Below are 62,506 nucleotides of genomic sequence, written 5' to 3'. Positions count from 1 at the left end.
TTTTTTTTCTTTAGTAGCTATTTGCTCACTTGTGCCCTTTTCTATTCTTTTTTTTAATTAAAAACTTAAATGTTTGTTTTTCAAGAAAATTCATTTAGCCTCAATCATATATATATTTTTATTTAGACACTCATTTTATTTAAATTCAACCTAACTTTTATTTAATTTTTTTGAAGTAGAACTCAACCTACTTTGATCTAACTTGATCTTTAGGGGTCTAGATAATATTTAAATTTATTGTAGTTGTTGTTTTTTAAAGTTTATTTTTAAAAAATATACTAAAATGATATATTTTTTTATTTTTGATATTAGTATATTAAAACAATTCAATATATATAAATTAATTTAAAAAAATAATTTTTTTACTAAACAACATTTGAACCGCGTTCTCAATAAATACTTAAATAGTGTTTAAAAACGCGATTAAAACTATGTATCTTAAAAATTTAAATTTTATTATTTTTTATATTTTTAAATCGTTTTGATATATTAATGTTAAAAATAATTTTTTAAAATAAAAAATATATTATTTTAATATATTTATAAATAAAAAAAAATTTTAAACCACGTCCGCTAATCACTCCCCTAATTGTATGCCAAACCTTCAGAATTTGACACAACCCGACACCCTGGAAGCTTCGGAGGTGGCCACAAGCCGACCTCAGAGAACCCTGCGTGGTCTTAGGGCTTCTAAACGCAACCGTCAAGTGCCTGACTAGCCCCAATCCCCAGAAGCCCTTGACTCGATCATCGAGGGTCTAGATATAATCCTGAGCCGATTTCGAACGTCCTTTAAAAGGCACAGCGGTGAACTCTGCTACCATTAGAGAGATCTTGAAGTTTTTCAAATTATTCAAGCTTCAATACCAGTGAAGCCCATCTATCATCATAAAACAGAGCAGGGAGTTGCCGGCTGTGTAGGAGGAGAGGAAAAGAAGATGGAAACTAATGGCAGCTAGGGTTTTTTTATTTTTTTATATATTATATAAAGTTCTGTTTGTTTGATGGAAAATAATTTTTTTAAAAAAAGTAAATTTAGAAAAGTGAATTATTTTTTGATAATTTGTAGTGTAATGAAAAATAAATTGGAAAACAATTTTCAGTGTTTGGTTATGTCATAAAAAATGAGCTGGAAAATAACTTATTAATGTTTTATTTTTCTCAAGTTTATTAAAATAATGAGGAACAAATCTTACAAATTAAAAAGTTGAATGAGAATGAAATTGAAAAAATATATAATTTCATAAATTATCTCAAATAAAATAAATAATAATCAAAATAATAGAGATCAAATCTAAAAAATAAAAAAAAATAAAAGATGAAGAAATTAAAATAATACTAATAAACATTTCATAAATTATTTCAAATAAAATATGTAACAATCAAAAGAATAAGGACCAAATTTGATAGATAAAAAATTTCAATAAAAAAATGATAAGGAAAAAGCAAATAACAATTATAAAAATGAGGATCAAAGTTAATATAAAAATTAAATTTTAAGAGATGAAATTGAAAAATAAATATTCAAAACAAAATATATATAGCAATTAAAAGTTTGAGGATCAAATTTGATATAATCAGCAAATAATATAACATTTCTAAATTTTTCACAACTTTCGGAAAGTGTTAATTTTCTAGAAAAACACTTTCCTGGAAACCAAGCCAAATTTTCCTTTAACTGGAAAGTGTTTTCCGTTGACCAACTTTTCTAATGTCAAACAAACACAGGAAAGTTTGGAAAGTGGTTTCCCGGAAAGTGAATTTCGGGAAACAAACATTGCCGAAATAACTCATGAAAGTAAAGTAGTTTACGGATATATTTTTTTTGGATTAACGTGGTTGTCGGGGCCAGTTTGCGTGTACCTCGACTAATCCCACGAGCCCTGAAATTAATGATCATGTAAGCCTCCAGTGGCCCTGAGGTTTGTAGGACTCGAACTAGTAATCTTTAGAGAGCAAACTTAGAGTCTGACCAGTTGAGCTATACCCCTCAGGGTTAGTTTATGAACAATCTTCCAATACTATATACTTAATTCATGCTTTATCATGGGTCATATTTTTTTTTTCTAGCAAAAAAAATTATATACACAGGAAAATTATATATATAGGTTTTTTCAATACATTTTTATAGTTAAAAGAATTCTAAATGAAAATAAAAAAATTTATGCATATAAGTAATCAAATAAATCAAGAATTATGTTTATTATTAAATGAAAAAAAATCATAAATGATAACTAAAAATAAAACTGAAAAAATAAAGAGATAAGTGTAAATCAAGATATTAAATATTGCAAGATGGGTCATTTACCCTATTGTGTTTGCTAAATCTATTTATTAAAATATTTTTTTATTCAACCAAACGATAATAAAAATAAACATATAAATACAATTGATTAAATAAAATAAAAATAAAAAGATATCATGTAAAGCTAAACATATTATAAATATTATTTGAAAATAAAAATATTTTTTTAATCGAACAATAATATAAATAAACACACATATTAAATTGATTGAATAAAATAAAAGGGAAAATACATATTATAAATATTATCTGAAAATAAAAAAAATTATTTTATAAAATAAAATTCTTCAATACAAAAGATTAAAAAAATATTGATAAATAAGAAAAGCCTCTTCAAAAGTTAAATGCATAACAAAAAAATAATCATTATTTAAAAAAAACTCTCTAAACAAAATAAAAAAGAGAATGGACATTAATCTAAAATAAAAAAATTGAAAAAAAAATATAAAAAAGCATTAATTGAAAAAAAATTATTTTTTTTTAAATAAGAAAAAACCAAGCGCTGCTGGTTCTGGCAAGCCAAGCTAACCTACTTAGCCCATTTTATTTGGGCCCGCGTGATTGGGTTCTTTTTTTTCTTTGCATTCGGGGCAGACGATATTTATTAAAAAAACAATTAGGCGACGTGTCGCATGTATTGCCCAGTTTCTGGCCACCGCGGTTGTTGGAAAAACAAGTTGATGGTTTTTTAGACATAAGAACCAAATTTTCAACTCATTTTTTACCCAAAATACCTAGAAAACATCATAGACAACTTGATAAACTCATTCATAACTTCAAAAATCCCAAAATCCGTTCTAAAACTTCAAATAAACCCCAATAAAAAAACTTACCATGATCATATTTGTTTTTTTTTTTTAGGAATTTCAAGACAAATAAACCCCTGATGTAAGCTCTCCTATGCAAAAGGAGTAATCTAACACCAATTTCAACTTTTTTGGTGTTTATAATAAGTGTAAATAAAATTTTTTTCTCTTTAGCGGTGGATTCTTGTAACTTCCTCTCACCTCTCTCACAAGAGGGACCAAAAAATAAAAAAAATAAAGTTTGGAGCCAAAATTAACTATTCCCTTTAATTTTGAAAATTGAAGGGGCCTAATATCAATAATTTGCAAAGTATAGGGATTATAATAAATATTTTGCCCAAACTTTTTAAAGCCACTCATTCTCTACGTGTTTTTTATAGCTTGGTTCCCCCATCTTTCAATCCTATCACCCCAAAAAAATTAGCTTATAATTTGGTCCAATAAAAACCAAATTAAAAAGAAAAAGGATTAAAAAATAGCATTATGAACAATAGATCCACAATATCATGTGAAAAGGGGTCCGAATACATTTTGCACAATAAATTCTCCACGCCATTTAGTTTTTTAGTTAATAGATCATTTGTTAGTAAAGTGTTTTTAACTTGTAATGTTTTCTGAATATTTTATAGACAATAATATATTAATGAGATTATTCCACTAATTCAATCACTATCATTTCATAAACATTTTCTTCCAATGAATTTCTTTTAAACATTTTAGATAATCTATTCCATTAAAAATAAAAATAGTTAACTTCTATTTATTAATTAATTAATATTCGATTAAAATTAGAATTAATTGACTCAACGTGATCAGATGTAAAGTATAATTGCAATTCCAATACTCTGTAATTTTTTTTTATGTAAAGTAATAATAATTATTTTTAAAAATATTTTTTTTATTAAAAATATATAAAAATAATATTTTTTAAAAATTATTTTTAACATCCGCTCATCTAATTTAAAGCAAAAAAATAAAAAAATAAATTTTTAAAAAAATTTTAAATTACAAAAATAAATGAGCTTTCAATAAATTAGCTTAAACTATTATTTGTTTTAAAACTTGTGAAATGATATTATTTTAATAAAATAAAAAATCTAGTCTGTAATAAAACTTAACTTAAATCAAGTTTTAAATCGGCGAGTCACCGAATTAACTCGCCTGATTTGGCTTTTATATCTATTCTTCATGAGTGTGGTTTATGGCTATGGAGCACGGTTTATAACTAGCTCCACGTGGGTTGAAGCCAACATGGCGTGCGGATGGAGTTGAAGCTCCCATTGGTCCGAAATCTATCCAAGCTCAGATTTCATTATCCCACATGGCTCCACTCTAAGCCATTCTTTAGATCCTCCTTCCCTCTCTCACTCATCGTCGAAGACAACATTAAAACCACTAACCACAACAAGTGTCTGCAATTTCCAAAGGAAACAACCTCGCTCAGGAGGCGCCGCTACTTCCATCTAAGCTTGCATAGAAACCAACTTCATCTTCTTGAACCAGAGAGATGGCTGCTACCGCTGGAGCTGTCCTAAACGGACTGGGGTCTTCTTTCTTGTGCGGAGGGAAGAGGAACCAAGCCTTGCTGGGAATTGGAGCTAGTAGAACTGGAAGTTTTCCAGTTGGTACAAGGAAGTTGGTGGTGGTAGCTGCTGCTCAACCAAAAAAGTCATGGATCCCTGCTGTTAAAGGTGGTGGCAGCTTGGTTGACCCCGAGTGGCTCGATGGCTCGTAAGTCTGATCTCTCCTCCACCCTCCTTTTTTATGCAACCATATCTGGGTCTTAATCTGAATTCTCTTCTATCATTGATGTCTTTTTTCTCAAGAGATTTTGAGTTCAAATCTTTTCTACCATGTGTACTCCCGGAATTTATTATGGTTGCTAGAGCTGAGGTATTCTAGTCTCCGCACATTTAATTTGCAGGCTCCCAGGTGACTACGGTTTCGACCCGCTAGGGCTAGGCAAGGACCCAGCATTCCTCAAATGGTACAGGGAAGCTGAACTCATTCACGGTAGGTGGGCTATGGCTGCCGTGCTGGGTATCTTTGTTGGCCAAGCTTGGAGCGGCATCCCCTGGTTCGAGGCTGGTGCTGACCCTGGTGCCATTGCACCCTTCTCCTTCGGTTCCCTCCTCGGCACCCAACTCCTTCTCATGGGTTGGGTGGAGAGCAAGCGGTGGGTGGATTTCTTCAACCCCGAGTCCCAATCGGTGGAATGGGCGACACCATGGTCGAAAACTGCTGAGAATTTTGCCAACGCAACTGGTGACCAGGGGTACCCTGGCGGCAAGTTCTTTGACCCTTTGGGGTTTGCAGGGACTTTGAAGGATGGTGTGTACATTCCTGATGTGGAGAAGCTTGAGAGACTCAAAGTAGCTGAGATCAAGCATGCCAGGCTTGCCATGGTTGCTATGTTGATCTTTTACTTCGAGGCTGGTCAAGGCAAGACTCCTCTGGGTGCTCTTGGATTGTAAAACCTTTACTTGATGATCATTTTCTGTCATTATTGTAGATACAAATCTAATTTTTCCTGCCGATAAAGTCTAATTTTTCCGAGCACAACTCACAGAAGTATGAAACTGACACAATAAAATCCATGCTTATATCTCATTACTCTCTTTTCTATTTCGTTCCCTTCTCAGTTCTGTGGGCAAAAAAGAGAAGAAAAAAGATAAAATAAGTGCAATATGCCAGTAATGATAAACCGGAGAACAAGCTTATGAACCGGAAACTTTAACTCATACCACTTCCAAGTACTAGTAGGGTCCCTTGAAAAAGAACTAGAAGGCTTTTCAAGTGCCCAAACAACCACAGAAAACAGAGGGATCGCATGCTTGTAATTGCCATGGATAGATTTTGACCAACTTCGTATGAAAATCATAGAAAGGATTGTTGAGATTTCAGGGGGAAAAAGAAACCAAGAAAAATCAACTGGTGACTGGTAGCAAATAGTAAAACTAGCAGAGATTATTCACTACCAGTAGCCATCAAAAACTCACCATCGCAAACTACCTCACCTCCAACATAAGCTTTCCCCTCCATCTTTGCTATTCCAAAGCGTTTCTGCAGCTTGATAAGTGTCATTCTCATAACTAAGGTGTCGTCGGCAATCACTGGTTTCCAGAATCTCACCTTGTCAATTCCAGCAAAAAAGAAATTCTCACGAGAGCCTCCAACTTCTGGTTGCAGCATGACCAAACCACCAACTTGTGCCATCGCCTGAACCAATGATCGTCAGCTTGTATCATTAGTTATGACATCTATCGAAAAGAAATACATCCATGTTCCATAAGTTGAAGACGATCCTTTAGTTATGACATGTAACTTCCTCGACTGTTAGATGAAGCTTTAGTTATGACATAGAACTTCCACAAACTATCAATTGACAAGGAATACAAGACGGGCTAACAAGACTCAACTTTTGTTCTACTATCACAAATTGCTACGATGATAAATCCTTTATGTTATCCTAACTTAAGATGATGATCATAAGATCATCATGCTCTGGTACTTTCAGGTTCTATTAATCACTTTGTTGAGATTTGCTTTCATGGAACTAGGAAGAAACCCTAATATGCCAAGGAAAGGGAAAGATACCTAGATCCGGTAGAAAAACATTTAGTAAATAGTCCAAACAAAGCCAAGGCATCAAATTGACATCTGGGGTGGAATTGTTATTTCAATATTTAACCAAACTCAAACATGATACCATCAATCCCAAAATGTTAGCGATTTGTCAGTCAGTTTTTTCCCTCTCGATTCATTTTATAGACCTGGTAATCCATGAGCATAGCAAAAACATCTTAAACTATATGTTACTCCAGATACATGTTTAAGCAAAAAAAAAAAAAAGTAACAAAGGGAGAGTGGACAACACATGCACATGCAAAAGTAGAAACAATAAGAAAATCTTAAAAAGTTTGTTCCTCCACACATTTAGGGGATGCCTTCAAAAAATCAAGATACTTTGTTAATTCATGCAGCTTTAGTGTTATGGGGAAAAAAATTCTACATGCGAGGGCAAACAAGATGATGAACATGATAGTCTTTCATGCATTTCCATCAAATAAAGCATTACAAATGCACTGTACACATGAACTGTTAGGCTCATTTGGTAAAGAAAAATGACCTGCCATAAAAAAAACTTAAGCAGCTAAAGTGAAGATACTCCAGAACTGTAAGAGGAAGACCAAATTAAGAAAACATAGGCTCCCAAGGAATCAATCCTGATGATGGAGGTGCGAAGTTCATTATCTGCAGTATCATGCAATTATCAGCTTTGATCATAGACATTAAGCTTAAAAGTAACAAAACTACAGTGGAGATACTTAATGTGCACTGAAAAAGGTTCTTTGGGTGATATTTCAACTATTTTCCTCACAATGTAAAGCTCAGCAGAAAAAGGTGTTCCGTTTCCTTTGAAAAGTTTTTCACAGGGCCTTTTCTTGAAGCAGCTGATCCCAAACACATCAATAAGGTGGCTTGAGCACATAGCAGCAAAGAGAAAAAAGGGTGATCTAGGAATAGGACGAAAGTGTGGATCAGGAACTTCCCAAACAAATTGGCCTATATTTCCATACACGGGGACCATATCAATACCTCCTCTACATGCATGATGTGGAACCTTCTAGCGAAGGAAGTTTGAAGACATGTGTGTCATATGAGAGAAACTGACAAGAAATTCAAGAACTTCTACAGCGTCAGCCAAAAAGATCATCAATATATTCTTAAAGACAAATCAGGCGGTGTCCTACTTATGATCTCAGTGAACGCAGAGGACTCGGGAAAAGGTTCTCCCCTTAAATTATTCCCTAACAAGTCATGTAAACCTCTAACCTTTTCCACTTTTTTATCTACTTTCTGTCTGGGCATCTGAAGGGAGAGTCAATAAGACCTGATTCACACGTACGTATACTGCAAATAGATTTAAGAGAGCCAATTTGGGTAAAGGGAAATGCCACCTACGTCTAATTGCCCCAGATAATTCAAATCTGGGACATGTAGACATAATGCCGAGTTTGCATCACTGTTATTTAGATGATCATTACCAAGAATCACGAGAAAATCCATGCACAGGCAAAACATTACCTCAACCATAAGAACACCAGGCACAATAGGCCTCTCGGGGAAATGACCAGGGAAGAAATTGTCACATTCTTGATGGCAACAGCTGAAACTCCAGGATTGTTCTATCCACCAACAGAAATGGAAACCTAAAAGCAAAAGAAATAAAGCCCAAAATTGGAAATGGCCAGTGAATCCAGAAACACATAAAATGCCGAGGTTGCCATTGTTGAGGATGGAGTGGAGAGTTTAGAACTGACACACAAGTGCTCATGTTGTTATTTTTCCAAAGTGTTGTGGGCGACAGCAACGAGGTTTGGCCTTTTATTTTTTTAATATCATTTTTATAATTATTATCTGAAAATGTTTATTAAATCTTATAAATATATCCGATCGTATATGCTTTGAAACAATCCCATTAAAAATTTAGTTTTGGTTGACATGTAAAATACTAAAAAAATATTGAAGTTTTTTATTTTAAAAAATAAAATAAGATTGTTTTGAAGAATTTCTTTTAAAAAATATTAAATCTTACTCAATTCACGAGTTAATTAAGTTAATTTTTTTAGATAGTTCAATTTCAAATCTGACTTGAATAAGATTCCAAATTAATAGGTCATCAAGTCAACTTATAGAGACATGTCAAATTTAATAATTGTTTTAAGATGTAAATTTTGAAATAGATTAGCATTTATTATGTTGTCGGATTAATATTCCAAAATAACAATAAAAAAATACATAAAATTTGGACTTCAAATTTTAAATAAAACTAAAAATCTATAATAATAACTATATCACCTAAACATTCTACCATGGTGTTTGGAACCGTGAAATTGAATTCAACTTTAAGGGTTAAATCAATTTTTTAGTTTTGAACTCTTAAAAGATATTGATTTTGATTTGAATTTCAATTGCTAAAATATAACCAAAAAAACAACTCAAAGGGAGACCCTCTAATTTGCTATAGTAATTCCTATTGAAATTAATTTTAAAAATACTCTTAATAATACAAACCCTATATTTTACAAAACCCTCCACTGCCTCTTTTCCTTCTTTTCCGGTAAGACCAAATATTTTTCTTATAAATTATTGTGTTTTTTTATCCTCCTTTTGGTTTCTTGTTTGAATATGTTCTTGTATCTTGCTCTTTTTTTTGTTGGGCATGTTAATTTTAGAAAGATATATAGAGACCATTGAAAGCTTATATGATTTCGATTCTAGTTTAGTTGAAAATCCTTGGCTTGTTCCTTTACTCCCGTATATTTTCACCATACCTACTAGCCATTTACTTTTTTAGGAAAACCTTTCCCTTGTGATATGCAGTAGAAATCTTATAGTGACTTAAATAACTATTGTGGTTTTGAAATTTAGAGATAAGAAATGCAAGTTGATGTATTGTATTACATGACTTCAAGAATAGAAAATTAAACTTTTCAAAGCCAATAGTTTTACATAAAACATGGACAAAAAGAGTGTTGTTATCCATTTTTTTTTACCACACACACACACACACACACACACACAAAAGAGGATATACATGAAGAAAGCCTAGAAGATTGCCCAAGTGGTGGTGGAGGACCAAGATGACAAGTGGAAAAGTTTGAGGATTAAAATGTATAAGATCGACAAAATTGACAACCCAATTCTGACTGATAAAAGGCTCCACTGTTAAAAATATTTTCATTTGGGGTAAAGAAACACGAAATTGGATGAGTAAGGACTCAATGAGAATTTCGAAAGGCTTAATTAATGTTATTAATGACTTAATTGCAAGGGAAATAAGTTTTTGGAGCCGATTTGGGTGTTAATTGGAAGAAATTGAAGTTTAGGAAATTGAAATTAGACTTTGAAATGTTTAATTAGTTAAATCAGGGGCTTAATTGTGAAAAAAATAAAGTTTAGATGTCATTTAAGGACTTAATTGTAGATTCTCAAGACCAAGAACCAACCTGTAAGTGGCGTGTGATTGTAGGGGCTGGAATTGACAAAATTAGGGGACAAATTGAAAAGATTCGAGATTTTAGTGGTAAATTAAGGCTGAAATTGAACAAATTAAAAATCAAGAACTGGTTTGTAAAAGGCTTTAAACTCTAAGGCTGATATTTGGATTTGACAGGGGGTGCAATTGCATGCAATTAAATGTTGAGAGACAATTATGGATGCAATTAAAAGGAATTGAAAGAGTAGGGACCAAATTAAAATTGATCAAATTCCAAATTAAAAAGCCATAATTTCTAGAGTTTAACCTAGATGACATGTTGTTCACCCACTGTTCATCTTCTTCCTTGGCAATTTTGGATGCTTTAGCGAGCATGTTCAGGCGAATGAATATGACGTCTCAGACCATCTCAGGGGCTTAACCACCACCATTCAATTAAGAAACACCCCCTCTACAACCCTATGTCCATGAAATTGGACGTTTACACCCCAATTTTTCCATAGAAGTCTCCAATATCTTGTCCCCGATAAGCTTTCCTTGCATTTTCAGATTCTAAGCTGATCAAGTTGACATCTTTGAACGAATAAATGTGAAGTTACGGACCTTTAAATTGAGTAAAGCTGGATCCAAACGAAAGGTATGCACCTCCTCTACCAACTTTAGGTGGTTTCCGATGAGGTTTACATCAGAGTTGCCAACTCGATTTGTCATTTTTCAACAAACCATCCATTTTTTGTGTGTTCACACTTAAAACTTCTCAAATGATTCTTAATTAATGGTTTTAAAAACCTCCATTTCAAGATCAAAAGGTTAGAAATAGCTTTTTGCCCTCCAAATCTAGCAAAACCACCAAGCACCCCTAAAATCAAAACTACCATTGCAAAACCAGCCCAGTACAAGCTCTTCCAGTTATTTGTTTTTGTCCAAAATCCTCTCACTTTGATTAAAGGGCTAAGTTTTGATAAAAAAAAAAACTAGAAATACCCCTATAAATCAGAGAAGAAAAAAAGAAAAGAAAGAGAGGGAAAACATGGGGAAATACATCTGTTAATATACCCTATTGTGAAGGTTCAAGAGCATAACATAAAAGATCTAATAAGATTTGGAAAGAAAGAGAGTGAAAGGGAAAAAAGAAGGGAAAAGAGAAGAAAAAACAACAATCCATAGTCAGTAAACTTTGGGAAAGTATAACCATGTAACAACTCAAGGATGAAGTCCATGTGACCTGTCTATTCATGCTTTCTTAATGTTTAAACAACTTTTGATGTTTTTTGAACTTATTTTAGTGTTATGATGTTTTCTAGTTTTGTTTTGATTATTACGTAAAAATATTATTTTTATTATTTAAATCATGTTTGGAGTTGCTGTTGATGTTACTGAGTGACAAGACAATATGTTTGTTACTAATTTTGATAAAATAAGGTAGTTTTGGATTTTAAAAAAAGATGACAATTGGTGTTTAATGTCTTTTCTATTTTTGTTAGTGTATGTTCTTGGTTTTTGAACATGGTTTAATTTCGAAGTATAATTTTCCCGTTCTTTTATAATTAAAAAACTAATTTTCAAAAGTTTGTCACTAAATATAACCATTAGAATACAATCATTAAAAACATAAATTGAAACATAACTGTTATAATATTTGAATTTTAAAAATAATTAAAATAATTTATTCAAAAACTAAAAATAAAATATTTTTGGTTTTTATTTTATTTTAAAGAGTATGAATATGATAATGTTAGAAAAAAAACTTATTTAAATAATGTTTTAGCTAAAATTTAGTTAAAAGATAAAAAATATGTACATTAACAAGAACTAATTGAGGATGAGAAATTATTGTTCCCTTACTCATGGATCATTGTTTATTGGAACAATGATTAATTCTTTTAGTTTTTTTTAATTTTCTTTTATCATTTAATTCTTGGTTTACTAAGGATTGGGTTTTGTAATTTATTTTAATTTTCTTTCTATCAAGTTATTCCAGTATCGTAATCCGAGTCACGAGTTTGATGAGTTAAATCAGCTAACTCAAGTTTTTTATCCTTTTTTTTTAATTGAATCTTTTCTTATTTCATCATTTAACTGTTGATTGAGAATTAAACTTCGTTATTTGTTTTGATATGTTTTTTTATAAGATTATTCTGATCTGGTGACCCAGGTTGTAGACTTGATGGGTTAACCCGGTTGACTCAAGTTATTTTTTTGGTTATTTTTAATTTTTTAATTTTATCATTTAATATTGAGTTGATTATGAATTAGACTTTATAATTTGTTTTGATTTACTTTCTATAAGGTTATACTGGTCTCATTACACAGATCACGAACTTGGTTAGTTAACCTACGTTAATTGTACTCGCAGGTTTGAGAGGTTACTCCAAGTTGACCCAAATTAATCTAATATGTTTTTATTTTAAAAATTTAAAAATGATATCGTCTTAATTTTTTGAGTTAAATTATATTTTTATCAGATGTTAATATTATTTTTAAATCTATAAGTCAACCAAATCAAATTAACTTAAATAACACTTGACTTAAATTGTTTCATTTATATTTTTGAACATGTTAATTTCTTTTTATCTGACACGCACGCACGCACGCAGCTGTGTAGCGCGGGATAATAATTTAGTGGATGCTGTAAGCTTAACCTAATTTCTTTATGCTAATCTCACCTTAAAAATATATATAAAAAAATGTCTATCTCATTTTCCACGCCTATAAAAATCAAGACCAGGTCGACAATTCTCTCCAAGCAGTCAGTCCATTTCCCTGTCCAAGCTCTAACACAGAGAGAGAGTCAACTCTCTAATGGACTCCAACAACAATAACAACTACTCTCCCTCCTCCACCTCCTCCCCTCCCCACCCGACCAGCACCAGCACCACCAGCATCAGCACCACCACTGACCCAGTTCAATCCTGGTGGGAATCAGTCTCCAAAGCCCGTTCACGCATCCTCTCCCTCTCCTCAATCCTCCCTTCACACCCTTCTTCCTCTTCCTTCTCCCTTTCCTCCCTAGCCGACTCCGACCGCCCTGCCATTTCCTTTCTCTCTTCCCCAGAAGCTTACTCTCACATCTCCTCCTCCCTTTCTTCTCCTCTTTCCGGCTCTGGCTCCGACCCCCTCTGCCAATGGCTTTACGAAACTTACCTTTCCTCTGATCCTAACCTCCGTCTCATTGTCCTCTCTTTCCTTCCTCTTCTGTCTGGCATTTATCTCTCTCGGATCCACTCTTCTGATTCCTCTTCTGCTCCTTCCCTTGCTGGCTTCGAAGCTGTTCTTCTTGCCATCTATTCGTCCGAGGTTAAATCTCGTGGCGGAAAGCCTGTGGTTGTCCAAATTCCTCATCTTTCTCAACCTTCTCTTTATCATATCCCGCGAAACAAGCCGCATAAATCGCAGGTTCAGGCTCCTTCTACTGGGGTTCTGTCCCCCCCACTTGAGCCCCAGATCGCTATTAAGTCTACTAAAAGGCCTGTCATTGTTGGGGTCGCTTTGGACTGTTACTTCAAACACATCTCACAGATGCCCAGTTGGTCTAAAGTCGAATTGTGCCGGTTTGCGGCCGCCTGGGCTGGACAGGATTGTGCTTGCCAAGATAAATTTGATGAATTTGATGGTGCTGATTATTTCTTGGAGGGAAGGAATGTAATGATAAGCAGTAATGAGATTGAAGACAGCTCGGGGATCTCTGAGTCTGAGCCTAAGGGAGTAAGGATTCCTCTGCCTTGGGAGATTTTGCAGCCATTGTTGAGGATTTTAGGGCATTGTTTGTTGGGGCCATTGAATACACAAGATGCTAAGGATGCTGCTTCTGTTGCTGTAAGAAGGTTGTATGCTAGAGGGTCTCATGATTTGGTTCCACAGGCGATTTTAGCGACCAGGAGTCTAATTCAGCTTGATAAGAGAACGCGTGAAACTGAAAAGGCAACAGCTGCAAATGCTTCTTCAAATGCCAACACCCCCGCCAAAGCTAAGAAGCCTGAAATTCTCCTAGTCTCAAAGTGAAAGTGGTTTGTTTTGGCTGCGGTTGGCGTGGCGGGTAACCTCTAGGTTTAAATCATTAATTTTATTAATGTTTCATAATACCTACTTTAAATCTGTCATAGCTCTTTGCAATGGATCTTACAGAACATGCTCATCTATGGCATGTAAGTGGTTTCACTTTCTTGTCAGCACTGCACACCAAGTAGAAAATTATGTTTCCAAAACTTCGTTCTTTGTTACGCATCATATATATATAAATTTTTTTTTTGGTTATCTTCTCATTAGTGTTTGACTCTAGCCTATTAACTCTACAGAACGAACATCCCTTTGAAGAATTGATACAATCTGTCAACAAAATGTGTTTTTTACACTAATTTCTTATTCCATGGAAAAGATTGTTATGCACCCAACTTAATCAATGTTGCTCCATGAAGTCACGTATCATTGCTTTATCAACGTTCTGCTAGTGGGATAGTGGCTTATCTCTAAAGTAGTGTTTGAGTGCTCTTAGGAGTAAGTTTAGCATCCACTCTAGTTGGTGTTTATTAGTTGCTACTTATTAGGAGATGTCATTGTACTCCTCTCTATAGATTAAAAAATGACGGTGAATAAAAGGGGAGTTGTCATTTTTCAAGTAAAGTTGAACTTCGCTCATTGGGATGATTTTGGGTTTCCCTTGAAGAAATCCTATTACCACTAATTTTCTGTATCCAAATTGGTTAGTGCCCCCTCTTAAGAGTTTCTACTAATAATCAGGGCAGTGAAAGGTTCTCTTGATAATGCATTTGATTCTGCATGGAAAATTGGTTGCTCTATCACAAATGTCAGTATTCATATGCAGTTTCTATGTTTAGTTCTGTTTGTGCAAATTACAACTGTTGGGTCAATGTAGGAGGGAAATTTGAGATCCTAAACCTGAAAAGGAAGCTTGTATGGGAAAGTTTCTAAGAGTGAGTTGAAATTTGAGATAGACCTGCAGAGAAATAGTAAACTTGATAAGGAACAGATAAATCACCTAGCACTCCCAGGAAACATTCATCATGATCAAGCATCAATCCTAAGAAAGCCAGTCACTGTGAACCTGATATCTGTAGCCTCTCAACATTTTGGTTGAAACTTCCTTTCCAAAATAAACCTCACAGCCACATACAGCCCCTCTAAGAAGGTTACTTGGGGAGGTGCCTCCAAGTTACAGACTGAGCAGGTAACTTCATTAAGGGTGACATTCTTAAAAAGCAAGTGTCCTACACCTAGATATTCAGTTGGCATAATGACTATTGATTAAATAGATTGAGTTTTTGTCAGAGAATAGGTTTTCTTGATATAGAGAACTACTAGCCTCGCACTAGTAGATTCAAGGATTTACTCCTTGATTGTAGGCATCCCACCTTTTCACATATTTAGGCCGAGGGCTGCACTTTTTCAATAAAATCTCATACTAAAATTGAAAGAATACAAGCATATATAATGCTTGTGTTATTCTTACTCTTAATGAGACTTAAAATTCCTATTTAGGAAAACATAAGGATTACTATACAAGAGACATAAATAAGTGTACTCATAAAAGCAACAAGATAGTATATAAAAGTCCAGCCCTGTTATCTAGAAGCTGCCTTTGCTGGAACTCAAAAGAACTAGGAAACGAAAACCAACTCTCTTAACCAATCTTTGAAGGCATTAATCCACATAGTTAAAAGCGTGGTTTTAATATCCCCTTTTGTCTACTTTGTAAATATTGACCTTCAGTTGCATTATCTGCTGCCTAGAAGCATGCCATATTTCTCTGTGAGAATAAGTTCTATGAGTTGCATTCTTTAGTGGACTAGTTCTTGATGGTTGTTCACCTGATGAATGGTTACAAGGATTTTTACTACCCCCATTGAATGTTGTTCTGAATCTCGTGACCCAGAACGTGGTACGTTTGTGATCCCGTTAATTAAAAGTAGCAACCCAACTGTTATCGTGTTGATAGTTTTAAGTTTTGAAAGAGATAGTTTCAAAAGAGATCTAAACATCGCGTTGCTAAAGGAATCCTAATGAGATAATGCAAGTAATCAAAACCCTTGATTCTCTCATCTTCATTTAACTGAAAAGGTATAGATTTAGTTGAGTTGAACTCTTTGATTCTGCTTCCTAGAAAAAAATGAGGGAGGGGATAATGTTGCTGCCTTTGGAAGAAAAGAGAAAATTGGAAATAGCATTATGTTGGAGAAAATCTTGTTCACAAGTAATTAGAGATTTAATTTTGCAATTTACTGAATTTAAAAGGATTGGGTGTTTGTAAATAATACATGCATGCATATATGGGAATGACCTAAATTAAAGCAAACCATGACCTGAAATAGTGAAACCCAACTAAGCCTACCCACCTTGTACCACAACTGGAGTAAGTGGCAAACCGCATACCTGTAGCTTACCAAGTACCATAACAAACCAGGTCCCAGGTAACAACTTGGTATGAAGTGTGTCTTGAACTGTACGATCCAACACATGTTATCATCCAGCCTGACAAGTTGGAAGAAAAATCTGAGTGGAAAATATTGTCAGCTTTGTCATGGTAACATTTGAACCCAATCCTATATTATTTAGGATCAAGTTGACCTTTTCCTTAAGGAATTAGGGTTACCAGTTTTTTTAGTAGCAAGAAAGTGCTCTCAGGATTGTGAGGTTATATGGACTCCCGAGCAGTGCAAATTGAACTTCTTACTTCTGTTGGAAAAGGTACATTCAAGTAACTTTCTTTGACCCAATAGATAATTGTGTAAGAAATTTTTATTGAACTGGATTAAGACTAATTGTAAGTCGTGGAGTACAGTGCTCATGGTATATGAAGAGATTAGAAGTTTGGTCTTTTTAGCCTTGAACAAATATGTAGAAGCGCTCATCTTGTTCCTTCATCAAGATGCAATAAGATTTAATTTCAAAATTTGACATGGGGAGGGGACATGGTAAATATTTATCATTTTAGAACTGGAGAAGATGAATAAATTCAAATAGAACTTCTGTTTAACTTTAATTGAAACATGTTAACTATTGTTTTGCCTAGAAAATTCAGAGATTAGATGCTGGTTGGATTAGAGGATAAAAATTGATAAAAGAAACTTGATCCCCAAAGATCATTTAAAAGTTTATTTTTCAGGTCCTTGGAAAATGTGTGAAGTCTTTAGTTGGAGCATTTCTGAGAAATAAAGGAGCATAGGCTTGTGGCGTCCGATCACCATACCAAAATTTACCGGTACTCAAGCCTTAAAGTTTTTAGGAGTGAATATCCATAACATTTGGCTTGTCAAATTGATTCTCTCAACTATTTCCAGAACTAGCACCTTGACTAAAAAATCTTGGAGATGAGAAAATTCTGCCACCTGTGGCGATTTTGGAGTAACACAATGATTCATTGTTTATTAGACAAAAATGCCATCAACTTTTATCCTGTTAGAACACGATGACCAAGCAACTAGCATATATTGTAATTTCAATTATTCTTTCACTTTTCATTGGTAAATTATACTTGTTGTCTCCTTTTGACCTTGTTAGTGGCCCTTCTCACGCTTGAGATATTGGGAATATTGTTTACGAGGGATCCGAGATGAAAGAAATTTACAGTGGAATTGATGATTTCAGTGATGCTTATTTTCTCCAGGTTTTCTCACGAGTTTCCGGCTCATGCAGGTTTCTTGGGTACCTGTGACTATGAGTTGAAGCTGGATTACTCCAACAAGGGTTTTGTACCTTCTGAGGTGAAAATGCTCGACATTCAAAACAGCAAGAGAATGGCATCAAACAGCTAGAGATGCTTATGTTTAGAGGCGTACCATTTCAAGAAAGATTAATACCATGATCATTATTCTGTAAACAAAGCTGTGTTTGGTATGTATGTGGTCTTCTATTTAATGAGTGCTGTTGTTACTTTGTTGAAGGTATGCAAATAGTGAGGGACATGCTCGGCGTTGTTGTTGTTGTGTTGTATACAGGGTTTATGGATTCCAAGGCTTGCGAGCCATAGTTGCCACCTTTTATCTAAGTTTCTGCGATTTGACTTCTTTTGTTGATGTTAAATGTGACAGTATGTTGATTGCGCCAGGTTTCAGTCTGTTTGCCATGTATGCTTCATGACTATTCTGTTTGTCTGTGGAAAACTTCCTCCTTTTCTTCATCTGACTTATGATCAATCCAGTGACCCGTGACTCAGGACTCTTTCGGGTTGGTGTATTATTCAAGGTGATCAACCGCACTATGCAACGCAAAAAGTGGTTTGCATGATCACCCTTTCCAAGTGGATCCCAACCTGACATGGTAACGTAGGTGCAGTGACAAGTTGCCTTCCTTTTTTGAGTCAAGCTAATTTCTGTTGAACAGGTCAGTGATTTTTTTTATAATATGATATTTATCAAATATGCAAACCCGGCTTTGGATTAGATCGGCGACTTCTGAGTATACTAACATAAAAAAAACTTGCATTTCTTGTATACAAAAAAAAAATATAGTGTATAGTATGCTCAACTTGGAGCGCTTTGGCATTCACAAACTGTTCTGACTCTCCAGCTAAAATCCGTCCGAATATTTGGTCATAAACAAGCAGGTGATGATAGGCCGAGGTTTTAGAATAAAATAATTAATATATGCGAGCATATAATTGATGGTTCATGTTCCATTTTAATATTAATCAATTAAAACAATGTAAAACAATCTAGTTAATTAACCTAGGAAACTCCAACAGTTATATCATAGCATTCTTGGTTTTATCTTCCAGCAGGAACATACTTGTCAGTTCTAGATTATGTTTGTTAGCTGAAAAATCAGTTTTTTTTTTTTATTTAAAAAGTAGGTTTTTTTTTAAAATAAATTCCTGAAAAGTGAATTATTTTTCTATATTTAGTAGTGTTATAAAAAATAAATTGGAAAATAATTTCCAGTATTTGGTTATGTCATGGAAAATAACTTATTAATATTTGTTTTCAAGTTTATTAAAATATTGAGGAACAAATCTTACAAGTTAAAATGTTAAATGAGAATGAAATTGAAATAAAAATCTAATTTCATAAATTATCTCAAATAAAATAAATAACAATCAAAATAATAGAAATTAAATCTAATAGATAAAAAAATTAAAAAATAATGAAATTAAAATAATAATAATTATAATTTCATAAATTATTTCAAATAAAATAAGTAACAATCAAAAGAATGAGAACCAAATTTGATAGATAAAAAATTTCAATTAAAAAAACAATAAAAAAATACAAATAACAATCATAAAAATAAGAACCAAAGTTAATATAAAAATCAAATTAAATCAAATTCTAAGGGGTGAAATTAAAAAAAAAAGATTCAAAACAAAATATATAGCAATAAAAAATTTGATGATCGAATTTGTTATAATCAGCAAATAATATAATATTTCTAAATTTTTCACAACTTCTGAAAAGTGTTTTCTGTCTAAAGTAAAAAGAAAACACTTTCTTGAAAACTAAGTTAATTTTTTTTTAACTGAAAAGTATTTTTTATTAACTAACTTTTCTAATGACAAACAACAATAAAAAATAATTTAAAAAATAATTTCCAAAAACCAATTTTTCATCTAATAAATGAGTCCTGGTAGTAGCATTTTTAGTTTGGAAATTTAGGATATGCGGAGCATCTCGCTAGCTGAGGCCAATTTTACATCAACGTCCAATTACTTAACTTCCATGGAACAGATCGGCTAGCTTCCACTTTGAAATTTGAGTTGCAATCATGGGATTTTTCTCCAGTCCTGATCAAGCTGCTGTATTTGCTTCTCGTGTTACCTTTCTCAATATTATACCTACTCAAATATGCTACAGCAGCAGAGTTTGATCCTTCACGGTACTCTTTTCTGAATGATAATTGGACTGGCCCTCAATGCAATACAGACTATTCCTCAACATGGCATGGCATGGCATTCAGTGCGTCGGTGGTCATGTTACTGGAATCTCTCTGGAAAGTATGGGGTTGGATGCTACATCAATCGATACCGATGCATTCCTCTTCCTCACCGAGCTGACTGTCCTAAGCTTCAAGAACAATTCAATATCAGGGGGCATAACAAGATGAAGAAACTTTGATTTATCGGGAAACAAGTTGTACGGTTCAATCCCAAGGTCACTGCTAAGTCTTGAATTGTTGGAGCCGTTGCTTCTTCAGGATAACTATTTGAAAGGCTCAATCCCAGAATTTAACCATTCCAGCTTGAGAGTCTTTAATGTCTCTAGCAATGATCTCAATGGCTCAATCCCAACAACTCACACTCTGCAATCTTTTGGCCCTGATTCATATTCTAGTAACCCTCAACTGTGCGGCCCACCTACGTTTAACACCTGCAATAATGTTTCCACAGCAGTTGGATGGAGCAGCTGATCAGAACAACACAAATTCTCCACCTGATGAACCCCCAAGAATGTCATCTAAACCTAATTCTGCAACCACGTACATAGTTCTTGACGTTGTTGGTTTAGCTGCGGTGATTTTGCTCTTCATTTTTTACTTTAAGAGGCTAGGAAGCTTAAGAAAATGATCAAGAAAGAGGATGAAAGAAAAGGAGGAGGAGATACTACTATTGTTGATGATGGTTTGAGGGATGAGATAGAGGAAAAGGGAAAGGATGTCGATATCAGAGAAGAAAAAGGGAAGCTTATTTTCATAGAGGAAGAAGCAAAAAGTTTCCAACTGAATGATCTTCTAAAAGTTTCTGCTGAGGGTTTAGGCAAGGGGAACCTGGGAAATTGGTATAAAGCTATGGTGGAAGGCAGGGCCGCTGTTGTTGTAAAGCAAATAAGGGATTTGAAGCCATTAAGTAGTGAGGAATTCACAAGGCAAATGCATATAATTGCTCATCAGAAGCACCCCAATTTGCCACCACTTCTAGCTTACTCCTACTCCAAGGATGAGCAGTTTCTGGTACACAAATATCCACAAAAAGGAAACCTCTTTACTCGCATTCATGGTATTTATTCACTTCGATTTGCTCTTTCCCTCTTTCTATTTTTTTTTATATACAAATAAAATAAATTCTGGTTTTTCTTTTGCATTTTTTAGAAAGTTTAAATCATTCTCTTATTCTTTCTCTCACATTTTATAACATGAAATTGATGATTGGGAAGATTACATGCATTTCTTTTATCTATTTTATTATCTGCAACCAATTATTTGTAATATATTTGTTCAACAATGCAGGTAGCAGAGGAAGGGACAGGATTCCATGTAGGTGGAGCGCAAGACTATCCATAGCTCGAGGCATTTCACGAGCCCTGTAGTATCTTCACATCAATACTACTAACTCAAAAAGCGTTGTCCCTCATGGCAACCTAAAATCAACAAATGTTCTTCTTGATTGGAACGGGATGGTTTTGATATCAGATCGTGGTCTCAGATCACTAATAGCTCAATCCATTGCAGCTCAGAATCTTGTTTCATACAAACCACCTGGATATCATATACCAAAAAGGTTTCTAAGAAGTCTGATGTTTGGAGTTATGGTTGCCTTCTGCTAGAACTCTTGACTGGAAAGCTACCAGTCTATTCGGCTCCTCCAGGAATGAAGGGAGTGGATCTTTGCAGTCGGGTGAATAGAGCAGTCAGGGAATAATGGACAGCTGAGATACACGATATTGAGATTCCTGTGCAAAGAAGTGCGTATTCTGGGATGCTAAAACTACTGCAAATTGCAAGCCGCTGCTGCGATAAGTTCCCCTATAACCGACCTGAAATGACAGAGGTGGAGAACATCAAAGCTGTTGAATCAGAAGATGAAGAATTTGTGGATCAATCAGACGAATCTCTTCCAACAAGTGCCAGCTTAATTAACATTGACATTAAACTGTCAGACTAAAAAACCACAACAACAGATCGGTGTTATTTTTCATCATCAGAAAAATAAAATATCCAAATGCAGAAGAATGATTGCGAGGCTTGGAACAGTTGTTGTACTTGACATTTTTTTCTTTATGTAATTACTTTGTTATTCTGTGACAAAAGTAAACCTATTCTCTACAGCCTCTCATCCTTTTCAAGTTTTCTAGTCATTTAAAATTTGGGTTGCTAAATGCAGTTTTATAGTCACCTTCAAATCTCAAGACACTACAAAGTTGCTGGATCTTAAGACACATCAAATCTCACAAGCAAATTGACCAAAGAGAGAGCTATATCCACCCTTGAGAACAAACTGTTACATGAATCTGATCTATCAGACCAAAATAATTTTAATTAATAACTGATACAGTAAATCAAGACAGTGTAATTGGCTCGTCTAAGTAGCCAAGTTCATGTAACAATTTCTTCTCCAAAGGGCTTGGAAGTTTTCTAAATGCTACGCTATTGCAACCTTTTTAAGGACCTCAAAGGATAGCATTATTGTTTTCAAATTACTCATGATATGCATTTAAAACAATCAGGAAAAAAAAATCACAGCACCAGAAAGATGGTTGATACTTATAGTTGGCTGATTAATCAATGCGATTATGTGATAACACGACACTTGCAGATGCTGTCCAGCAAAGGAATAAAGTGGTACATGACATTACAAGAAAAGGTACAGAAACAGAAACTAAGCACACCCTCATACATGCATGCCTTCTCCACAACCTGATAAACACTGCAATTTGTATTCCAGTCTGTTCACCTTTGTATTTTAGTTATATTATCGGATAGCAACTTCTGACGGTTGCTTAAACTCAAAAAAAAAAGAAAATAGAAAGCGTAAGCATATACAGTCAAGAATCAAAATTTACATTATACACGCAACAGACTAATACGGCTAGGAAATGTGTCGAAGGAAAACCTGCAGCTTACATGGCCAGAACAATTAAAATGCAAAAGGGAGGCATTACGGGTCGATTACAAGAACAATATGGTCAATCATGATCAGACAGGAACACGGTAGGATGGATCAACCATTTTCAAGACAAACAGGTTTCCTTTGTCACCCCTGGATACTCTGTTGAAATAAAAAGGAACAGTATGTTACATACGCTGAAAATAGACATGCATGGTTGTGAACTAGTAATTTGGTTGGTTACTATTGCACCTACAACAGAACATAAAGAATAAAAATCATGCAAGTATAACCTGATTATTCATCAAAAACAAATGAATTATAACCTGATTATTAATCAAGAACTAATACAAACAAAAATGTTCTACTAGACTTGGTATTTTCAAATGAAATGGTTGCTTCCCACAGACACAGATTATGGACATGATTAATGGTTTATCATCAGCAGACAAAGAACTAGTCATGTGTTTAACACGGGAATGAATTGGGCAAAAACATGCAAAGAATGATGATGCGTGTGTGTGTATACGCATGATCCTGCATCAAGCATCGAGCCAGAGTTGTACTGCTCAGTCGATAGGCATGCAACAGATCTCCTTCGATTATGGCAGAAAGTATGTGCTTGCATGTGTTTTTTTTTTTGTACATGAATGTTCTCTTTAACCTATGGTTTCTCATACAGAAATCAGACCTTATTAAGCCACGATCTCCATCATTTCTTTCAGTTAAAAAAATTGCTAGTAATTAAGTTGACAAGGTTCTCTGATGTTGGTGCATTCTATTATCATAAAGTTAAATGTCAATAAGTTACATTATGCTATGATTGTTATCTGTATTCCATCCCTAGCAGTTCTTAAAGCACTCCTAATTCTTATGAATTAATGGTACACAAAAAATGAGTGCACTGACCGTAATTCTTCATCCAAATAAGTGATTTCCAGCTCACCACGAGCTCTTCCTGGTGCCTTAACTGGTATCTGTGCAGGATGTTAAGAGCATTTTGTGAAAAGAAGTGGCAAAAGGACTTAGTGAAAAACATTTTGAGATATATGCTTCATAGGCTTGATTTTAGGGCTCAGGAATACTTGAGTCATCAACAAATTGAAAACACCTTGCTAGTTTGGATCTATACAACTCCAGAAAAATAAGTGCTACATAATTATAGTTTACTATAAAAATAAGACGAGAGTACCTACCAGACCAAGAATCTTGAAGACATCGAACTTTACAGCAACTTTTTTTGCACTCAATGGTGTTAAATCTGCAGTTACCTACAAAACATGAACGTCAAACTGATAAGACGTGAGACTGAATTTACACCTTTTTTATTTTTCAATGGAGAGCCCCTAACCCTAAACAGTTTTACTTGTGGAGACTTAACGTATAGTTTTCAAGAAAAACACAGAACACGGATGCAGTGGTAGTCTTTTCAGATAAAATGGTCGAGAGTGTAGGGTATATATAGCTTATCTGTTCTTTATAAAAAACAAAAAAAGAGTAAAAGGAAAATGGAATGCTTAAAAATCAAATTCCAATAATCCCTTTTACCTGGTTGAAGAATGGCCAAGATTCCATGTTCTGGGCCCTAAGTATATCAGCATTGATTGCTTGGTAGTTTGTCCTGGATCTTAAGAGCTTTGGCCTCTGCACGACATTATTTCTCGAGTGATGTCAACTCGTACAAGAAATACAAGAAACAAAGCCACCTTTTTATTTATTTATCATTAATATTTTCTTCACGAAAGACAAATCGAGACAAGATGCTTGGCAAGTATTCATTCAATTAATAAGTCAAGTGTGCAAAAAAAAGGGAAGGAAAGTGCTACCACCAGTTCCATTAATGGTGTATATTGATTGGATAATCCCATGAAACTTGTTTAGATTAGAATACATGGTGATTCTGTGATTGTTGGGATTAATTTCATACCAAGAAAATACGCTAAGATCACCAAAAGAAGTGAATGAAAAGTGTCAATTGTCCAAACATATTGAAGTGCCAAACAAAGCAAAAGAAATATTTGGATGGATTAATTTGAAAAATACATAGAAACAACATGGTATCTGAGCTCACTTGTGTTTGCAAAATAGATTGTGAAGTGGTGTATAGAAGCTCCCATTTCCCGTTTAGTAAACCAGATTTCAATGGCTCCTTTGTCGGATTCACTGCTTCAAGCTTCCGAGCAATCTGTAAAGAAATGACTTCCAAGAATAAAAAAGTTGCGCATTCATCAAAATTAAATTCTTTCTTTAAAAGATCTTAAGAACACATCCTCTACATTAGTTTAAGCATTCAACAATATATTTTCTGGAACGTTAATCCTAAGTTTCCAACTAAGAAAATATATATTTGGGGTGCATTTTAATTAGCTCAAGTTCAAGAAAAGCTTCAACGTAATAAAATCTTCAGAGTTACAGCAAAAAATCATCATAAGGCAAAGAAGAGGTGATGGGAATGGACCAACCTCATCAACTCTTTGTTGGTCTTCAGGAATGGCGTCTGCTCCACGATCAAGGGAATCAATGGCCTCAAGAAGTTCCTCCTTGAGGACCTTAGCACTCTTGCCCTTTTTCAAGAAAGCAGGAAAGAAAGAAACCTTAGCGCTCCATGATCTATCAATGGTGGAGTAGCTTGAAGAAAGGTTAAAGTAGCTGGTTTGGTTGGAGGGTTTACCAGTAGAGAAGAAGAAGTGAGAGGTGGTGAGTTTTGGAAATGGTGAGTGAGTTGAGAATTGAGAGGCTGTGAGGACTGCTGGAGAGTGTGGAGATGAAGATAAGGCCATTGTCATGGCAAAGGTTTTGCAGAGAGTGATCTTGAGGTTGTCTTGTGTTTTACTATAATAAAACCAATCTGCTTTTTTGCAAGAAAAAACAAAGGCCCATGACCTTGGCCCAACAAAAGCTTTAAGTATTTAGGGTATGTTTGGAAATATGGTACAAACACGTTTTTAAAAGTTTCAAATTTTTTTTTGTTTAAAATAATTTTTTTATATTTTCTGATTATTTTAATATGCTGATGTTAAAAATAATTTTTTTTAAAAAAAATTCATTTTAATACATTTTTAAATGAAAACCACTTTAAACCGTCACCACTACTATAATTTCAAACAGGGTATTAAAGATACCTAATAAAGTTTCCACAGGGAATACACAAGAGTAAAATATTGCTCAAGTATACTTACTAAGGCCCTTATAAAAAATATTTTTTTTTTTGTGAAATAGTCTTTTAAGATATTTTTGTATCTATAAAATATCAAAATAAAATTCCTATACCAAAAATTTCAAAATCTAACTCCCACTTAATACCATTAATCCATTTGAATGTCTTGCTATAAAGATTTTAGATATAAAAAGTTTTTATTGATTTGGATGGAAAGTGTCATACAAATTTTTATATTTATATTTTGAAATTATGTTTACAACTATATTATATAGTACATAAATATAACATACAATGTTTATTTCCTTCAAATTAACTATTGTTTCAAAAACTATTTTAATCAAAATCATTTTCACAATTTTGATTAAAATAGTGGCCATGGTTTTTCTTTTTCTTCATGAATATTTGGAAATGTGGTTAAAATGTGTTTTTGTAAATTTTAAAATATTTTTTTATATAAAATATTTTTTTTAAATAATATTATGTTAATATTATATTTTAAAAAATAACCTCAACTTTATTCTCGTAAACCCCATCATCTTCTTCTTGAGCTAGGTCCACAGAGCTTTCTTCTTCCACCAGCCAGACTTGGCAGCCCTTGTCATCATCTATCTGTAATGCATGAATGCTCTCACATTTTCCCTATCTTCAAAACCCAATAATAATAATAATAATAATAATAATAATAATAATAAACTCTCGCATAGCCATAGGCTTGTTATCAAGCTCCAACAAGAAGCGTGATGACATGTACATCTCCATCAATTCCCGACGATAAAAAGATTTAGAGCTTGCCTTTTTAAAGTATATTTTATGTTAAAATATATTAAAATAATATTTTTTTTATTTTTTAAAAATAAACGCATCAAAACGATCCAAAACATAAAAAAATTTAATTTTTAGTAAAAAATAAATAATTTTTTTAAAAATATAGGTATAACCGCATTTCTAAACACTCATTTACAATCGCTTCAATATTTAATCGATTATAGTACGAGTTATATATTTTATTAATTTTCCACTGCTAATATATACTTAGCATATTAAAATTATCATAATATCTTAAGTTATTTTGATGATCACATTAAGATTTATTAAATTGATGTGCTCACAAGATACAAGCTTGATTGCAATTATTTTATAAAAGGTTATGACTTGGCCCTCCAAGGAGATTGTTATTTTTATGATTTAATTGAAATAAGATAATAAATAAACATTAAGGATGAATTTTATTATGGACCATCATGTGTAAATAAATTTTATTCTTAGTAATTTATTTATTAGTCTTGTTATCAAATAATTATTAAGTAGAAAAAAATAAAATAAAAAATATGTTTCCTTCAAATAAGAGAGAAAAAACATAATAATAGGAAATAGGAAAAACATATATATAAAAATAAAATTTCTAATATTAAAAACTCAGAAAAAATAATTATTTTCACCAAACAGCTTATACATTAGTATCCTTTGGTTGGAAGAAACTTGTTATCAAGTTCAGACCTCAGTCAAAAACTGTTCTTCACCATACATATTTTTTTTATGTGGACCACCTCATTATTAGTCCCTAACATCTATGTGTAAACTTGGTTGTCTCATCGTGGTCCCTGACACCTCACATTGTGCACAACTAGAATTTTCAGTACAACACACAACAAAAACCATAAAGAATCATTGAGTTTTGATAAACATCCTCCACATCTTTCAATCATGGTGATTCAACAACATACAATAAAAAACACTAAGAATTATTGGGTTCTCATACCGAATGACGCAAACAAAAACAACCAAAGAATGATGATAGCAAAACAAGCAACATAGAATTTTGCAAATAAAATCTATTTAAAGTAGTCTGCTGAAATACAAGTTAAATAACTATATTTATACTAGTCTTAAGTTTATATTAAAAAAGAAAAAAAATCAAAATAAATAATTATGGAGCTATCACAGTGGTTTATAACTAAGAAAAACAGTTATCAAGTAGAATATTTGATTTTCTAAAATGAATAGAAAAAAAATATTTTTTAAAATTAAATATAAAAAACAATATCTAAGAATACAAATAATTTTACATAGCTAATGATGACTTAGTTTAGTAACATTAAATAAAATGAAAAAGTGATAAAAAAAAAGTAATGGTTATATTATTGATTATGAAATTATGAAAATAATAATGTCTAATGAAATGATATTAATAGTTTAGTGGCATCTCGCGCTTATTGGAAAAAAAAAATAAAAAAAATAAATTTTTATTATTATAAAAACTAAATTAGTTGTTTTTAAAATTTAAATATAAAGACAACCATTCAATTTAATTTGTTTTGATAAAAAAAAAATAGAAAATCACAAACCATGACACTAAAAGCACCCACCTCCTTTCTATTTTTAGGCCTCGTGGCCTTTGTGTTGTCCACAAGCCCAAGAACAAGCGCGCGCTCTCTCTCTCTCTCTCTCTCCCCTCACGGCAAAAAACGTGGACGTTTCGTGACATACCTCCACCTCTTCCACCTCCACCTCCACCTCCTCGTCCTTACCGAACACTACAACAGTTGTCACACACAAAACACATAAGGGGAAGACAACAAACCCACGTAATTTTTCACAAGTGACGACAAAAGAGAGAGAAATAAGGACAGGAATGCTCTTCAAAAAGAAGAAACCAAAAGGACCAAAATTTTCTCCTCCTTCTTCTTCAATGGCTCCTCCCTCACTCTCTACTCTTCTTCCTCACACTCGCCACTCTTTCCTTCCCCTTACAAACCCTAATATCACCCACCGTTACATGCTCTCTCTCCAGCCTTCTCATTCTCTATCTTTTGCTGCAAGATTTTCTTCCGACAAGCAAAACGACAGCATCACCGAAAACAGAATCACATACCCACCCGCGCAACCACCCGCGCCACCGCAGCCGGAGAAGAAGTCGTTTGCTGTTGCCACTGGCGAACTTTTCTTGGGAATTGCGTCGAGGGTTTTGAGAAGCACTAATAAAATTAACTATAATGGGAATGTTGATCACGAGGAGAGGATTGGGGCTGTAATGAAGGATGAGGTTGAGCCTGAGGTTATATGGGAACAAAGAGTTAAAGATATTGAAGCGGAGAAAGATCGACCTGTGGTTACAAGTCCTGGCTTTAGTTTCTCTGCTGCTGGCTTGTTGTTTCCTTATCATCTTGGAGTTGCTCACTTGCTTATTGAAAAGGGTTATATCAAGGTAGGTCCATTTCTCTCTTTCCTTTTCAATTCTGGTTCTTTCTTGTTTAATCAAGTACTATGCGCATCATATTTTGAATTTTCTCACTTGGTTTTGATTATTGTCCATTTTCGTTTAGTTTTCTTTTTTTTTTCTTCTCTGGAATTGGAAATGTTTGTGACATTGACTGGGTTCTAGTTTTCTTTTATTTATATTGTTTACCCAATTTTGAGTTTTCTGTATATAACTTTTGAATGTTCCAGTTGCGGAAATTCGTCAATTTGGACAGTTCTATTTGCTTTATTCTCGTTTTATTCCCTAAGAAAATTAGATGTAATTAATCCATGTATTGTATTGACATGATCAAATTCGCTCAAGATGTTGTCGTATTTGAAACTTGTGCATAATCCAAGAAATAAAGTAGAAATAGAAAGCGGAAAAGAATCCACTTCTCTTTATATCCTTGGATATGATTTTTCTTTGACGTTGTATTTAGGTTGTTTAGCCAAACTGGAGATCAATAGTTCTAATCTTTAGCTTAAGCCTCTGTTTTTTGTTTTTGTATTTTCTTAATGTTCCAAACAGGAAACCACACCATTAGCTGGTTCCTCCGCTGGCGCTATTGTATGTGCTGTGATTGCCTCTGGGGCCAGTATGCATGAGGCTTTAACAGCTACCAAAGTATTGGCTGAAGATTGTCGGCTAAAAGGGACTGCTTTTCGGCTTGGGGTATGTTTCTACTCCATTACTTTATTAGGGTTAGCAGAGCTTGCCATCCAATTTTTATTGACATACCAAAATTTAATTTTTGAATCAAATTGTGGTTAATCTTTAAGATTTGTAGTGTCTGCCTTTCATTCTAAAGAATGTTCACTGTCAGTAACTTGTGCTTTTAATGCCATTTGGCTATAAGTGCATGTGACAATATATGAGTCAATCGTTCTGATGTTTTGACCTTCATCACATGCTTACGTTGAGGGCAGTGTATCAATGCAATGCATGCCATAAATTTGGCATGATGCAGTACGGGGTAGATTTTTTATGAGATGAAACAAATGGGAGGAAATGTCCAGAAAATGGAAGGCCTACAAATAAGAGATATTAACTCAAGCAACAAGTTTTAAAAAATGTATGAAGAATCTCTGCGGGCCATGAAATACCATGCTTGCAAATAAAGTTATGTTCTTTTGCTGCTTTGCTTGCTGTTCAGTTTTTCAGTCTTAATGATCGCTAGTTATTAGCTCATATTATCATTTGCAGAAAGTAGTGGTCATTTTGCATAGCTTAGACTAAGCGAGATGCTTATTTTAAACTTACAATTAACAGCATGCTTTTTTCTTGCTACTTTGAAAAAAATTGTCATGCAATGTAAAATATCATTAAGGGCAAGTTTCTTATGGAGGTAGCTTTTTGGGAAGGTTTATACTGTAGAAAGAGTAAACATGTTTTGGGTTTAGTCTTAGATTTTAGCCATAATGTAACTTTATGTTGGCTCTGTGAACTGCAAACCTTGTGCAAAATATTAAACAAGCTAGAATTTATTGTATGTTTTTGCTAAAATTTGTCATGCTATGCAAAATAGCCATTAATTGTACTTTCTTTTCCTTAGGCTGTTCTGCGGGATGTTCTTGAAAAGTTTCTGCCAGATGATGTTCACATTAGGTCCAATGGGAGGGTTCGAGGTGAGAACAATCTTCTTTCCTCCACCCTTCTGTTTCTTAGTTGTACTTTGAGTTAGGAAATTCTTTCTAGTAGAAAATGTTTCTTTACATGTGCATATATGTCTAGTTGCTTAAGAATGGTGTAAAGGATTGTTGCAATTCCCCAGGCAAAAAGACACCATGAATGGAATCATCCAGATATATCTATATCTATATCTATATATGTATGCATGTATTATAGATATATAATATATTATAGAAAATCATCTAGAGATTTAAATCCTATGCCATCAGAAATGTTATATATTATAGATTTTTATGTGCTTGCTATTCTAAAGAGGTTGCATGCTGATAATTTCATGCAGTAGGCCACCATTCTCAGCTGAGATTTAGATAATCCTGTTTCCAGGTCTGTGGCCTTGCCTCTCTTTTAGAATGAAGTTATGAATAGTGATAAATCAATGCTGTTACGTGTGTTGTATGTTCTAAGTTCTGTCCATTCCAATGCCTGGGTTGAGGTTAGCTTCGATCCTCGTGCTGGTCACATGCCTGATTTTCGGGTAATGACAGGTGCAATACATTGAAGATGAAGCAAAGGAGACTACTACAAGTTTAGTTTTTGGAGAGTTGTAGAATAAGACGTGGAGAGAACTTACACAGCCTAAGGCACTTGTTTTTCCTTTTAATTATTTTTTTAGTCTACTCCTATTATGTAGGTGTATTACCCATCCATGGAGATGACCATTAAGTCAAACCCAAGCTTTACAGCTTGTAGATGCAGGTTTTATTCTTATGAATTATTATATGGGAGGTAGTGTTGCACCTAATGGGGTAGAGATTGAAAGATCTGAGGAAGGAGGATCAGGAAATAGCTAAACTTTGTGGCATGTGAAAATGCCAAGACGTGCATGGGGAGAACTGAGCTGGAGTGATAGTGGAGTGGTACTTGTTTTGAATGTTTGGTGCTTTGATGGAAGATGTGGTGGTTCCATGATGGGTTTGAGGGGGCAGTCTTGTTTAATGCTATGGGTTATTTTACCTTTAACATTTTAGCTTTCCTTGTGATTGTTGTTAAGACAATACAAGTGGAATTGACATTTCCAAATTATTTTTAATTTTGTTGATTGTGCAATGCGTTATTGTTTAGGAAGTTTCTATTTGTAATATGTATCAAGTATGATTTTCTTATTAGTATGAGTTATTTGATTAAAATTTAATTGCAATTTTGTTTCCTGCATAAGCACGCACATTTGTGTTTTGAGTTGCATTAGATCATGTTTGAGATTGATTCCTCTTTTTCTACATGGATTGGATTCAAGGAACCTCCTAGTGGATGTCTACCGTCTATTTTACTTTTCCATACTTGTTAAATGCCAATCATGCCTGGCCTTAAATTCCCATATGCACTGTTTTTCTTTTGGATATTAACATAAACTACATTGTTTATGCTCTTCTACTACAGTCGCTGTTACTCAGATTCTGTGGAGGCCCAGGGGTTTGCTAGTGGATCAGTTTGACTCCAAGGAAGATCTCATTAATGCAGTTGTCACTTCTTCCTTCATTCCAGGGTGAATAATTAACGAGCTATTTTGAGAACAATACTTGTTATGTGAGTTCATTTATTGACGTTGAACTAAAGTGAAATTCAGTGCAGGTATCTTGCACCAAGGCCCGCAACAATGTTCCGGAATCGACTTTGCATTGATGGTGGTTTGACATTGTTTATGCCACCAACATCTGCTGCTCAGACGGTATGTGGGAAAACCTGTCAAAACTTTTTAACTTGTTGTTTGTTGCATACAGTCCTTGCTTACTTTTTGTGTGTTGTAAGTGAGTTAAGGAAGTTTGGATGATTGATCCCTTCGCCAGTACACAAGGTTTTTGTAAGTGAAAGTGCAGCTATTGTTGATGGGTACTTGTTATGATGAGCTGAGAGCGATATATATTTTGTTTTTTACTCTTCGTACGTAAAATGAGCTAGAATAGTTTTATGCATGCCAAATTCAGCATTTTGCTCTGGACCCAGCTTAAACAGTTTGATATCAAGAGGTTGCCCACCATCCTTTATGCCCTTCACCTCACATAATTCAGGTGGCCTGGTCATCCTTGACTTGAATGTGGCTTTTGATTGCCATTCTATTCTATCTATTGCTATATAGGCTCAAGAGTTTGCCCCATCCTATCTTAAATAGGCTTTTTGCCTCAAGGGTTCCAGGACTCGTTGTTCAAAAATGGATGAATTAGGCAGTTGATATCAGATCCGTTTAACAATTTATGAATTACTCTGCGGTTATTTTTTCTACATCATGGCATCATGCATGGGTCTTTATTGGGGTTAGTAGCTCCATATATCCTGCACCCTTACGGATTTCAAAAATTACTCTACGTGTTACTGTTCAGGTTCGCATTTGTGCTTTCCCTGCCAGTCAAATGGGACTGCAAGGGATCGGGATTAGTCCAGATTGCAATCCTGAAAATAGGGCCAGCCCAAGAGAGGTAAGTGTAGCTCTGGAATTGATGTCTCGTTTAATTTCTGGTATGCCAATGAACATCTTTGTTATCAACCACTCCAGCTTTTCAAATGGGCATTGGAGCCAGCAGAAGATCATGTTCTTGATCGGCTTTTCGAGCTTGGATATTTAGATGCTGCTGTGTGGGCTGAGGAGAACCCTGTGCAGAATGTAGTTCAAGATGACTGTCCCTTGGTTGAAAATGGCTCCAGTACCTCACCATAAGGTGCATCACCTGGTTCTATTTCAAGGATGCTTCAGATTCTGTGGTGACAAACGACCATGTTAATTTCATTTACATGATCTTGACATGGCTGTTCAACCAGGTTGATTTTCCTATACATTAACAAATCTCAATGTAGGGAGCAGTGAACGTTCTTGTTCTTCCACTGTTTGCTGTATAGTGATTTTATTAATAAATAGTTGAAAGATATAATGGAAGGAAAATAGCAACAGAAAAAATAAAAGATTAGATTTTTAGGGATTTTGGCATAGCAAAACAAGAACAGTATAGTATACGCCGTGTCTTGTATGCATGGAACTTTTGTTTTCAGTTTATCCGGCGGTGATATTATCCATTGCAGGCTCTTCGTGGCACTACCCGCGTGATAGAACAAATACGAGAGTTGCTATCGTTTTCATTTCTTATAAAGGCATGTTCGGCGTTGGGTTTATTTCGCTATTTTTTTGGAATTTTTTTATTTTTATTTTTATTTTAAATTAATTTTTGTAGTTTTTTTTTTATCGTTGTCTTAATATTAAAAAATAATAAAAAACTATTCAAACATGTATTTTTATTAAAATGAGTTGTAACTACTCTAATCTTGAGTTCATAACATTGTTGGGTTTAGCTGTGTGATAGTTTTTTTGGTTGTAATTTGAAAAATTAATTTAATTTTTTTATATAAATTTAATTTTTTTTAATTAAAAGTTTTTGAGAGAATTTAAAGTAAAATTATAGCATTGAATAACTAAATTATTTCAAAACTAATTGCATGGACAAACAACTTTAACTAAATTGATTTTTTTTCTTCAAGATTTTAACTAATCAATTAGGTTGGATTTAGTCTTTATATTTTTTTAAATCAAATAGTTTTAATTTGATTTATAGGTGTTTTAGTTAAATTATTTTTTATTTAAATCTTTAGTTTTAAGTGAGTTTTTGTTGGTTGGGTTGAATTTGATTTTTGAGATTAAAACTGAATTAAAATGATTTTTTTTTATTAAAATTTTATTAAAAAATCGGTTTTGTTAATTTCAGATCGATTTTTACTGATATACCCAATAATTCGGATAATTTACTCAGATGTAATCGTCTCCCAGAGGGGTTGGTTGAATGTCGTGCACTGCCTCAAAAAACCACGTGGCAGCAAACCATGACTCTCCACAACAGGGCTTGTTTGGCGTTAAGCCCACAGAGTCCAACCCCAGGCCTCGTATGTTGTCACTGACAGTCTCATCCGACAGACAGTGACGTTTGCTTTGCTTCTCTCATTCTCCCTCCCACCTAGTCCCAACAAAGACCCTGCCTTGCCTTGCCTTGCCTGGATCCCTAAACAAATCTGCCGAAACCCTCTCTCTAGCTAGCCACGCCAGAGCAAAATGGGCATGAATTCTTACATTTTCCTTTTGATTCTTACATTTTTACTAAAACCCGGCAATGCCTCTATTCATGTCTACAACCAAGAATCCTTCAATGAAGTAGGGAATTCTTATCTTCTTTCTGGTGGCAGCGAGGGCATTTCCTCCTCCTCCCATTCCCGCTCTTTCGTCCGGTATGTATGTATGTATGTATGTAAATACCCTTTCAGAATTTAGTCTGATCTGATCTGATCTTGTGCTTGACTACTTGCTGGGTTTATGGATGTCCTTAGGTTTGATAATATCACTTTCCGGAGGCCGAAATCGACAGCAAAAAGCAGAGGATTGATACAAGTTGTGCTTTTTGAGGCAGCTGATCGGAATAACATTGGCGGGTCTGCTTATGGTGGACAAAGATCGATATGTTGCACCTCTGATCTTTCTAAGCTTCAAGGCTGTAAGCAAGGTGAGGTTATTAGGATACCTTCTGCCAATGATTTAAACTGGCCCATCATTCTAAAGCTACATTTCAGTCGCAATTCTTTGTCGACAAGCATGAAAAATCATGAGGAGATTAGCATATCAAAGACTGGAATGTATAACTTGTTCTTTATTGCTTGTGATCCAAAACTTAAAGGAGTGGTGATGAGCGGGAAGACTGTTTGGAAGAATTCTGATGGTTATTTGCCTGGTAGGATGGCACCTTTGATGAGGTTTTACGTGTTTATGTCGCTTGTGTATTTCTTGCTTGCTGCTATTTGGTTCACCCAGTACATTAGGTTTCGGAAAGATATACTGCAACTTCAACATTGTATCTCGGCGGTTGTCGGTTTAGGATTTTTTCAGATGATTCTTTGGTATTTTGAGTATGCTAATTTTAACAGCACTGGAATGAGGCCAGTTGTGCTTACTACTTGGGTTGTCACTGTTGGAGCTGTAAGAAAAACTATTGCCCGCCTTCTTGTACTCTGTGTTTCTATGGGGTATGGTGTTGTGAGGCCTACTCTTGGTGGTCTTACCTCCAAGGTGCTTCTTCTTGGAATTACTTATTTTTTGGCATCCGAGTTGCTTGATATTACCGAGTATGTGGGGACTATTAATGACCTATCAGGAAGAGCAAGACTGTTTTTAGTTCTTCCTGATGCCTTGCTCGATGCATTTTTAATATTGTGGATATTTACAGCTCTTTCAAAAACATTAGAACAGTTACAGGTAACCATTTCTGCTTTTAATGTTTTCTAGTCTTGTTGCTATCCTGCTTATTATTTTTTATCATGCCAGTTTTTCCATATCTGTTTCATGTCGTTTCAACTTTCAGGAACTTAAATAAATTAATTTCATCCAGGTGAAAAGAAGTGCTGTTAAGTTGGATATCTATAGGAAGTTCTCAAATGCATTGGCTGCTGTAGTGTTTGCTTCCGTTGCTTGGATAGCATATGAGGTATCATTTCTGGCCAAAAGCACACCGACTTTTCTGAAACCTCTTGAAATTATATTTCTTAATGGTAGAACATGTTATATCTTCTGTTTGTTGGTTAGTGACCTCACAAATTTTGTTCTGGAGGTCTTATAGCCTGTTATTATGCCAACACTCTTGGTTGCAACTTATACTGGGACAGTTAACTAGCACTTTTTTCATGAAGAGTATCTTGAACGGGATTCTTCGTTTTAAGCTGTGCTCCTTGGCATTCAAATATTAATATAACTAGCTGTTGAAAGATTGGTTGAGAGAGGAAGATAAATGATAATGAAAAATACGGACAGTTCTGTAAAGGGTCTGACAGGGGGATTTAGATAATTGGAAGAGGCTCTCTGTTTGCAAAAATACAGGCAGTTCTTTTTTGAATGGCATGCAATTTGGCAGAAATCTGTTGGTGGGTTGAATTCAAGTCTCAGGCTGTGAGATTTTGAACTTCCATACTGACATACTATGTGAGGTTTCATGGAGGGTGAGGATGCCTTCTATAGACCTCTGGTTCAGTAAATGGGAGACAAAAAGAATAAGCTTTGAACTTTATCTGAATTTTGCAAATTCTTGAATCAGTTTGGCTTTATTCAATGCTATATTTCTGTTATTTTCTTTGAGCAGCAGTGTGCAACTAATAGCATTCAACTTAATTATCATTTAGGCTAATAAACACACAAACACATAGACTGGCCCATGGCATTTGTGAGGATTAGTTATAATGCTTCAATACACAAGCTGCGTTCCTGTCTCTGATTTTAGAAGAGGCTTGTTTCTGGGGATTTTTGCTATTTTTCAATATGCTCCTTACTGCATAGCTCCTTTCAAAGTTGAAGTTGGATAGTGGCTGTAAATACTTTAGAAGAAAAAACCATGGCTTCCTTCTTGGAGTATGCCTTTTCCTTTTTTTTCTCTGTTTTTTGCGAGTATAGATTTCTGAGATCTTTTGTGACACTCTATGGCTGTTTGTCATTGATGTCTTGTGATAACTGTCATAAAACATCGTTCTGGCTATAATTGACAAGAGATATGGCAATCTTTTTGCGGGCATATTCTAGAAAGCAGGTAACAAATCTCCACGGGGTAGAGAACTGGAGTTAAATTTTTTATCAAACCATCTGGTAATTGCTTTTGATTGAAGTTGCTATTACCCTTAATTATACATTTAAACCTCTTTCATGCAAATTCTTGTGTTTAGACAAGACTCGGAGGAGATTCTTGACAGTTGTTAATAACCTGATTCTTTGGAAACAACTGCCTTGCTCTACTGCTGTGCATTATGAACTCTTACATTATATTACGTCATTCATCTAATTTACTTCCCTTGGGGGGTGGGTCGGATTTCTTCAATTAGATGTTCTCTTTTAAAGATGCCAAACTGTTTATATTGGTTAATTCATGTGTTTAATGTTGTCTCTACAGCTTTACTTCAAAGCAACAGACCCATTCAGTGAGCGGTGGCAGAGTGCTTGGATCATCACTGCTTTCTGGGACATTCTTGCATTTGCATTGCTCTGCGTTATCTGCTATCTCTGGGCTCCTTCTCAAAGCTCTCAAAGGTGCAGTGCTGTCTCAATATTTCTTTTGATGATGAAAATCTTTCTCAAGGAGAAAAATATCAAAGAAAATTTATTTCTTTCAGTTTTTTTAAAAAGTAAATTTATTTGTTTCAGTTTTTTAAAAAAGTGCCTCTTTATCAAACTTCTGATGGTCAAGTTGATTATTTGATGGGTTCTTTTCCTTTCGAAATCATCTGGAATAACCGTTGAGTTGTCAAATTGAATCTCTGACATTAAACTGGTTTAAGGAAGAATTTTAAAGTCTTGCTTTTGTGGTTCTCTAGATGTTGCAGCCGATTTCAAGTGAGAAGTTTTTCCCACTTTTTTTTTCTTGAACTTGTGATTTTCCACTTTGTATATTTTATGTTCTGACTTTTGCTGGCAACTTTCTTAGGTATGCCTACTCTGAAGAATTAGGAGAAGAATTTGACGAGGAAGAAGCTCAATCTCTTACCCGAGAAAAGCCAGATGGCGACATCAGTTTAGTCGAAAAGAAAGAAAAGAGTGTTGGAGGCACTCGTGTTTTTGATGAAGATGGCGAGGCCGAAGAGGACAAGAGAGAGTGATCAGCTGAAAGATTCCTTTTTAGCAACCTTATTGAGCAGAGCAAAATCATTCTATCGATTAGAGCTCAGAGGTGATTATCTATCTGTTTTCTGTGCGCTCTGTGAGTGACATCCCATTCACTTGGTCTCCAGATATCGAAATGTCGCCAGGGTTCTTGTTCCTCTTCACAAGATTAGCATTCTTTTTTCCCCACTGCTGATGCATGGCTAGGGCTGGGTTGCAAACGGCTGTCAGAGATACTGTAAATGCTGGTTTAAAACTACAAATATTGGATCTCCATGCGTAGCTGAAGCGTGTATCATAGTGATTTACTGACTTGTGATGCTCTAGAAATCTTAGGCATGTAACGTATTTTCCATGTGGTTACGAGATAAACAAGTTTGCAGCGCACAGTTGAATCTTTTGCTTTGAAATGTGTCAGTGATGGATGTTTTTTAAAGTATTTTATTTAAAAATATGTTAAAATAATATTGTTTTTTGTTAAATTAGAATACATCATTTAAAACAAAAAAAAACTTAAAACAAGTGGAATCTAGTTATTAATTAAATAATTAGTAATTGGTTAATTTGTTAGGTTAATTGGATAACATGTTAATCTTTCCTAAGTTTAAAACCTGAGTTGTGCCAACTAATCAATAGATTAGTAGGATTCTTTGAAATTACGGATAAATGCCCATAAATAAATTTACTTGTAATAATTACATAGTTTTTAAGACATCCATAACCCTTATTAATTAGTTTCTCAAGTTCAATTTCAAGGGGTTAATACTATCATTTTAAGGACATCTTTTATTAATAACACCGTGGTTGAAAGTAAAAGTTAATTTTTTTTAAATGTTTTTAAATTATTTTAATATGTTTATATAAAAAATAAATTAAAAAATTATTTTGAAGTATTTTTAAGTAAAAAACACTTTGAAAAACAGTTGCTACCACAATACCAAACGAGCTCTTAGCCTCTCTCTCCCCTCCACCACTCCTCATATTTTATGTCTGTTTAGTATTGTGGTAGTGATTGCTTTTCAAAGTGTTTTTGACTAGAAAATACATCTAAATAATGTTTTATTTTTATTTTTAAAATTTATTTTTGATATCAACACATCAAAATAATCTAAAAAAATAATTTTAAAAAAAATTTAAAACTTTCATAAACTTATTGCTTTCAAATTTTTGCATAACAAATCTAACTTCTAAAAGTTCTATTATTTGCTACCTTTTAGAAATTAGAAGACAAAGAATTGAATTAACATGAATTTTTTTCCTTGACTAGTTGCTTTTCTTTTTTTATTTAAGATGAATACATTTTTATTTTACCTTTTGTTATTTTAAATTTATTTATCTTGATAGATATATTGTGCATAAGGATGCATAGTGTGCATTCATTAGATGAAATTTAAAAAATACAAATACTTATATATTGTTTTATTCAACAATAAAGAGTATCTTTTAATTAATTTATGTGTCATCTGAAATTCTGTTTTTAGATAATCTTAAAGCTATATTTCTTAAATCAACTTGATATTGAACTCAATGCTTGAATTTATAAAGTCAAGGAAGGGAGTGGACCTCTTCAACCATCAGGACAACATCTTAATATTTAAATATATAAAATAAAAATACATGTACTTAAATAATAAAAAAATGTTACACAACTTATTAAAAAAAAATAAAAAAATTCATGCATATTTGTCATACATAACAACATCTCACATGCAAGTTTTACAGCCAAGTCAGCACATGTTTGATGGAATATAATAAAAACACTTACCTTGAAAAAAATCTCATACTTGTATAACAAAATTAAAACAATAATAAAAGTAGATATCATCACATAAAAAAAGCACACACACTATATATATATATATATATATAAATCTCTAATTGTATATTTTTATTATAGTATTAATTAACAAGAAAAAAAATCTATTATTAATCGATACTCTAAAAGATATGGGAAAAGTAATGTAGCTTTTCCATATTCATTATGTATATAAAAATCTCTAATTATATATTTTTCTTATAGTATTCATTAATAAGAAAAAAATTCTAGTTATAAGATCTAGAATAGCATGATATGATAAATGTATTTAATGAAACGCCAACCAAATTAGGTAAGTGAAAAACTTAAGTTTAATATTATTTTATTTTTTTTAAAAAAATTTGAATTAACTTGATATACTAGGTGAGCTAGAGGAGTTGAAGATTAAATTGAGCTTACCTTTTCAAACTCAAAGCAAATGTAGTCCATGGTGGATAATAATTTTTACTCGAGGTCCATACCATGCAAGCTTTCATAATCTAGGCTTTCCAAATATGAGTAGCTTTTTTATTTACACTTTCTTGTTTATTAGAAGAAGAATGAGTGAGAGAGGGGAGGGATTGACGAGGAAAAACTGAGCATATCCCTTGTTCATCTTCATTTATATTTTTTAATCTTTTTAATTTGGATGAATTGGTTTTTATTTTTATTTTTTTTGTATTTTTTAATGTTTTAATTATATGAATCCATTTTAATCCTTTTACTTTTTTTTAATTAATAAATAGAAAGATGGTAATTTATCTATTACTTTTTCCCCTTGCTTTCCACTTTATACCATCCATCTTTTTGGAGTGTCTCAATTTCACCCAAAAACATGGTTTGTATGGATTAAATGTTGGAAACTTATTTTATTAATATGATTTAAATAAATTATGGGTAAATAAAAAATTAATATCAAAGAAAGAGTTTCTAACTTGAATTTTTTAGATTTTACGTCCCCTTTCTCACCTCGTATTTGGTGTTTTCTTCTCACTTTAAGTTTTGGTTTTCCTTTCAAATCTAGAGTTTAGGTTCATCTTATTAAGAGATATTTGATTTTCATATTCTTTGGTTCAAATACCTCATTTAGAAGTGTATCTAAACTAAGGTGGTGTTACTGAAATCTTGGGATGCATATTGTAAACATTCTAGTTGCACAAGTAAAGAGCAAAAAGCCTTCAAGATAAATGATTCATTCTTGACTGCAACTAAAGATTCATTACTTTAAAGTGCTTCAACGAGTGAGCGCCTTTTTTGTTTTGATTTAAGTATAGTTAATTTTATTGTTAGTATGTATGCTACGAATTTGATTTTATATCAATTGCAAGTTTGAATATATGCTTAGGATGCATGCTATAGTATTATTTTAAATATTTTTTTTTTTGAAATCATGTTTGCCATAAGTTATTAGTTTGCATATTTATAGATTTAAACTTGTATGGACACTAGGCTTTCCTTGAAAACATTTTTATGTTTAACATGCTTTGTTATGATAAACTAAACATTCCTGCTCATTATTCTAATAGTCTAATATATATCTACAAACTTTGATCTACAATTTTAAGGCTTCACACACACACATACACATTAAACTTTGTGTTGCAACTTAGTTGGTTATGATATGTATAGTTCAATCAAGAGTGAAAAAACACTATTAGAAGCTTTAGATAAAAAGTATAAAACTAAAGATGTTGATATGAAGAAATTCACAGTCGAAAAATTTTTATATTTGAAGATGGTTGATTCAATGACAATAATGAGCCAAGTTCAAGAGTTTCAACTCATCTTGCATGATATAAATGCTGAAGGTATGTCTCTAAATGGGTCATTTCATGTGGCTGCAATCATTGAAAAATTGTCACCATATTGAAAAGACTTCAAGACTTATCTTAAGCATAACATAAGGAGATAAGAATTGAAGATCTCATTTTGAGGTTTAGGATAAAAGAGGACAATAAGTTGTCTGAAAAGAGAGCCAACTCTTCTAGTGCTCCAAAAACAAAAGTTATGGAAAAAGTGGTAAAGTTCCATAACAAAAATCAAAAGAAAAAACTTGTTGTTAAAGGAAAAGAAATTGCCAATAAGTTTAATGAAAAATGTGTTATATGAAACAAGACTAGGCATTTGTCTAAAGATTATAGATATAAAGGTTAGTTTGGAAACCCCAAGAAAAGGATTGCTCAAGTCAAAGTCACCAAGATTGATCACCTCACTAATGAAATTTCATTAATGAACCTGCATTGTGTTGTTTTTGAAGTTAACCTAATTAACAATCCTAAACAATGATTGGTTGATACTGGAGCTACAAGATATGTATGCACCAAGAAAAGAGTGTTTTTCACTTACAAAGAAGTTGATGGAGAAAACCTATACATGAGAAACTCATCAACCTCCAAGTTACTAGAAGTTGTAAAGATCATACTAAAAATAACATTTGGAAAGCTTCTCACCCTCAACAATGCACTGCATATTGCTGACATTATAAAGAACATAGTCTGGTTCATTGCTGAGTAAAAATGGTTTTAAGATAGTTTTTGAGAGTGATAAATTTATACTCACCAAGAGTGGTATGTTTGTAGAAAAAGTGGTATCTCTGTGATGACTTCTTTAAAACAAATGTAATGACCATTGTAACCATTGATGAGAATAATAATAAGATTGCATCTTTTTCTTATTTGCTTAAGTCTTCTGATGTGTGGCATGATAGGTTAGATCATGTAAATTATAATTCTATGCAAAGGTTAATAAATCATGAATTATTACCAAGAATGATTTTTGAGAAAAATCATAAGTGTAAAATTTATGTAGAATTAAAATTCACAACACCTTCTTTTCAAATAATTGAAAGAAGTAGTGAACCTCTATGCCTAATTCACTCAAACATTAGTGATTTAAAGTTTGTGTAAACAAGAGGTGAAAAAAAAACTATCATATTACTTTTATAGATAATTGCATAAGGTATTGTTATATCTATTTGCTTAGGAGAAAAGATGAAGCTCTTGAAATGTTTAAATATTAAAAAAATAAAGTTGAAAACCAACTTAGCAAAAAGATAAAGATAATAAAAAGTAATAGAAGTGAAAAATACAAAGCATCATTCGGTGAATTTCATTTCTAAAATGATATTATCCACCAAACTACTATTCCTTATTCATCACAATAAAATAAGATTGCGGAACATAAGAATAAAAAATTAAAAGAAATGATGAACGCCATGTTAATAAGTTCAAAAACATCTAAAAAATCAGGGGGAGACAATCTTAACTATCAATTGCATACTTAACAAAGTACCCCATAAAAGTTAGAAAAGATACCATATGAATTATTGAAAGATAGAAGATATTCTTGCAAATACCTCAAAGTATGAGGTTGTCTTGTAAATGTAGTAATACCTGATCATAAAAAAGTCAAAATAGAGCCTAAAACCGTGAATTATGTATTTATCAAATATGCAGACAATAATAGTACATATCAATTTCTTATACACAAGTCAAGTATTGAGGATATTTATCCTAATACTATTATGGAATCAAGGAATGTTACATTATTTAAGGATGTGCTCTATTGAAGGAAACAAGAGAAAATTGTTCACTTAAGAGAACAATTAAAGACATCTCAAGTAATCATCATCAATTAGATGATGATGAAGTTGAGCTTAAAAAGAGTACAAAAGAAAAAATGACCAAAATATCTGGTCTTGATTTTTTAACATACCTGTTTGAAAATGAACCTCGAACTTATTCCAACATAATGTCCTTTCTGGAAGCTTTGTATTGAAAGGAGATGGTCAATAGTAAAATTCAGTCCATTATGAATAATCATATACGAAAACTAGTGGATCTTCCTCCTGAAAGTAAATTATTAGACCATAAGTGGATCTTTAACAGAAAAATAAAATTTGATGGCACTGCTGAGAAATATAAAGCTAGACTTGTTATTAAAGGTTTTAGACAAAAAATAAAAAAGGCGTAGACTATTTTGACATATATTCACCTTTGTCAAGAATAACTTCTATATGAATATTAATAGTCATTGCAGCTATTAACAAGCTTGAAATACATCAAATTGATATAAAAATAATTTTTTTTAAATGGTGGCCTTAAAGAGAAAATTTACATAGAATAACCCAAGGGGTTTGTTGTCGATGGACAAGAAAAGAAAGTTTATAATCTTGTCAAATCACTATATGGTTTGAAACAAACACCTTAACAATGAAATGAAAAATCTAATAAGGTTAAATTGTTAAATGAGTTCAAGATTAACAAAGTTGATAAATATATTTATATGAAAAACACATATAAAATTGATGTCATTATATGTCTCTATGTAGACGATATGCTAATTTTGGACAATAATGATCATATTATCAAGTCTACTAACAAAATATTAACTAAAAAGTTTGATATGAAAAAATTGGGTGTTGTAGATGTCATACTATGAATATAAATTTCTAGGACATATGATGGATTGATATTATTGCAATCTTATTATGTTGAGAAAATTGTCGATAAATTTTCTAAATGTGACAGTAGCATTGTCAAAACACCAATTGATATAAATGCACAACTAATATACATTATGAACTATACAATGCTTGATATTGCTTACTTGATAAGTAAATTTAGTAGATTTACAAGTAATCTAAGTATGGTTCATTAGATGAAAATAAAAAGGTTACTCAAATATTTAAGGTACATCATGGACCATAGACTATATTATATTGGTTACTCAGCGATACTAGAAGGATATAATGATGCTAATTGAAAATACAACACTAAGGATTCAAAATCTATAAACGGATATGCATTCACACTTGGTGGAGTAGTGTCATAAAAAACATGTAAACAAAAGTTTATTTCTAGATCCATGATGGAATCAGATTTTATTGCTTATGATAAAGAAGAAGATAAAGTGAAATGGATTCAGAATTTCTTAGAGGATATTCCAAGTTGGCCAAAACCAGTGCCATCTATTTATGTCAATTGTAATAGTTAGTCAGCAATTAGAATGACACAAATTAGTATGTATAATAGTAAGTCTAGACATATACGTCATAAACATAATACCGTTAAACACTTACTCTGAAATGGAATCATTTCCATTGACTATGTAAAGTCAAAGAAAAATATTATGGATCTACAAAGATTTGTCTAGAGAGCTTATGTATAATTCATCAAGGAGAATAAACTTAAAGCCTTTAAAAGATAAAAAGTGAAATGATGGTAACCACACTTAGTTGATTTGAGATCTTAAGATCTAGGTTCAAATTAAAATGTGTTATTTGAAAGAATGATAAACGAAGAAAAAGACTCAACAGATCTGAGAAGAAAAAAAATAAAATAAAAACAATTACTTGTGTTTTATTTTGTTGCAGGTCTCCGCTGGTGAGGAAAGTGAAGAGGGGAGGATACCGTTGCAGATCTCCCCTGTCGCCTGTCTTTTTGCGGCTGTGCGTGAACCTACGCGCCGCCAGTGGCGACCGCGCGTGGAGAAGACGCGCATCCATTGTTCCAGTGTCCAGAAACCTTTCATCACTGTTCTTGCAGTTGCAAAAGGCTTTCCCTGCGATTCCCAGATTGTTTTGGGTTTATTTTGTAAATTTCAAATTGTTTAATGTATTGTTAGTTTTATTTTGAATTTTGGAACATGTAAATTTGGGTGTGAGAAAAACATAATGGGAATGAATATGTGTGTGTGTTTGTATTTTTTTTTTATGTATGTTATTGAATTATAAAATCAAAAGGATAAAAAAAAGAATTTAATGTTTTAATTTGTATATGGTCAAGTATCTTAAGGATAAATAAAATCATGTATTTCATGTGAAAATGTAAGAACATGTTTCTACATATATTTTAGGATTTCAGAACTGATTTATTAAAACCTTAAGAATTTGACTAACATTTTAATTTTTTAAATCACATCAAATCACGAAGCAGCGTACCTCAGGTAAGGTGAGCTAGGGGTGTTAATACCTTCGTTAGCCACAACAAGTCTTTTACCCTTGAATCTCTAACAATGACCAGTACACTCGGGTTTCCTAGTAACCTTTAATCAAATACTAGGTGGCCACTCCCAAAACAAAGCAAACGAATGAAAATCACCATCGACGCCGTGCGGGGATGTGCGACAGAATGACGACTCCACTGGGAAAGGTATTGTTTTTGACATTATTGGACTAAGCTTTGTGTTTTCGATATGTTTAAGTTTTTTACGTTTTGTCTTATTTTATTTTTGTTTCATCCATGCATTGTATAGAATTGTTTCATGCATCACATGTTTTAATTTTGGAAAGCACACACAAGCTTCAGGTTAGGTGGGGGACTAGCAGCTTACCTTACGACTTTTAGTCAAAATTTAAGTATGTGTAAACCCCAACTCTTCGTTGAGTGCTTAGACTGGTAACGATTGGTATACGTGCCATCTTAGTGCCTACTGAGCCCCCATATTGCCTTCAAGAGGGTGATCACTGGGACAACGAGTGATCCCTTTTTAGAGACCAAGTAGTAAACTTACCATTTGTCTCACGTAAAAGATTAGAACCTGCCTTTAGGATGTATGCTCTATACACATTGTTTTGCATCTGAGCAAGCCCTTATTGAAACATCTTGAATTCAGGACTTACGGGGGGTATAATGGTCATCACTCAAGAAATTTCTATTATAGAGTTTGAGCAAGAATAAAAATTCTTGTTTCATCATACAAGAGTTACGACCATATGTCACCCCTCAAAGGGCGAGTCAATCATATAAAAACACACCCATTCACTTATCATTCATGCTCCAAAGTTGAAACATAGGTTCCCCCACTCGAGGTCTACTACACTGGACTGTGAAAGATGGAAAATGAAGAAAGAGCCCAGTTGGAGGCTCAATGTTAAAAGAAAATTGAGAGCATCAAAGGTGAGTAGCTAGACTCACAAGTTTGCTTGAACAAGTGCTGAGTTTCAAGAATGGAAAGGGAACATCCGCACAACCTCTTGTTGGAAACACTGTTAGTACACGTTCCACACACAAGAAAAATTAGCTCTTCTCCTCAGCACTTCACCAGTAAAGGCCATAAACACTGAAGTGGCACCGCCTCTCCTTTTTCAATTATGAACAGCGGCAACAACGCCTTCAATCATCAATGAATGACAACCCCTGTTCTTGTTCAGCTATACTAATAATTTTTTATAGCCTCTACATCTCCCCGTAGCATCCAACAGTTGTCAGCCTTTCACGCCCTGAGTTTATGCTTTCTTTCTAAGTCACCCCTACTGTGAGCTCAATTCCAGTTCAGCAACTAAGATGTTGGTCTGAAAAAAAAAAAACATGATTAGACATTGAACTTCTACGTGACAGAGCTGTCTCTGTAGAGATTTGTTTGTGGATCTGCCAGTGGGGAATGTAAGAGGGGATGTAGTAGTTCCCTATGCTATTAAATTTTTTCCCACCAGTGACAACACCAAAACACTATAGTAGGTTGAAGAGCCAGACTTGGTCTGAAAAAAATTGAGCAGGCATCAAACTTCAACGTAGCAGAACTCCATATGCAAAAATCTATTTGTGGGTTTGCAAAGTGGGGAATCCAAGAAGGAATGCAATAGTTTTAGATCTTCTATAATTTTCTACTACCAGTGTCGGTATTAAAACGCAAAAGTAGAGAGAAGAGACAGACCTGGGTTGAAAAACAAAAAGAAGATTGAAACTTCAACAGAGCAGAACTCTCTCTACAAATGTTTGTTTGTTGCACCGTCAGTGAGGAATCAAAGAGGAAATAGGTGCTGCATGTTTCGAGCGCTACCAAGATTACTTAGCTGTTAGGAGGTTCCAACAATCCTTAAACAACCACAACAACATTGGAAGATTGACATGATGTTGTGAGGATTGCCGAAAGAATTGATAAAGCTATGAAGATGGGAAAGATTGAAGGTTCTATCATGGATGCCAGAACAATGATGAGAGATGAATCAGGAGATGACTCTGAAGGTGGGAAACCATAGTATGTGGTCTAGTCAAGTCTCGATCAAGCATCAACTGCTCAAGTGTCTTTGCCAAGATTGACATCCCTTTGCCACTTAAGTTTGTCAACTAGCATTTGTCAGATTCCAAACTTGTTGCCCCGACTTCGTTAAATCCCATGCAACCACTATTTCCTAGGTGGTACAATTCAAACAAGAGATTTGAATATCATAGGGGGATTTTTGGGCCATTCAGTTGAACAGTTGCTAGAATTTCAAGAATCGAGTATGGAGATTGGTGAGCAAGAGGCGAGCTGAGTTTGTGGAAGATGGTGTCATCGACCATTTTGTTACCAGAACATCCTTAGAATGACAAGATATCAAAATGGCTTGGCAAAACATAGATATTGCTAGAAAGTGGATCTAAGAAGGGTGTTAAACTGTCAATCATTTTGTTATGGAATTTTGCCATTTTGCATTTTTATTTTGGGATCACATCTCATCCTTTAACGAAACATGTCTTTGCATAGTCTCTTTGTTGTTCTGAAGTCAGGAGATGTTTAACATTTCATTTTGATAATTTTTTTGGATCAAACTCCAACATGCAAAATTAAGACTAGTCAATCCTAAAAGATTAAAAGTGTTTTGATTATAGAAATGACTCGATGTTTGTTGAAATGACATGAGGTGACCAAATAATTTTGAACTCATACATGAAATTGAACCACACATCATATAGCTAAGTTTTAGCAGTATGCATAACAATATATAGTGAATTTTAGTAGTTATGGACTCGCGAATAAGGATTCTTACAAGTCCAAATCATTACACTGGATGAGGTCAAATTATCGGTTCTAACCGACTTTACTTGAAATAAGAAAAGGTCATCTTTAATATTCCTTCACTTTCTAAAGATTATATCCCTCGTAGTCCCATTTGAGCCTGATAGAATATTTCTTTTCAAAAGAATCCCTAACCAAGATCACACCCCACACTGGGGGCAAATGAGAGATATTTTGAAGACACTAATAGAATTAATGGATAAAAGAAAGGCTTAAAACAAAAGTTCAATGATTGAGAAAGGGCTAGAAGAAGAAAAGCCATAGATTGAGGGTCATCCAAGAAAACTTTGAGGAAGGCTATGTAAAAGAAAAAAAAAAAAAAGTGGAATGGAAGGAGAATGCATATCAATTCTAAGAAGGGCAAAAGAAGTTTAATTGAAGAAAAACACAACAAATGCCAAAAGTTAACAAAACAAAATCAAGTTTCATGTCTTTTGGTGTGTCTAGGATAAAGCCTTTAGTGTCTTCAAAAGGATTAGATTGGTTATTCATCAAATAAAAAGTTGGATTTGCATTATGACCTATGTTAAGAGAATTCTGATCTTTGAGATTAACATGGTTATATGTCACTTTCTCTACGAAGACAACGAGAGGAAAAGAGATTGATGAATAATTGATGTTGATCCTAGGTTCTTGAAACCCTCAAACACCTTTTGAGCTTGTGAAATTCCTTTCTTTCATAGTCATGAACCACATAGCCTACATTACGTGCTTTAAAAAGCACTTTTTAATTAAGTAAGCAATCTAAACCAATAAATGACGATCTCAAAACTTGAAGAGTTGTTCCATAAAGGTCATGACTTCATGAATCAAGTTACTAATTATAATGCATGCTGATAAAATTAGTGCTAAAAAGGAAAGCAACTATTTCTTCATAAATCCTTGAGTTTTGACTTGAGACTCTCGTTTTCCTTGAAATTCATAGAAGGTCACCTCATCGCAGACTATCAAATGATATACCCAAAATCAAAGATTAAGATTGACACAAAGAACCATAGAAAAAGGAATTTTAATCTTACAATAGGTCAATTTCTATTTTCAAAATACAAGACAATTAAAGGACTGCATATTTTGAATGACGTGTGTTGGGTCTTTGACCAAAAAGGTTGATTTTCAAAATATCTTTTCCAAAACTGACATCTCTCTCATTTCATTTTAACAATTAGACTTGAATAGACATGATCTTTGAAATATGAGATTTGATTCCAGAACAAGAAAAATTGTCAAACATGAAGAACATCGATCGATCGAACATCAACACTTCTCGACACTCTTTGAAAAGTTGACCACCTGAGGGCAATACAGTGGATCTGAGAAGGAAAACTAACATCATTCAGATTAGTTGGGGGTAAAGAAAGAATCAAACGATGAGTTGGCAAAGTCCATTAAAGTTATTCCTGGCGATCACAAAAGCCACTTGGTTATGGATAAAAGAATGAGCATGTTCAGATCAACTAGGGGCAATGTTGTTCAAAAACATTCTATGATCTAGTGAACTCCAATAGCAATTGAAAACAACGCTGCACTTGAGGAACAACTTCATATGTTATCTTGGGTTTACCCCCTGAAAACATGGTTATGACTTCCGACAGACATCATCACGTAATTGCATTAGAATGAACGTCGAAAAGATGCACACCACCAAGACTGACTGTGGGACCATCTATTTTGAAGGTCAAAGGCGCACTTCACCACATGAATATGTGTGATAAAAGGAACATCATTGGCGATGCCAATGCACTTCCTTTCACAATCTGATTAGACGAGTTGAGAGGAATCCATTGAGAAGAGCATTGAACATATAGTCATGAGTCTTTTACTGTAAGCTATGAGATGCATGTCTGGATAACTTGGCAATTCCATGAAGGTTGATGACCACATATACGTGGGGTTGTGCAACATGAGTAACAAATATGACCGTTTCTTTAAGAATTTCAATAAAGGTTGAATTCTCTAAAAGACTCATGAACCCAAGAGTTGTTTAGGGCCAAAATAAATACAACAGTGAGAACCAAAAGAAATCACTAGGTAGAGAACTATATGAGTACTATTGTCTTGGTTTACACAAAAAAGGTTGAATAGTTCAATACACCACGTTTACTATTTAGTCGAGTAAATCCAATAATATTTCACTAAGAATGGTTCAAAGCCAAAAGCTACCTATCCTCATGTTGTATCAATAAATCTTCGAGTTATTTTCAAACTAGTGAGATTATTTCCATTCATGTGGGGAATTGTTGGAAATTTATTTAATTAACATGGTTTTAAAAAAATATAGGTGAATGAGAAATTAATCTCAAAGAATGGAACCCTTGGCTTTCCTACTCAAAGAACCCTTGGTTTTCCTAGATTTAATTGATAATTTATGGAGGCTAATCAAAGTTTCATAATGGTGGAAATTAATTCTTATTAACTCTTTAACCTTTTAACTTCTAAAATTCACTATAAAAAAAAGAAAAAGTTTCTAAATTGATTTTTTTTAGATTTTTACATACTTTTCTCACCTTATATTTTAATATTTTCTTCTCATTTTAAGCTTTGGTTTTCCTCCTAAATCTAGAGCTTAGGTTCACTTTGTTGGGAGATATTTGAGTTTCATATCCTCTAGTTCAAATACCTTATTTAGAAGTGCATCTAAACTAAGATGGTGTTATTAGAATCTTGGGAGGCTATTGCAAATATTCTAAATACACAAGTGAGGAGCAACAAATTCTTAAAGACAAATGATTCATTCTTGACAACAATAAAATATTTATTACTTTAAAGTGTTTCAACAAGTAAGTACCCTTCTTATTTTGATTTAAGCATAATTAATTTTATTATTAGTATGCATGTTATGACTTTGATTTTATATCAATTGCAAGTTTTAATATATGATTAGTATATATATGTTAACATTCTTTTAATTATATTTGTGTTGAAAACATGTTTACCATGAGTTATTAGTTTCCACGCTTATAGATTTAAACTTGAATAGACACTAGACTTTTCCTAAAAACATTCTAATGCTAAACATGCTCTATTATAATAAACTAAACATCCTTACTCACTAGTCTAATAGTATAAATATATTTACAAACTTTGATTTACATTTAACCCCTCAACTTTAATTAAAGAGTTCAATTGGATTTATAGTAAAACAAGGTCTTTTTATTTATATAATTTTACTTAAGGCATCATAAGTTTTATAAGTGATACTCTTGTGTATATGTTTGGTTAGATTGCTACATATAATGTAAAGAAAACTAAACTCTCATGGAGAAAGTCTCCACTAAAAATAATATTTAATTAAAGATTTTTACAATGTATTATTGAAAAATAAAAATAATTTTAATTTATTCAAGTTTTAATTACGGCATAATAACCATAATATCATGTTAATATGCTATTTCAACAACTTGTGTATAAAATCAATATTTAGAAACAAAAAGATAAATTACTGATAACAGTTTATTGTTTTATGAAGGTAAAGTTTAATATCCACTATTTCATATATAAATTATAGTGCATTACCTATATTTAACATATGTATTTCACTAAGTAATTTATTTTTAAAACCATTTACACTTTATAAAGAAAGGTCAAAACCAAGAATAAGGGCTAAAATTAAAATCAAGAAAAGCAAAGAAGGAGGGCCAAAACCAAAATTAGAAAAAAAAGAAGAAAGGGTTCAAAATCGAGCCCAAGAGAAAAGAAGAGCTAAAACCAAGTCCAATAATGTTGGAAAACGAGTCCAAGCCGGAACCCATCATCCCTTTATTTTTCAAGTAATTCTCCTTTATGAGGTGACTCTTCACCATTATGGGCATGCCAAATGATATTTAGGCATGCTTACACTGCTATGATTATCCATCTAAATGCCCTATCTTGTAAGTTAATAGTACGACCACCTACCTAGCCATCTTGTTTCACAAGTTACTTATGTAGTAGTCCATAATAAATATAATTATTCCTCATGAGTAGGATATATAGTATGTCTGCAACCTTAATCCATTTTGTGAAATTCATGTGGTTCATTAATGTATTAAATACTAAAGGATCACCATGTACATAATATAAGAGATATTCGCACACAAAAAGAACATTATCCTACATTTCCTTTTTCTTCTTCAATACATTACATTCCTTTTACACTTTGCAAACTTAAGAATGGAAAGGCTTAGAATCATTCAAAGTTTTCTCCAACTTTATTAGCAGTGCTGTTTATGGAAACTCGACCAAAAACCATTCTAGTTTTTTTTTTTTTCTAGTTTTTTTATAGGTGATAACCTAGAAGCTCTAGGATATTAAATAGTGATAAACATCCTCACTACAAGTACATCAATTTCTATAAATCTATAACAATTAACACAATAAATGAGGATGCTCACAAAGAATTTTTAGCCACACAGGAGCAACTCAAGGTTCCTCTCTTTAACATTAGCTCCACCACTTACACCCTTTAGGTTGCGTTTGTTTTCCGCTAGCTTTTGCGTTAGCGGTGAAACAAACGCAGCAACATGTTTGGTAACAAAGGAAACTGCATTTTATGTTGCGAGATTCATTAAAAAAATGAGTTTGAAACACAGTTTTTGTGCAATAGTTTTTACCTGCTTTTTTAACTGAGTTTCGTAAAAATTTCTTAAACCCTATTTATTTTTGCGTTTCAAAAGCGTTGTTGAAAAAAATTAATTTTTTTTTATTTTTTTCTTTGCTTCAAATTAATATTTTTTTGGTGTTTTCAGATCATTTTGATGCGCTGATATAAAAAATAATTTTAAAAAAATAAAAAAACATTATTTTGATGCATTTCCACATAAAAAGCACTTTGAAAAGTAACCGCAACCACATTTCTAAACACAACTCCAAACATTTTATGCATGTTTTTTGCTACACATAAACTTCAACCACAATTTTTACCAAACACGTATCTAAATCAAACTAACTACAGCTAACCATAGTTTTTTTAAACTTATTTTTTTCAAACCACAACCACAAAAACTACCTAAAAAACAAACACACTCTTAATGCACACAAAAAACTTTAATTTGAGGAAGGAATAGGTCAGAATGATATGCAAAAAACCTAAAAAGATTGACATTGTCTCCATATCCCACGCAAAAGCCACTATTATCATCATGAAAAGCTTTCTCCAATTGGATGCTTTAAATATAACAAAGACAAGTCCAAGACAAGTCAATATACAATCATCCCTATTATTACTACATTTCATCAAAGAGTTCCTTTGAAAGCCTAGTTAGAAATAGGGCTTGAAATGAAGCTCGATCTATGATCATATGGACAATTGATATAGAGATATACAACCCTTACCATTTGAGGGCTTTCTTATTAACTAAATAAGTGTTAGACACTCGTTTTCTCAAGGATCTCATTACCATAAAAATAAGCCTAGACAACTATGATTGGTTCACATACTAAAGAGAACATGTGCAAAATATGTGTAGTAGCTTAAACTTGTCATATAAAAGAAAAATGTCATGAGAATAATCCTTTCGACCATGTTCCATGAGTTAGCCTAGACGTGATACCATAACTTAGATCATAAATCCATCCTTTACTTTGAGGGTCTTTGTGCAAAGATCAAAGCTTACTTTAACATGAGCATCCTACCAAAAAAAGGCTTCATTGGACTTTTCATAATCATGCAACAAGAGAATAAAGGTACCATGAAATATCTAAAAAGATTTAAAAAGAAATGTTCAAGGTGAAATGCATACTTGAGCCAATGGCTATATAGACCTTGATTAATAGGGATTATGACTCGTTTTTATAGGAAACATCGTATGCTTTCCAAGATACAACCCTTATAAAAGTTAAACAAGTAATGAAAAACCATATTAAAGTGTGGGCAAACAAGTATACCCACAACTTCAACAATATAAAGATGAGTGCAACTAGTCTCTAAGTAGTTCTTGATCACCCGATAAAGTCTTGATTGCTTTGCCTTCATTGAGTTCATGAGCACAACCACATCCAAGGTTTAGAGTCATACCTTTAATGCTCCAATGCACCCAAATACTATCATATTTGAGGTTGAAATTTATAACCTGAATACATACATCTCGACAAACACCTACCATCTTCAATACATGAGAGGGAAGAATCTCACGCACAATATTCAAATCACCTTAGGTTAAGGTCTGTAATTCATAGGAGTGACCACCTATATTATTAATAAACACAGTGCATCTTCTTCTTAAATAAAAACAATAGTTTTTTAGTGTATGATTGTCATGGAACTCTCTCTCCAAGATTAAGATTGATCCTTCTATCATTCTCCACATTAAATTCTTAATGTCTTTAACTGAGATCCCCATTTCTCCTTGTGAAAACTTCATGTCTCTTTATAAGATTTCTATGTCTTCATGTGGTTCACCACTCTAAGCAAAAAGGCACTTAGCTTGAGAAGAAAACAACCTTCATTCAAGCTCAAGCTCTATACGGGGCCTAAGAGTATAAGTTCATTTTGATTTGAGTAAAAGTATAAGTTTTTCCTCTCTAATATTCACGAGAACAGAAATGACCACTTTACTCCTAAAATTTCCAAGTACCAAGAAATTCTTTAATCTTTATATTTCTCCAAAAAAAAAAAAAAAACTCCACAATTTTTCATATAATTTTTTATTTAAACACGACCATCCCTTTCGAGCATGAATAACTCGTTCAGGCACAATCTCCTATACTTATATACCCAAAGGACTTTGAATCTAAAAACCATTAACCTTTAAAATCATATCAGTATATATACAAAAAAGAAAATACTATTTAAGCCTTTAAAATCACATGATTTCAAAGACTGGGGGCTACTAAAAAAGAAGGCCAATAAGAGAGAAAAGGTAGGGTTAAAATTGAATCCAATAAGAGAGAATAAAGAGAGACAAAACTGAGCCTAAAGGAAAGCGAATGAGGGTCAAAACTAAACCTATAGAGAGAAGAGAAGAGAAGACGAGGGCCATAACCAAGCCTAAAAAGAAGAGAAGAGAAGACGAGGGCCATAACCAAGCCTAAAACAAGAGAAGAAAGGGCTCATGCACTGTGTATAACAGTGCAAACTATTCAAAGTAAGATTTAAGATGACTGAGCCGAAAACGTTTTTAGGGTTGGTTGCCAAAAACTACATCAGCTGATGAACTGAAGACCCACTCCATGAAGTAGTGGCGGAACTCTCAACGAAAAAAAGAGATTTATTTTCAACAAGCACTGTGATTGACATGACCTTGAAGGATATTAATCATGGCTCCTGTAGTCTCCCAAGACCACCACACCTTGCTCTTATCTTTTTTTTACAGTTGAATGCGCAGAGGTGACACTGACTTTTGCTGGACTTTGTCGACTGACTGAGTCCCATTTCTTGACTATTTCTGTCACAGTGGTGGGTTGTTGGCAAAATATAATGGAAAAGTTACGTTAGTCCTCCTCTAAAAGATTTGTTGGCTTTAAACCCGTGTCTTGTCCTGTCCGCTCAATGATTATTGATGATGTAATTTCAATTCTACTTTATAAATTATCAAAAGAATTGATCTTTTATAATTGTTGTCTAAGACAAAAATCACTAGTCGATTACATGTGATCTGCTGGGTTTTTTTTTGTGCTGAAAATAATATTCATGTTACATAAACATGTTTTAAATAAAGAAAACAAGTATGCTAATTGAGTGATTCATCTAAACTAGATCATTTTATTTTAACTAGATGATTAAAAAAATAAGTAATTATAATAAATAGATCAAATTAAAAAAAAAATAACTTGAGAATTTTTTTCATAAAAAAAAACAATAATATAGTTTAATTCTCGACTTATTAAATATAGAAAGACAAGGCAAAAAAAAAAAAGTTCAAGTTAATCCGGGATAGAATGATAAAATTGTAACTCGGAAATAAGAAGAGAGCCAACTCGGGTTGATCGATTATTTTTTCTCTCCTTTTTTATTTCCCAGTGACCCTCTCTTCTTTTAAATTTTAAAGATAAAAAAGTAAAATAAATAAAATTTAAAACTAAAAAGAAACCCTCAAAATACAAGATGAAAAAAAAGAGACAAAAACTTTAGAGATCTTGTAGCTTTTCACACCCAATAGCACCATAAAAAATATAGGCTTTTTTCAGGTGTTTAATCTAGTCCTTCTTGTTTAAACTTTTTTAATTGATAAAATCAAATTTTATTTTGTGATATCAAGTTTTAATTTGATGCGGAATAATTTTTTTCAATCTTGAATATACCATAACACACCAATCACAACAAATTATTATGCCTAAAAAAATCATATGAACATAATAAAATTTGATTTTAGACATAATAATTTAGTGACCAAAACCTAATAGTTGTTCAAAGGACTAAAAAAATGGATTGATTTAGGTAACACCAGGCAAATGCCATAGTGAAAGAAACAATAATAGACTATTTTGTTTTAGTAACAAAAATAGACTATTTTGTTTTAGTTTAATTTACTATTTATTTTACATGTACTTCATCGTCAGTTAAATATTTGTTTTGGTAAAAAAATAAATATGCAAACTTTTAAAATGTGTTTTTTACAACAAAAATCTTAATTATAAATAAAAAAGGTCTATACATGCATTTAATTAAATAAAACAAGAACCATTTGTACCAATAAATACAAAAAAAAAGTGTTAACGCGTCTATTTGACTCGCCAAGCTGTATGTCGAATAATTTTTGCTAACACAAATGAATTACTATGTAGGTGTTATTAATGTATTTTTTGACAACGAATAAAAAATATAATTGTGAATCATTAAGCTGATACTTATATATAATAAAATATAGTGAAGATTATATGCGTTAATAAAAACTTGTAAGACTTCAAGCTTATTTTTAACATATTATAAAAATGAGACAATATTTCAATTGCTACATTGACATACCATTTTGTATTTGTATAATAATTTTTCAAACAGAAAGTTTAACGAAAAAATAAAATAAAAAAAATAAAGATAAGAACAAAAAAAATAGTATAAATATATCAAATATAGAGTGATAAATATTTCAAGCGTAAAGAATATATTTTTTTCAAAAAAAGTGTGAAGATAAAATAAAATAAAAATAATTATAAATATGTTATGTGTAAAATGATAAAGATTTCAAGTATAATAAAAACAATTAAGAAAAACTTGTTTTTAAAAAAAATTAGAAATTACAAATTTGTCTCCAATATAGTAAAAAAAAAGTTGGAGAAAATCCAAATTGTGCCATTTCTACAGTAATTATTTTAATGTCTTTTACTGCATCACCATGCATTTAATACAGAGTTATATGCCTGTGATTTTGTACCTACCAGCAACCCACCCACCCACCCACCACTGTCTCCATTCTCCAACGTTCAAGGTTCAAACACAACAATAATGGAAGTGGCCAAACCCCATTACTTTCTTTGCTTACTTTCTGGCATTATTTTAAGAGCATAAATAGAAGACTGACCCCACAAGCTCGCTCCTTTAAGAAGGGGCTAACGGCATGATCAGCCTAAGCAAAATCCCTCAACTAGCTAGCCAGCAAAGATCTGTCCTCTTTGTCTCTTATCTCTCAAAAAATGGTTCAGGGAAGAGGCAGTGCGATGGTGGCGACAGTCGCGGTTATGCTGTGCATGCTGCTGCTCCATTTTGATATGGCTCACGCAGCAACCTACACTGTTGGAGGCCCTGGTGGCTGGACCTTCAATGTTTCTGGCTGGCCTAAAGGAAAGAGTTTTAAAGCTGGTGATATACTTGGTAAGTAGAAAAGCAACGACTAAATAAGAAGTTTTTTTTTTTCTGTTTTTTGGAAAATGAAGCCAGAGAAATGAACTGGTAACTATATGTTCTTGTATATCTTGCAGTATTCAATTACAGCACTGCAGCCCACAATGTTGTTGCTGTGAACAAGGCTGGTTACAGTTCATGCACGAGCCCTAGAGGTGCCAAGGTTTACACATCAGGAAAGGATCAGATCAAGCTCGTGAAGGGACAAAATTTCTTCATCTGTAGCTTTGCTGGACACTGTCAGTCTGGAATGAAAATAGCTGTTAATGCTGCGTGAAATGGGGGTGTTGGGGGATGGATAATCAGAGATGAGTCATGAGATTCATGATCTTTTCCTTTTATGTCTTGATATATATATATATATGCAACTCTATGTGCTAGCGTGTTGATCAGTGGCTAGCTACCCCTTGTACTAGTTAATTATTACTAACATATAAAAGGAATAAACAAGAAATAATGTTGCTTGCTTACCTTCTGTTGGTGCTTGAATGCTTTATTTTTATTGAGTTTATGATTTTTTTTTTAAATTAATGATATATATGTTATGTTCAAAACCATGATAAAGTTCTCCAGTAGCAAAACTCAATAAAAATAAAGCATTTGAGTTCAAGGCTCACTCATACTGATTGCCTCAAGAGAATTATAGCCAGAATCAAACTTTCAACCTGTGATATTCGTCCTCCCCTGCTCTGACCCTAGCTGCATTCCCATGGAAAGGTACTTCACTAGAATCTACTAGAGCTAAAGTCGCCTGACATGCAATCTGTTACATAAAATATTTATACTCAAGACTGACTAGATTTTGGTTCAATGATTATTTATCATTCGACATAAAAGTAAAAACAAAAATAAATAAATACATACATTAGCAAAACTGTAAACTATATAATATATTAAAATTGAATGAGTTTTTCACCTTCTTGAGACTTGCTAGCTAATTGACCCACTTTTAACCACAAGTCGGAAAAAAGCAATTTTTAATCAATCAAACAATAAAAAATCAATCTAAAAAAAAAAAATTGTCAGCCCCAATCTACTTTTAAATATGATATTAGGGATCCAAAACACTTAAATAAATCTTACCTTGTCAAACGAAATGCATTGATATCAAAATTAACTATTTTGACCATTAATGTGGAGAAACTACGCCTCTTTCTCATTTACCATTTCTCGGTGACTCTCTCACTTCTCTCAAACCTAAGGACTAAGATGTGAGCAACAAAAATAAAACAAAAATATCAAACTAAAAGGACCAAAAATGAATTTTTCTAGACTATATGCACAAAAAAGTTACAAAGTTTCCCCTCAAATATTTTTGAAAAAAACCTTCAATCTTTTCTTACTAAGCATGTAACAAGAAATATAAGATCAAGTTCGAGGATTGCCCATACCTAGTTCAAGTTGAAGAGCACATAATCTTTCTTCATTTAATGACTTTATAAAAATATCCGTAATTTATTTCTCCGTGACCACAAACTCAAGAGTAATATCACTTTTTTGAACATGACCACTATTGTATGTGTGTGGCGTCATGACGATTTTTCTCTTGAATGAGGATTTTATTGTGATGGATGGAAAGAACAAGGAATTCTTGTCCTTTATCATTTAAAAAAAAAATGTAGTCACCACCTACTATTTTGGTCATTAGGAACCTTAAATGGTTTTAGAGTCTGGATAAAAGGATTAGTTGTGTATAGGGAGGACGTATCACACCTAGTACATCTTACATAAGGTAAACTACATTATTTATTTATCTGAGTCATGTTTCTATACATTGATCTGTCCAAGGTTAAGAAAAGTTCTTCTTAATAAGGAGGTCCTTATCTTATAAGATTAAAACTTAACCATTTTAAAGCACAAAAAATTAAAGGTGTATTCTTGTCAATTCATTTAGTTTAATACCATGAATATGCATTTCTTTATAAAATTCATATCCTAAATATTAATTAAACAAATAGATTTTTATAGTGTTTTTGAAATTTTGATCAAATTCTAATAGATAATCACAAACATGTTCTGATACATATATATTGATTTTTTTTTTCAAGTGTGATAAAAATGCAATTTTTTTCTATGAATTATGGATGAAGATTTTAGAATTTGGCTATATGCACACAAATAAAACACACACACATATAGATATTATTTTTTCAATAAATTTTGTTGTGAATTATGCATGAAGATTGTCTTTTTTTTAATAATTCACACAATTTTATTGTGAATTTGGACGTTGTGAATTATGCATGAAGATAATCACAAACATGTTTTGATACATATTTTTTTTAGAAATTGTCTTTATTTTTTTCAATATATTTTTTGTATTTTTTTCTTGAAATTTTGAAGAAAAAAAAAGCAGGTATATTTAATACCGGGTCTTGACCTTACAATGTAATTTTACAATCCAAATATTAAATAAAATAGTTGGAAAACACGTGAGGGTCCCACAAATAATTTTAAAAGTCTTTGAATTTTTAGAAACTATTTGATGTTTGTTTGGCAAAAGCATAAAAAATAAGAAAATAAACATTGCTGGAAAATCGGTATGACATGTTTTCCAAACACACCATTAACTAAAAATCATAGGCTTAAAACTTTTCTAAAGACCATGTTTGACAAACACGCCTTAAAAATAAAATATGGCATTTGTTTTCTTTGAGAATTTTAAGTCAACTAGACGTTGCATTAACATAAATAGACCCAACTTAGCCACGTGGGTTAGGCTTCTTGGCTCAAAGGCCCAAGTCCAAAAACATAACTGGAAATTAGAAAGGAAATAACAAAGATAAAAAAAAAAAACAGAGAAAATGTTAGAATTTACTCAAGAACTTGAAGAATACTCGAATCAACCCAGAAATGTGATTTTAGAAACAAACCATATTAGATCAAATTGAAAGCACATATATGTTTGAAAATAGCATTCAAGCAAACTTTTGGGGCCAGATCATAACAAAAATTAAACAAAAGTCATAATTACTTTATTTTATGCAAAATATGAACCAAACATCATAAACCATTAAATCAATGTTTTAAGCCATGAAAACCTTAGATTAAAGGTCAAAAAGCATACACGCACATGTAAGAACCATCAATCGACTAAAATGACACAAAAAGCAATGACCTAAGGCAAAGTTCATCTAAAAAATATAAGCCCATAAATGTTAGCAAACCTAGAAACCTAGTAACAAGACCTAAACCTAGAAAACTATAATAAAACCCAGAAAAGCAAATTAAACCTAGCAAACAAAGCTTAAGCATGTTTAAAATAACTTGTTAGAATCATAAAAACAATAAGAAAACAAAAATCAATAGAAAAAATAGTAAGCAGAGTATATGTGACAGCTAGTAAACATAGCATTCTCTATGTATAAACATTGTTTTATTGATTAAAATCATTGTCTTAAAGCTTAAACAATATGCCTACAACTTCAGCAAACCCAACAATATAACTTAAAACAACCTAAACTACAACAACTTCAATACAAAAAAAAAAAATGATTAGTCTAATATCAAAGCATATAAAACATCATTTTATACTAACATTTAACACTTCAATGAGCAAATCTAATCATTTAAACGAGTTTCAAACAAAACACACACACACAC

The 62,506-nt window shown here is 32.9% G+C and overlaps 6 protein-coding genes and 2 pseudogenes across 9 annotated transcripts; 6 read left to right on the top strand and 2 right to left on the bottom strand.

Annotated features, from left to right (window-relative positions):
- The first annotated feature begins 4,330 nt into the window (after window positions 1-4,330).
- Window positions 4,331-5,721, top strand: LOC7473011 (chlorophyll a-b binding protein CP24 10A, chloroplastic). The gene is made up of 2 exons (XM_002298142.3): window positions 4,331-4,842; window positions 5,036-5,721. Exons 1-2 carry the CDS (start codon window positions 4,619-4,621, stop codon window positions 5,583-5,585), a joined length of 774 nt encoding a protein of 257 aa, XP_002298178.1. The 5' UTR covers window positions 4,331-4,618; the 3' UTR covers window positions 5,586-5,721.
- On the bottom strand, window positions 5,566-8,466 carry LOC7486682 (uncharacterized; annotated as a pseudogene).
- A 4,361-nt stretch (window positions 8,467-12,827) lies between these two features.
- On the top strand, window positions 12,828-18,135 carry LOC7473012 (A-agglutinin anchorage subunit). Of its 3 annotated transcripts, none has more exons than XR_002982510.2 (2): window positions 12,828-14,259; window positions 17,765-18,135. XR_002982510.2 is itself a non-coding variant. In XM_024603739.2 (2 exons), the coding sequence occupies exon 1, from the start codon at window positions 12,917-12,919 to the stop codon at window positions 14,114-14,116; it is 1,200 nt and encodes a 399-aa protein (XP_024459507.1). In that variant the 5' UTR covers window positions 12,828-12,916; the 3' UTR covers window positions 14,117-14,161; window positions 17,765-18,135. The 3 variants fall into 3 exon arrangements, 2 of the variants coding, with proteins under 2 accessions (XP_024459507.1, XP_024459505.1); XM_024603739.2 differs by having other exon boundaries at window positions 12,828-14,161; XM_024603737.2 differs by having other exon boundaries at window positions 12,829-14,150.
- Window positions 17,507-22,104, top strand: LOC7486683 (probable inactive receptor kinase At2g26730; annotated as a pseudogene).
- A 590-nt stretch (window positions 22,105-22,694) lies between these two features.
- On the bottom strand, window positions 22,695-25,713 carry LOC7486684 (probable plastid-lipid-associated protein 4, chloroplastic). The gene is made up of 6 exons (XM_006369290.3): window positions 25,346-25,713; window positions 24,955-25,068; window positions 24,432-24,527; window positions 24,080-24,154; window positions 23,793-23,860; window positions 22,695-23,045 (listed from the first exon to the last, which is right to left on the bottom strand). The coding sequence occupies exons 1-6, from the start codon at window positions 25,667-25,669 to the stop codon at window positions 22,973-22,975; spliced, it is 750 nt and encodes a 249-aa protein (XP_006369352.1). The 5' UTR covers window positions 25,670-25,713; the 3' UTR covers window positions 22,695-22,972.
- A 2,730-nt stretch (window positions 25,714-28,443) lies between these two features.
- Window positions 28,444-34,072, top strand: LOC7473013 (uncharacterized). Of its 2 annotated transcripts, none has more exons than XM_052450088.1 (7): window positions 28,444-29,248; window positions 29,813-29,956; window positions 30,837-30,909; window positions 32,351-32,456; window positions 32,528-32,639; window positions 33,289-33,384; window positions 33,462-34,072. In XM_052450088.1, exons 1-7 carry the CDS (start codon window positions 28,676-28,678, stop codon window positions 33,621-33,623), a joined length of 1,266 nt encoding a protein of 421 aa, XP_052306048.1. In that variant the 5' UTR covers window positions 28,444-28,675; the 3' UTR covers window positions 33,624-34,072. The 2 variants fall into 2 exon arrangements, with proteins under 2 accessions (XP_052306048.1, XP_002298181.2); XM_002298145.4 differs by having other exon boundaries at window positions 28,445-29,248; window positions 32,543-32,639.
- Window positions 34,073-34,844: 772 nt separating this feature from the next.
- Window positions 34,845-39,009, top strand: LOC7486685 (uncharacterized). The gene is made up of 5 exons (XM_024593775.2): window positions 34,845-35,173; window positions 35,273-36,191; window positions 36,325-36,420; window positions 37,867-38,003; window positions 38,398-39,009. Exons 1-5 carry the CDS (start codon window positions 35,001-35,003, stop codon window positions 38,567-38,569), a joined length of 1,497 nt encoding a protein of 498 aa, XP_024449543.1. The 5' UTR covers window positions 34,845-35,000; the 3' UTR covers window positions 38,570-39,009.
- Window positions 39,010-58,619: 19,610 nt separating this feature from the next.
- Window positions 58,620-59,373, top strand: LOC7486687 (basic blue protein). The gene is made up of 2 exons (XM_002298148.4): window positions 58,620-58,873; window positions 58,981-59,373. The coding sequence occupies exons 1-2, from the start codon at window positions 58,696-58,698 to the stop codon at window positions 59,178-59,180; spliced, it is 378 nt and encodes a 125-aa protein (XP_002298184.1). The 5' UTR covers window positions 58,620-58,695; the 3' UTR covers window positions 59,181-59,373.
- The last annotated feature ends 3,133 nt before the right edge of the window (window positions 59,374-62,506 follow it).

The sequence above is a fragment of the Populus trichocarpa genome, chromosome 1, assembly GCF_000002775.5.
Source record: "Populus trichocarpa isolate Nisqually-1 chromosome 1, P.trichocarpa_v4.1, whole genome shotgun sequence".
NCBI lineage: Eukaryota > Viridiplantae > Streptophyta > Magnoliopsida > Malpighiales > Salicaceae > Populus > Populus trichocarpa.
The sequence above is the reverse complement of the archived record's forward strand: the minus strand, read 5'-3'. Positions and strand labels throughout refer to the sequence as shown.

What these genes read in the sequence shown, in the direction of transcription:
- LOC7486685 (XM_024593775.2), top strand. Translation starts at nt 35,001, where the DNA reads ATGGGCATGAATTCTTACATTTTCCTTTTGATTCTTACATTTTTACTA. An exon ending in CATTCCCGCTCTTTCGTCCG is followed by an intron (nt 35,174 to 35,272) that starts GTATGTATGTAT and finishes GGATGTCCTTAG; the next exon opens with GTTTGATAATATCACTTTCC. An exon ending in AAACATTAGAACAGTTACAG is followed by an intron (nt 36,192 to 36,324) that starts GTAACCATTTCT and finishes AATTTCATCCAG; the next exon opens with GTGAAAAGAAGTGCTGTTAA.
- LOC7473013 (XM_052450088.1), top strand. Translation starts at nt 28,676, where the DNA reads ATGCTCTTCAAAAAGAAGAAACCAAAAGGACCAAAATTTTCTCCTCCT. An exon ending in GGACTGCTTTTCGGCTTGGG is followed by an intron (nt 29,957 to 30,836) that starts GTATGTTTCTAC and finishes TCTTTTCCTTAG; the next exon opens with GCTGTTCTGCGGGATGTTCT. An exon ending in GTCCAATGGGAGGGTTCGAG is followed by an intron (nt 30,910 to 32,350) that starts GTGAGAACAATC and finishes CTTCTACTACAG; the next exon opens with TCGCTGTTACTCAGATTCTG.
- LOC7473012 (XM_024603739.2), top strand. Translation starts at nt 12,917, where the DNA reads ATGGACTCCAACAACAATAACAACTACTCTCCCTCCTCCACCTCCTCC.
- LOC7486687 (XM_002298148.4), top strand. Translation starts at nt 58,696, where the DNA reads ATGGTTCAGGGAAGAGGCAGTGCGATGGTGGCGACAGTCGCGGTTATG. An exon ending in TAAAGCTGGTGATATACTTG is followed by an intron (nt 58,874 to 58,980) that starts GTAAGTAGAAAA and finishes TATATCTTGCAG; the next exon opens with TATTCAATTACAGCACTGCA.
- LOC7473011 (XM_002298142.3), top strand. Translation starts at nt 4,619, where the DNA reads ATGGCTGCTACCGCTGGAGCTGTCCTAAACGGACTGGGGTCTTCTTTC. An exon ending in CCCGAGTGGCTCGATGGCTC is followed by an intron (nt 4,843 to 5,035) that starts GTAAGTCTGATC and finishes TTTAATTTGCAG; the next exon opens with GCTCCCAGGTGACTACGGTT.
- LOC7486684 (XM_006369290.3), bottom strand. Translation starts at nt 25,669, where the DNA reads ATGACAATGGCCTTATCTTCATCTCCACACTCTCCAGCAGTCCTCACA. An exon ending in AATCTATTTTGCAAACACAA is followed by an intron (nt 24,528 to 24,954) that starts GTGAGCTCAGAT and finishes AATGTCGTGCAG; the next exon opens with AGGCCAAAGCTCTTAAGATC. An exon ending in TCTTCAAGATTCTTGGTCTG is followed by an intron (nt 23,861 to 24,079) that starts GTAGGTACTCTC and finishes CATCCTGCACAG; the next exon opens with ATACCAGTTAAGGCACCAGG.